The sequence below is a fragment of the Lottia gigantea genome (assembly GCF_000327385.1).
Source record: "Lottia gigantea unplaced genomic scaffold LOTGIsca_2, whole genome shotgun sequence".
NCBI lineage: Eukaryota > Metazoa > Mollusca > Gastropoda > Lottiidae > Lottia > Lottia gigantea.
Window position 1 is genome coordinate 3,839,772 of NW_008708400.1, and position 52,081 is coordinate 3,891,852.

The 52,081-nt window shown below is 32.1% G+C and overlaps 6 protein-coding genes across 6 annotated transcripts; 3 read left to right on the top strand and 3 right to left on the bottom strand.

Moving 5' to 3' along the window:
* Nucleotides 1-6,238: 6,238 nt before the first annotated feature.
* On the bottom strand, nucleotides 6,239-8,866 carry LOTGIDRAFT_104289 (hypothetical protein; the record flags this gene model as incomplete). The annotated part of the gene is made up of 1 exon (XM_009053366.1): nucleotides 6,239-8,866. One exon carries the CDS (start codon nucleotides 8,864-8,866, stop codon nucleotides 6,239-6,241), a length of 2,628 nt encoding a protein of 875 aa, XP_009051614.1.
* Nucleotides 8,867-9,599: 733 nt separating this feature from the next.
* Nucleotides 9,600-13,964, top strand: LOTGIDRAFT_152862 (hypothetical protein; the record flags this gene model as incomplete). Its single annotated transcript, XM_009053367.1, has 4 exons — nucleotides 9,600-9,645; nucleotides 10,018-10,155; nucleotides 10,628-10,770; nucleotides 11,025-13,964. The coding sequence occupies 4 exons, from the start codon at nucleotides 9,600-9,602 to the stop codon at nucleotides 13,962-13,964; spliced, it is 3,267 nt and encodes a 1,088-aa protein (XP_009051615.1).
* A 2,910-nt stretch (nucleotides 13,965-16,874) lies between these two features.
* On the bottom strand, nucleotides 16,875-19,147 carry LOTGIDRAFT_152863 (hypothetical protein; the record flags this gene model as incomplete). The annotated part of the gene is made up of 3 exons (XM_009053368.1): nucleotides 16,875-17,569; nucleotides 18,166-18,265; nucleotides 18,827-19,147. 3 exons carry the CDS (start codon nucleotides 19,145-19,147, stop codon nucleotides 16,875-16,877), a joined length of 1,116 nt encoding a protein of 371 aa, XP_009051616.1.
* Nucleotides 19,148-22,446: 3,299 nt separating this feature from the next.
* LOTGIDRAFT_228335 (hypothetical protein) lies at nucleotides 22,447-24,662 on the bottom strand. Its single transcript, XM_009053369.1, has 4 exons — nucleotides 24,314-24,662; nucleotides 23,928-23,985; nucleotides 23,349-23,454; nucleotides 22,447-22,956 (listed from the first exon to the last, which is right to left on the bottom strand). Exons 1-4 carry the CDS (start codon nucleotides 24,364-24,366, stop codon nucleotides 22,691-22,693), a joined length of 483 nt encoding a protein of 160 aa, XP_009051617.1. The 5' UTR covers nucleotides 24,367-24,662; the 3' UTR covers nucleotides 22,447-22,690.
* A 20-nt stretch (nucleotides 24,663-24,682) lies between these two features.
* LOTGIDRAFT_228336 (hypothetical protein) lies at nucleotides 24,683-26,465 on the top strand. The gene is made up of 3 exons (XM_009053370.1): nucleotides 24,683-25,064; nucleotides 25,551-25,602; nucleotides 25,971-26,465. The coding sequence occupies exons 1-3, from the start codon at nucleotides 24,949-24,951 to the stop codon at nucleotides 26,373-26,375; spliced, it is 573 nt and encodes a 190-aa protein (XP_009051618.1). The 5' UTR covers nucleotides 24,683-24,948; the 3' UTR covers nucleotides 26,376-26,465.
* Nucleotides 26,466-28,002: 1,537 nt separating this feature from the next.
* On the top strand, nucleotides 28,003-37,578 carry LOTGIDRAFT_152866 (hypothetical protein; the record flags this gene model as incomplete). Its single annotated transcript, XM_009053371.1, has 23 exons — nucleotides 28,003-28,037; nucleotides 28,249-28,332; nucleotides 28,529-28,601; nucleotides 29,103-29,244; nucleotides 29,740-29,826; nucleotides 30,080-30,193; nucleotides 30,500-30,885; nucleotides 30,921-31,785; nucleotides 31,820-31,894; nucleotides 31,965-32,074; nucleotides 32,254-32,294; nucleotides 32,504-32,579; nucleotides 32,862-32,922; nucleotides 33,180-33,286; nucleotides 33,760-33,808; nucleotides 34,062-34,105; nucleotides 34,658-34,737; nucleotides 34,962-35,067; nucleotides 35,374-35,461; nucleotides 35,796-35,939; nucleotides 36,880-36,990; nucleotides 37,143-37,211; nucleotides 37,442-37,578. The coding sequence occupies 23 exons, from the start codon at nucleotides 28,003-28,005 to the stop codon at nucleotides 37,576-37,578; spliced, it is 3,084 nt and encodes a 1,027-aa protein (XP_009051619.1).
* Nucleotides 37,579-52,081: the final 14,503 nt, after the last annotated feature.

Here is a 52,081-nt window from a genome sequence, read left to right on the forward strand (position 1 = left end):
TATCTATAGTATATTATATACTTATATAGTAAGTATAATCTTTAATTCATATTCAAAATTATTATAGCCACAAAAATCTTATGAGATCTGAATACGCTTGATTTTCTACTTACTTTTGGTCGGTCATCTTTTTTCTCTACCTCAACATATTCCATTTTATCTAATGTATCAAGACCACCAACTAATCTGAAGAAATAAAAATTTATAATAAGTAAGTAAAATGGTTTAACTCCCAACAGAAAGGCACATGTTTTCAAACATTGCCGCAATTTATTTTAAACTATTATTTAGGGGTAAAAGAAAGCCACCACAACAGAAATAGGTACTTACTTTCCAAAAACTGAATGTTTACCATCTAAATGTTTAGCAGATCTGTAAGTTATAAAACTGAAAAAAAGAAAAATTACATGTAAAACAAATTATTAGCAAAGCAATACCAGCTCAAAGGGAAATAACCCTTAAATCGTGGATTAAATAAATGCTTTCTGATCTGTTGTATTAATCACTTAGCAATCTGATGAATCATACTAAAAAAATTGTCTTTTTACTTGTTGAAATTTGAAAAATCAACTAGAAAACTAGATCACTTACAATTGTGATTTATTGGTATTAGGACCAGAGTTAGCCATACTCAACACACCTCTACCAGTATGAGTTAAATTAGGTTTAAATTCATCAGGAAATGTTCCACCCCAGGCTGACTCACCGCCTAAAATAGATTATAAATACATCAATATTCATCAATTCCTGGGAAAAGTACCGGAGGGACAAACTATTGTGGATTCTACATTTTTCAAAACCATTTTCATACATTTTTGATTATTTGTATGAAATTTAAATCTGCAGATTGGCTGAAAGAAGAAGTCCACAGAAACTTGCAAACAAAAAATGAATTCACTGCAAATGTATTGTATCTCAATTTTCATTACACTCACCTTTACCAGTACCTGTTGGATCACCACCTTGAATCTAAAATATCAATTTACAAAGATGTAAAAATTGTAGTTGAAAATTCAACAAATAGCATTTAGGTTTGCCTGTATAGTATTTGATGTTATTCTAAGCTACAAATATTAACACTTTTCATTTACGCTAAAGGTATCTAAAGATTTTTTTATCATCTCATAAAGCCTCAATATAAAATGTTGTATTAATGTATTTACAGGCCAATAAAAGCCTGGGGTTCTGATTATTAAATAAATAGACAGTTCCTTACCATGAAATTTCTAATAGATCTATGAAATATAGTATCATTATAATATCCTCTTGAGGCTAATAGCATGAAATTTTCACATGTTTTTGGGACCTGGAAGTCAAAATTGTGAAGTCATTAAAAGAATCTGATCAAATAACATTTCTATTTTCTAAAAAAAAATACATTTGGTAGTCATTTGGTTCTTAATGCATTTGATAGACAGATATGGCCCTATCCATTCCTTAGACATGATCTACAGATATGATATCTTCACTTAAGGATTCTTAAAGAAAATTCAGCTGGTAGTGAAAACAGTTGATTTTCCAATGCAAATACAGTTAGCAGCATATCTTACCATATCACAGAATAATTCTAAGTTTAGTGGACCAAAATTACTCATTATTCTCACATAACCTTTTTTCTTTACTCTCTCATATCTTAATATATCTTCATCAATAGCAGCTACAAATAACAACAGTTAGTATATTTCACATGTCTCAATAGTGTTGGTTCAGATCAGCTCAATGTATTTCATATCTTGATAGAGTGATGAAGATTTGTTTTCAGGTGCAAGTCTCCTAAAGACTACAGTCAAGTAAGTGAAAGCTTATGATGTCTTGTAAATATTTCTTAATCATTCTTCTGTTGCTAACTTTCTTTTCACAGTTATACTAGAGCTCATTGAAAAATTCAAATCAACAGTCAATGTAAAGCAACAAAAATCCAGCAGATTATATATAATGAAACCAAATGTAAGAATAGAAGTAAAAAGTTACCTGCTTCATGTTGTGTTTGAGGATCTACAGCTGTTGATGTGAAGGAGGCTGAGACAGCACCAGTTGAATAGGTAGCCTACAAGCAGAACCAATACATCAATATAAACTAGAATAGTAGTTAATATCAGTTGAATTGTTGACCTGATACAAATGTTTCTGAGAAATTAATCTTCATGTTGTCCTCTTATTAGTCCGCAATATTGAACATATTTTCACTTCTAAAGCTCAATTTTCAAAAATGCAAAGTGAGATGTCAAAAACCAAATGATTTTGCAAATCCAGAATAATTTACTGTAACCAAATAGGTGCTGCTAAATTCAGAGATTCAGAGATATCTTGATGTATGTAAAAATTAACATGATGATGTAAAGACAAATCAACACATCAAATTTAGCATTCCATCAATCTAACATGTTAATACTATAATACTATGATTCAAATATTGAACATTTCTAAGAAAAATGAAATAAAATTCTGATAACTTACTGCATTAAACTTGTCTATTTTCACTTTATTTTGTCTTACTTCCTACAAATAAAAAGTGATTTTATTTTATTAAGTAGTGTTCAATGGGGGAAATGATTATCTTTCATTTTGGGTGGCACAGTCAATCGTATCAAGTATGTATTTTAGCAGTGTTTAATATCACACAGACACACTGTGTAATACACAATATCTTCCATTTGTTTTTAGGGCAAATATTTTTACTTCAGAAAAAGTGTAAGTAAATTAAAAACAAGGTATAGTAAAAAGTACATACCAATATATTAGAAGGTTTATAATCTCTATCTAGTTCATCTAATACATCTTTAGCTTCATTATTAATAGATTTTAATTTATTACGTGGATCTTTTCTTTCTTCTTCTTCATCTTATATTCAAATATAAAACAACAATTTTGTCTTTCAGTTCAATATGTCATAGTACATGAAGACAAGCAAAGTCATGCTTAAAATGATGTACACCAATCCACCTCCTTAAACTTTTGTAAAGGTTGGAGCTTTGGGTTTTTATCTCATTTGAGTAACTAAATCATTTTGATATAAAAGTTATTTTTTACTTACCATCATCTGTAACTTTCAGATTCTTTTTTATATGATAAAAGTCAGCTATGTTAAATTTATCTAAATGTGTGGGGTCCTAGAAAATACAATATAGGATTAGGTAAAGACTAATCTCTAATAAAACATAACTGAACACAATTAACATTAATAACATAACATTAATATTAACTTTAATAAATAACTTAATCAAGCAATAAAAATGATGTTGTTTATCTTATTCATAAACAACTTTTTTATTCTTTAAAATACTTTTAATAAAAACTGAACATCATTGGATTATTAATAATGATAATATAGGAATGGAACTGATATCTTACCTGTATTGTGATAATATCTTGACGTGTAAATGGTTCATCTGTTATTAAATCCTTCATATTCTTCACTTTTAAATTTAATCTTTCTATAGCCTGAAATTACCACAATAACAAAATTAACATAACAGAACAGACTAAAGCTATTAACAAACAGAGATTATAGCTCTACTTCCCTGAGGTGAATAGAGATGTTTATTTGTTAGATAGAGGACTAAGATTTCCCTGCTTAAACTGTGATGTATAAAAATGAGTCTCTCTATGACTAAAAGTGACACCAATATTTCTACTTAGTAGTTTTCTATTTCAAAGGACAAGGACTTGCCTGCCAAAAAGAAATTCCCATGCATAATAACAAACATAAATGAATGAAATTATAATACAGACCTCTTGAGCGTAAACATTGCCAGTTGGTTTAATAGCTACTATATGTGTATTAGCATTAAATATTTTAAATGTAACAGGACAGTGGTATTTATCTGAAACACAATTACTATTTACTAACTATACATATTCATACATATCACTTGAGCAATATGTTGTTATAGTTAAATGAGCAAACTAAGATAAAAATAGTGGCAAAGAAATATAATTTGGTGTAATGAGCTACGGACTGGAATGAAGCTTCTAATATTTTAGAGGCTGAGATATAGTCCTTGGCAATTTTTTTTTCTTCAAAATAATTAAGGTAATTCTATCTTTACCCAAATGTTTGTGTAGCTGTGGTAATGATAAAATAAAATCATTAAGCTTCCATACAGCTTTATCTTTATAAACTATAAAATACAGCTTTATCTTTATAAACTATAAAATAAAGCTTTATCTTTATAAACTATAAAATACAGCTTTATCTTTATAAACTATAAAATACAGCTTTATCTTTATAAACTATAAAATACAGCTTTATCTTTATAAACTATAAAATAAAGCTGCATATTTAGAACTTACCATCAGAATTTTTATGAAATGTTAGTCTGATCAATTCTTTAAAACTCATTTTCTGAAATAATAATGATTATTTATAACATAGAATCTATTATACACCCCATACTTCAAACTTATCAAAATACAATTTCTGACAATTGTGTCATATATACAATGTTGGCTCAGACAGTAGCATTGTCCACTGGGGGATTACCAAAGTTAAAAACAACATTGAGAAAACTTCTGATACCATAGTCAGTACTCTTGAGAACCTGCTTCTGTCAACTATCTCTCCTTCCCCCTTTCAGATATCTGTAAAGAATGTGAAAATCTTACCTCTCCTGTGACAGGGCTTACACCATATTTTTTCAAAAATGGAACAATATTCCTAAAACACAAAAACAGATTTTCAAACAATGATAGGTAAGATACTTTCGAATATAATTATAAATTCAAATTTTATCTTGATAATCTTTAGATTATCATAAATTTCTTTAAAGAAAAAAGCAAAGCATTGAAAATTCAAAACTTACATCAAATCAAATATAATTCCTTCTTTAGTACAGAGAGGATTTTCAAAAGGCTGCATGGATAAACTGAAATCAAAATTACAAGATTTATAAAATATTAAAATAAAAAACTAATACTGAAATAAAAATCATAAAATCCGTATAATCATCAACAAAGTAAGAACATTTCACTTCATGACCAGATCATCTGAATTCAAAATGTTGTGTTATCTTAAAAATTTACCAGGAGTGATGAAATAATCCTATATGGTAGGAGGTTTGTACCTTACAAATCGATGAAATGAACTATCATAAATACACCTGCAAGATCCCAACTAAAAAATAATAGTTCCTACCCTAATATCAGTTAACACTTACCTGCAGCAAGAAAATGGCAGACGTCTAAATCTAGAATTTGCCCCTGTATTCTGTTTACCTTTATAACCACCCCACTCATTTTTCCACTCTGAATGTGTCAGATATCTGAAAACCAAAAAATATAACATTTTCATCATAGTAGTATTATTAGAATAGTGGAATATTTCAAATCATTATTAATTTGTGAGATTTACCATTGATAAAATTAACTGATTCTTTGAAAGCATTAAACGCATTAATTTTTTTAAATAAAAAAATAAGATTGTGACACTATCCATGAAAATCTTACCCTTCTGTATCTGATAGGGCTTATATAAGATAGGCAATGCAGGTGCATCAATGCCACAGAGGCTTGAAGTGGTTTAGCCTATATATATATATATATATATATATATATATATATCATAATATGCCCTAATCTTGAGTTATTCAATTTCCACTATATTGGGGGCTCCAATGGGCTATGTCATGCAGTGTGGGAATTTTAGCCAAGGCAGGCTAAATAATTCGAATGTGAACTGTGAGAACAGAGCTGAGGTATATTAACCATCTGAACAACAGGACACATGTTCCTCCTTTGAAATGCATCAGCAATCTTTTAGATGAAAGATGGTGCATTTGAAGATGTATTTCAAATGACTTTTCTTCCTTTTCTTTTTCTAGATTGCTTCTGAATATTTGAGTCTTATTTTAATCAGCTGCAAATGCATCAGAATCATAAATGTATATAGTCATGTAAATTTTTGTTAAATTAGCTGATAAAATAACTTATTCAGCCTCAACAAAGATAAGTTAATTGTGAATTAATTGAAAATAAAGAGTGACAACAACATGATTGGTCATTCATTTTCTATGTTTTGGCAGTATAACCTTATTCTATCAGTATTTTACTTACTACATGACTATACTCCATTAATTCGTCAAATCAAAAAATAATCACGATTCCAATTTAGAATACCGGTACAAAACTTTATTTACAATCAAAATCATTGATCAATTCAATATAAACTATTTAATAAAGACAAATGAAAAAATAGCACTTCATGATGTATGATCAAATTATTGTTATTACACAAGGTCAGTTATTTTCTTTTCTTAAAACCATAACCCTTTTTAAAAGGTTTTTCATTTTTCTTTAATTCAGCTGAAGCCTTTTCAGCTTCATCAACATTTGTGTGCAAAAACTCATAAAGACGATTGGCATGGTTACAGCTTCCCATGATTTCAGTTAATTTTTCTTCAGATAGACTAACCAATTCTGCTAAATCTTTTACTTTGTTCATAATGTATTTGAAATTCTTAGAGTTTACTCCTGGCATTTTGAGCAGAAAGTCTTGGGGACCATGACTATATCTATCAGAGATATCATCAGTGGTTTCTGATGCACTGACTGACATTGCTGCCACACTGTCTGGTTCCCCACGATTTTCTTTCAACTCATCAAAAAGTTCTGCAGTGGCATATGGACTTTGACACCACAAATTACGAAGCTTTGGAAAATGCATGGTTAACAGGGCTAATTGTGAACTAATGTCTTTCATTGAAACATCATTACTCAAGGCATATTTTCCTTGAAGAGAGAAAGATTTGTTAGCATCAAATTCAATCAAGAGGATTGGACGTTTGTAATATCGGCACATTGCAACACATTGATTATATAGACGACCATTTGATAAAGATCCAATCAAATCACTTATACTTTTGCGCTCTACACAAATGTCTGGAGTCAAAATATAATCACCCACTTCAAGTGTAACAGGTTCAATTTCAATTCCACGCCTGTGAATTAAAGATGGCAGCTCTGACCTAAATTCTCTCATATCCACAATAATTTTTCTATTTTTAGGTTCTCCTACTAATCCACCCTTTCGAGAGTTTGTTGTCTCATTAGCTGCCACCTGGTTTCTGGCTAAAGAAGGATCCTCATCAAGTTTTCCATCACATTGTTCTTCAATAACCATCTTTCCTTTCTGTTCAATCAGATGTTCAAAAGCTTCTTTTTCCTTTCTTAAAGTTGTCAGGTAGCATTGTTCTTCAACAGAGTTTTTATACATGAGAAAGTAAACTCTTAGTGGTACACCTGGTCTGGAAGCTCTGAAAACTTCCAGTTGTCTCACTAGCTGCATGTCAGCATCATACAAGATGACATATCTTGGTTGAATTTCCTGAAGCACTCGAGTCAAGCCATGTGGATCAGAGCAGCCATGCAAAGGATGTAGAATTGTCACAGGAGCAGAGATGACTCCATAGTAAGCATCTTGTGAAGAATGAGGTGTACTATCTGCTTCATTGTCTGGTTTCAAATCACCATCATTTTCTCTCTCCATATTAACCATCATTTGAGTCAATGTTAACTCATCTGACTCTGCCTTTTCCTTGGCATATGCAGTTTTCTTCTTAGGAAATTTGAACCTTTCTTGATCTGTTTGCTGTGCTCCTTTCAAAGCCATGAATTTATTATACAGTCTAAACAGAATTGATCTACCACCTTCACACAGATACTCTTTCAATTGGCTACATGTTCTATCATCTTCTGCACAAACAAGAACATTGGTAGGACCAGCAGATCTATCAGCATCTTTGTTTTCTTCTTCAATTTCCTTTAGCAGATCTGTTAATGCCTTCCATTTTGGACAGTCTTCTAAAAGTGGTTCGGGCTCCTTTTCTTTGTATTTATCATCAGATTTGAGCTTTTTCTTTTTGTCTTCAATTTCATACACTCTATCTCTAGCATGTACAAATAAACTGTCTGCAGCATCAAGAAATAACCAGCCAGTGTTTTGTCCAAATGTTTTTTCATTAGACCTTATGGAATGGACTAAACTGTAGAATGAAACACAGTCATACTGAGTGAGGAATTTCAAAAGCAGTCGTAAAGTTTTTAGGTCTGACACAAGCTGGCGAGTTTTTTGTCCTAAAGAGTTCCACACAGGATCTAACTGAAGTCTGATAGTTTTGTCAAAAGATTTTCCAAGGGCATTTTCAACAGTCACTTCTTCTGTGTCTACAGCAGTGGTGCATCTTTTCAGTTCCTTGATACAAGCATTAATCAGATCCAGTAACGCAGTTTGACACGCTGTCATAGACTGAGTCATGTGAAGATGAATTTCAACAACCTCAACTTGGTGTTTCTCTAAGCATGCCACAACACTTGCATGAAATCTTGGCCAAAGAAATAATTTCCTTACAAACAGGTTCTTCATCATTCTTTCAACATGACAGAAACCAGTTGTGAACGAATAAGGGCTATCAGAGAAGGCTTTGATAAATCCAGTTTTGTTCTTCTGACGATACAAACGTAAAATAAAGGCTTCTTGGCAGGATTCAATGATTTTATGTGCCTTATACACAAGTATTCCTGAAATTTGATCAACTGGAACTCTGTCTGTTAGTAAGTCAACCACTAGAATTCTTGACGTGACAAAGACAACACCACCTTGTAAATAAGTAGAATGACGTGTGTTCGCATTAATTTCATTAGTGATGACTTTAGGCAATGGTTTGATGCTAGCAGTTTCTAATTGTTCTAAAAAATATTCTTCATCTGATGAAGATGTATTTAGCACTAACACCAAATTTTCAGGATCTGAGCAGACTTTCAAAAAGTTTATAAAAATCCTCTGTATCCCAAGTCCCTGAGCAAGAATGGTTAGACCATCTTCTTGGAAAGCATCCAAAAATATCATATTTTCATATTCCAACAGCGCCATTATCAGTTATTGAATGTTGTCGAAAATGTTGAAGACATGACCAGATCTTTTTTTATTTCTATTGAATACTTTTGTTACGGTTAGAACTCATTTGGCAGTTGAGTAAGTTAGCATACCATAGGATGTATTGGCCTATATAAGCTTATTTCAACTCAATGACAATGTTACAGGTTTTTTAGGCTAAAATTAACAAAGCTTATTAATCAGTATAATCATGAAATTGTCTGTCTTTATATCTGACATTCTGAGTGTTCTTCGTTCATTTATTTAAAGGAATTACGCATGAAATACCAATGAACGGTCACCGATTCTTGGGAAATTCCACCGCCGTAAATGTAACTAGTGCCTAACAGTAGACTAGACATTAATTCTTACTACACTGGCACTGTTTAGTGTTTACCCAAAATGCTTAGCGTGATTATGTTAGAAAGGCAAAACCATTATTAACCCAACTCCTTGATTTTAAGATATTCAAGCATCTACATCTAAATACTTACAATTTGTCTTTTTGATGTTGCTTTTTACCCATTTTATGCCTTTTCAAGTCAAAAAATGCAAAAATTTGACAAACCGGAAGTGAAATAAATAAACAGGAAATTCAGACATTATAGTCCAGCACCAAATATTTTGCCTTCTTTGATTCGATGATAATCTCCAAAATGGATTGTCTGCCCTTGACCTTAATGAAAAAGATGAGAGCGTCCGGTTCTTGACTGAAGAAATAATTTTTAAAATGGATAATATTATTAATTTACAAAGAAAAGGGCTTTATTATGAAGGTATTCTATAAGACTTTTCATTCATGATGTTCTTTAATCTAATTTCAATTGCGAAAACTTCTGATTTGACATGTTTTGTAAATGTGAATATCGTCCAGCGACCAAGATTTAGTTTGCGAGCCCCAGATCAGCCTGCATATAAAGTAGCTTCCGGCAACTTTGACAGCTGTTTGTTTTTGCTATCGTGCTGTATGTTGTTGTTGCACTTCTTTAGTATATTTTGAAATTCTCATAACTGATATGCATAAATCGCTGTCAAATATAAAAAATTCAAAGACCAAGAAGTGTAGCTCATCTGGAATTGATTGATCATTATGGTAGGTGATGATTAATAGCAATTTATAAGTAACTATATTTAACGTTTGATTTTAGGCTATGTCGATGGTGAGAGAAACCTTAAGAAGTTTGAAGAAGATCTACGAATTGAGACAAATCAGAAGTTTTCAACATGTAGTCGCCATACAAGAGATGGACCATCTCTGGCCAAGAAACCCAGATATAAAGGAGAAGGTAAGGTAGCTTTGGTATTTAATATATTGAATTATATTTCAGTTCTATTTCAATTTTATTCGTAAAATTCATGTATGATGATAAATTATAGCATTTAACAGGATATTTTTGCTTTGTTGTGTACAACAATCCCAGTACAAACAACAGTTCTAGTGTCAGCTACCTTTGAACTCTTGGTTTGCCAGCAATTAATTAAATGCTGATTATGTGCATCTGTGAGATTGGGAATGCAAAATGTGCGATACCCTTTTGCCTTTTTTTCTGGTTGCATCATGTATTTGGGAATAATTTGATGGCTACAATGTGTCATTGACACCATAGGGGAATAACATTTATCATATGCTATGTAATAGCTTCAGCCAGGGAAAATACTTTTTATTCATAATATCTCCATGACTTTCAAGCTACAATGGTGACAGTCTAGTTATTCCTGTTTTGTTTAGAAGTACATTATTGCTGATATTTTCTTCAGGGAAACTACATTGGTCAAGTGAAATAGGAGGTATTCATATCCCATTTAGTGGGACACCATTTCGTCTGCACTCTGTTTACTACAAAGAATGTATGTTTGGTACAGACCATAGAAAACCAAAGGAAAAACCACCAGAGCCAGAGGTTAGAGATTTTGCCTATTTACTTTATTTGAGTTGGTAATGAAATGATCCAGAACAAACATAAAGTTGATGCACACAATGGCATTTGAAAAGGTTTTTTTGATTTGTTGCAATGAGAACACAAAATTGATTTTCTGTAGATAAAAGATGCGATATTTAGAAAAATAAAATTCATTGGTCTGGTTGCTGTCAAGTACAGCATTGACTAATGTTCCTTTTCTATATTGATGTTCATGGAATTATTTGATTTTGTAGGTGACAGATCCAAGTGGAAATAAGAAAACTCCAAAGAAAAGAGTAAGGCTCCAACCTTCATTAAAGAGGGGATGTCAAGCTTATCTGAGAATTCGAGAGATCAAGATGTTTCCAGAATATAAGTTACCAGCAGATATAGAAGGTATGAAAGGATGGCAGGTCAAAAAGTTAAAGAAAGAATGTTTGGAACGCCTGCGTGCTGATATGGAAAAGGGCTTACCCCTTTCAATGAGTAGATACTACATCACTTGTCCAGTTGCAGAAGCTCACAACCATCCATTAGATTCTATGGCTAATGCATTTGCTCAGCCAGTACATCCAAGTATCATAGCTAAGATTCAAGAACTGGTTCCTCAAGGAATTGACACTGTTAGAGATGTAAAGGTTCATCTGAGAGAGTATGTTAGAAATACAGTTTGTAAGCATGGTCCACAGCCTAGTGAATCTAATCAAGGCTACTTCCCTACCAATAAGAATATTAGAAATCACATTAATATTGCTTTGAGCCAACAGAAACAGAAGTTTGAAAGAGATCAAGAGTCACTGCAAGGTCAGATTGATCAGTGGAAGGAGGTTGATCCAGAAGCCAGTTTTTACTACAGACCAAACATAGAGAGGGGTGGTGGTGAAGGACAAAGACAAAGTTTGATATTTGTTGAGCAAATGGCGTGGCAGAAGAGACTAATCCAAAGATATGGTGAAGTGTGTCTATTATTTGCCAATTATAAAACCATGAAACCAGCATATCCCATATTCTTTCTGGTAGTGAAGACCAATGTCTCTTATTCTACAGTTGCAACATTTATTGTTAAAGATGAAACAATGAGTCATGTCCAGGAAGCCCTGAACATTATCAAATCATGGAACCCAAATTTTAATCCTACCTACTTAATGTGTGACATCAGTGATGCTCAGATTAATGCTTTGGAAGCTGTTTTTCCTACTTCGTTAGTGTATCTTTGTGATTCTCTGCGACAGAAGGCATGGGAGGTCTGGTTCAAAAAGCCAGAGAATGGAGTTCCGTCTTCAGACCAAAAAGCTTTGCTAACAATGCTTGAAAACATTGCTAATTCAACTACTGATGAAATATTTCAAAATACCATGTATAAATTGAAATCAAATGAAATCTGGCAACGTCACACAAAGGTTCAACAGTATATTACTTCAACATGGCTGCCACACCAAGTGAGATGGGTAAAATGTTACCGACATGGTCATTTCAACACAATTGTAAGTGTCAATCATGGCCGCCCAATAGTAACCTCTATTAAAAACTTCAAAGAGAACTATTTGTCTGACCATCTGGACAAAACATTTTCTGGTGTAGTAGGAATTGTCCAGAACTTCTTTCTGCCTGATACCTACCAGGAATATATTCGTGAGAATGTCAAATTAACTGCTGAATTTAAACCTTATGATAAAAAGATTCCAGAATTTTTACATGAAAGACCACATGAGTACATTCAACATGTCTTGAAAGGCCTGGAAGCTGCTAAAGGTGACTTTACAGTGTACAAAACAGATGCTGCTGGTGGCTTCCATGTTCGTTCAGTCACACAGAATGAAGGGGAGTTGTGGCATTATGTCAATTTTGCAATGCCATCATGTCAGTGTGTCGATTGGTTTTTAAGAAGATGGGTGTGTAAACATTTTTGTGCTATATTTATGTATTTCCCAAATGAATACAACCACAATCATTTACCAGAGACATATTTATTAAATCCATATATAATCATTGATAAACAAGCCATAGAACCACAGAAAATTGTCTATGATCAGTTTTCTATTCCTCCTTTACCTCCTCAACCAGATGTTCCTGTAGTTGAAGAAAAAGAAGATGCAACAAATTTTCAGGATAATGCTGATGGAGTAGAGGTAGAAGTTTCTGAAGCTTTACCTACCCTAGAGTCAGTTGCGGCTCAAAAACAAAATCCTGAAACTAGTACAACTGTAGAGGAACCAAATCTGAGAAGTAGGCGCACAAGGAAAACCAGACATGTAGTAAAACCTGTAGATAGTGGAGATGATGAAGAAGCAGAAGCTACTGTTCCGGCGACTTTAGAGGAACCTTTGTCTCCAAGAAGTGATCTGAAGAAAGTCAGAAGTGAATGTGTGACAGCTATAAGCGAAGCCAACACAGCTGCTTATTTATGTCATGATCTAGCAGCACTTAAGAAATCCACAGAACTGGCCAAAGAAATCTTTAGACTTCTACAAAGTGGTGAAAAATTTGACAGTGAATTTTTGTTTATTTCTCGGAAAAGGTTGAAGTGGAAGTTCAAGAAAACTCCATACAAATCCTACAAAAAGGCAAAAACTGATGATGGCAAGGCTAAGCTACCTAAAAAACCTAGAAAAAAGAAACCTAAAGCTGATGTTCCTGCTGCTGTAGGTTCAGCTGTTAGCACACAACCTGCACAGATTCATTTTAATGAACTTCAAAATATGACGGTCATGGATGAAAATGGTGAAAACTTAACGTTAATAAATGACACCACATTACATGTACCATCTACATCAATTCCTGATGTTTCCTCGGTACAAGTAGTACAAACATCTTTGCCTCAATCAACATTACCAATGGAGCACAATACAGCACATATACCACTAGCTTCCATGTCACACATGCAGCATGGAGCAGTTGTATCCATTCCAGGAGGCTCCCTCAATCATGTCCCTGTGTCTATGCCACCTGGACATGTCCATCATGGTTCTATCACAATACCAACTGGTCACATACCTACTGTATCCATGCAACAAGTGCCAATCACGATGCATCATGTTCCCGCACAAATGCATCAGGTGCCTGTTCAAATGCACCATGTACCATCATCAATGCATGAAATACATCAAACTGGAGCTATGCATATACCAATGTCTCACTGCACTGATGAGACTTCTTTAGCTGCTAGAGCATTGTCTGAAATTATAAATTCCTAGTCTTTTACATTTTTTATTTTTTCCCTCTTAACTTCATTACTTCATTCATTATTGGGCTATTTAAAGGGGTATTCTGCTTTAATTTCAACATGTAATGTAAACAGGGCTTATTATAATGTATAGTTATACCTTGACCTGGCGTCAAAGAAACCATTTTTAACATCAAATTTTAGAATTGCTGTATCGAAAATTACATAACGTGATTTTTGTGTGGACAGAGTGTTTCGAACTACTTTCAGAGGTACGTTTGTGAAATTGCTGCTGATTGGTTATTAAGAATTTTTGGTCCAATCAGAATTCATTTCTCATAATCAACTATCTGCTAGTACAGTAAAAATGGAGCCCGGGAAATTCAAAATACTTACATAACCGGTTGAGACTTTTATAGTTGTTTTTGACAACAAAGTAAGGGGCATCATCCATCTATATGTTGGCATGCAGTTTGAAGTATTTCACTCTTCAAACCACAGCAACGGATTGAAAAAAGCAGAATGTACCTTTAAATTCAAGACCAAAAGCTCCAACTTCTTTTGCATTTATTTATATATGGGCTTTTTTAAAAATTTTAACTTTGATTCTTGATAATGAATATAACAATGGATTGTGAACAGTCATATTTCATACGCAATTTTTTACCATTTCTTTATTTGAATAAATAATGTTTCTTTGACCTAAGGCATGTCTAATTGATTGTTAACATTATTTGGGTTTTATTTTGTTATGTTAAGGTATAGAGTTGAGACTAGAATGTCATATAATGTTAATGCTTGTTCAAGGTAAAATCCCAGAAAGAAAATTTACTGATTTCAATTAAAATCTCTAATTAGTGCACTATGGTAATGAAAATCACAGAAGAAATGTCCCCTTAAAGGCATTGTAAACAGGTTTTTGAATTTTTGGGGATACTGATAGCATCAATTTGCACCATTCCAATTTTCAATCAGATATCTGTGCTCTAAGTGACGTCACTAATCGCCAACATGCTTTATCACCTAAGACCCTTGGTCTGATTGACAATTGGAATGGTGAAAATAAATATTGTTGCCATAAATATCCCGATATACTCAAACGTTTTAGATAATCTGTTTACAATCCCTTTAACTTTATGTGTAAGAAAGAAATGCAAAAAAATATGTTTTGACAATGAAAATTGAAATTCATTTATTAAGTGGACTAATATGGACTTCAAAATTGAATATATTATTGTGAAGAGGAAATATACTTGAAAAATGAGCTCCCTTTTTAACTTTTACTTACTCTTATATTAAGAAATTATTACTGTTTGGTGCAGAATTGTATAATTTCATATACAAGTTATACATTATTTAGATTATTAAAGATTGTTTATTTTTAAAATATAACGAAAACCAGATCTATCTGGAAAGTGGTCAAAAAGTGAAGCATTGTCATTTTTAGATTAATGAAGTGACAGAACTTTTCATCAATTTATTCGGATGGATATGTTTGTTAAAATGATATTTGAAGTACATATACAGGTTTTGGGGTAATTTTATAAAATGAATGATGATAAATCAGAATTTTGTGTTTGGAAGCAATCGTCTGACGCAGAAATGTGTGACGTCTGAAATAAAAGTTAAAAGATAAACAGATGTCCCGTGTGTTTTATAGGCTGTCACTTTAAAGATCCCTTGACAGATTGAAATCGAGAAAACAAGCTGATGTGGCCAACTCGGCAAAATTTGTCCCTTGCATGGCGTTGCCCGTCTTGATTAGCCGATAAGGAGCCGCAATGGCTCAGTGAGTTATGAGTTAGACACTAATTGCTCGCTAACCTGAAGGTCCAGGGTTCAATCCCCGGCATAGGTCAAAATAACACCGTCGGATTTTTCAACCCGATTTCCCCCTGTCAGTGATGCAGGTAAGAGGGAATGACATGGAAAAAGCGTCTAAATGTTCGGATGGAACAATAAACCGAGGCCCCGTATGCAACAGGCTGTGCTTGTTAAAGATCCTTCGACAGTTGGAAATCGAAAAAGAGCAAGCTAATGCCGCTGTCCAGGAAAAATTTCCCTCAATGCACCCTGCTGTCGTCATTAGACAACATGGTGCAGAAAAGTAGGACGTAAACCTCCATTCATTTCGTTCCTTAGATTTTCCCTGCAATTTTGTCTGATTCAATTTTATGCTTGATTGCAAAGCGCCTCAATACCCCAAAATATGTCAAAATTACTCCCCCACCCCCCTTTAGGAAACCCCACAGCTGCTTATTCAATGTTTGATGCCTTTTTTAACAGGGTATTATTGTCATTGTACATTGTATTACGTCATTGGTTGAGCCAATGAAATTCATGTCTTTTGATTGGCTGATATTTTCAATGACAATAAGTCTGATATAAGATGGCGACCATCTTTTAAATAGTTCTTCGCTTAAATATTTTAACGTAGATAAGAGACAACAATTAGTGGTTTAGTCAGTCGTATAATAGGATGGTATGGAGATGACCTCATTACATACAAGAAAATTGTCAGAGTTTGGAGAAAAAAAACATCAAAGAAGAAGAATATTTCAACGCGACCAAATTGGTTGCGCTATTTCAAAATATTCATAGATGGTCTTCTGACCCTCTGCCGACGGCATTGAGAGACAGGATGTTGCTGTCTTATAAGTATGTTTATCAAACATAAATGAAGGATTATTTTATTATGTGACTGGTATCAGAAGTCTAGAAAAACCTCATGTTACTTTAGCAACCGTACGATGAGTATTCACATGTTTCTTTAACAACCGTACGATGATTATTCACATGTTTCTTTAGCAACGGTACGATGATTATTTATATCTATAACTGATCATTATCAACATTATTATGTTGCTAAGGGAACATGAGAAGGCCCTCTCTGTTGCCTCATCCGCCATTGCTTCTCAAAATGGGATATTTCATTATGTTATCAATCAGATAATACTAAATCAACCATTCGAACAGTGCCATTAAAAACTGATCCAGTGGATATATCCTTTACTTCACTGGTACAACCTTCACATTGATTCCAAAAATAACCTGTAGGGTTAGCAGGGGCACATTCGAATTGGAATTCATTTGGTGTAAAATCCCTTGTAAATGTACCAGCGTTGTTATACCACCATCCTCCACCGTACTTCATCGCACAATTTATTGCCATTTGGTCATTATCACGGTCATAGGTACTAAATCGTGAATTGTTAAGAGTTCTTAACAGTTCACCCAAATAGTTACCAACATATCGTGTTCCAGAATACCCCATTAAAAACTCTGTATTCTCCCCATCTACCTTAAAACCGGTGAAAGTTGTTTTTAAATATTCTTCCTGTTCTTCGCCAGGATTGACAATTCTGGCACTAACATCCAACTTATTTTGAGATTTTTGTGTAGTTAAAATATGCATGAGTTCAAGACCCAACCAAAAATTTTCTTCACCATAGAAGCCATCTCGGTATTCAGCCCAAGAACGTTTAAAAGTGAAGTTAACATCCTTATTTATGTGTTGGTGCATAACAACAGTTCTTCCCCCAAAACAAGTCAAGTTTATTGGTGGCTTGTTTGGTAGAAGATTGACAGAATATAAACCACGATCTCGTATCCCTCTGTTGTTTAAATCCTGACAATCTGAAAAATAGATATATTAGTAGATTCAAATTGATATTGTATAGTCAAATTGATGAAAAAAAACCCAACTTCAACTTGTCGGAGATATCATCGATCAACTTCACAATGTCAAGCTATCACAAACTTGACAACGATATGCATACCAATTTTTCTAGTGCTCACAGGTTTCTGATTTTGTCAAAACATCCGCCTGATCGACCAAAAATATAATCGGGTCCAAAACAATCCTTGGTGAATTGGAGGTATTGTCATATCACAATCTGACAATCGGACACGATAATTTTCTCTAATCTTATACACTGTGGTAGTAAATGTTTGCGCTGTTGCATTTTAGATGCAGAACAAGATAGCCTATACTTTTAAAACGTTATCATCAAAAGATACCCGCTATATTTGTCCAAATTTTGTCCAAATTTATTTCCATTTGCCAATGAAACAAAATATATTCTGGGAAACCATTTTGGTAGTATATGCTATGCATTGATGAATTATTGATTAACTTTAATTTATATAACGCACCTGCAAAATGAAATAAATGATAAAAATCTGAAAGTCAACTGGGCAAAGTGGTTGATTTAATATTTGGTTGATCTTACCTGTTGCCAATTCTGTACAAGATATTCCAAAATATCCAGCTATGCAGTCACAACTTAATTTATCTTCAGTTAGACTTCCTCCGTTCTCACATTTATATGGCTGATTAATATAACAGAATTACAAAAATATTTTTCGGTGCACAAAACATAGATATAATCTATTGCAATTGCATCATAATGCTTTCGTGTTTGTAAAGGTATTATAACACGCTCGTGATAAATTACACATTTACTGAAATATGCTATTTAATTACACTTGATCAACCTACATTTGTTTTAAATGGGATGATTACTGGCGGCCTACCAATAAGCAAACATTTTGATCTAGTTTTGGTGTTTGGCTCGATATTTTGAGTTCCTATACATTTACTTTCAGAATAAGTTGAATGCACAATACTCCATAATTTGGCGTTTAATTTGCTAAAATTAGTACACCTAACACAAAAATAGCGACGTTAAGATAAGATTTTGGTGTATAATTTTCATATATTTGAGCAAAATTATTTGCAACTTACTTAAAAAAAAAAACCCGATTGCGTTATATTGTTACTCGAAATTTATATAATCTGCTTTTGAAAGTACAATCTCATAAATTCATCTCCAATTTTATTTAATTCTTGTTAATTACACCATTTTGAATTTTAAAAAATAAAATAATTACCTTAAATAAATATTTATTTACTCCAAAATCCACTTCCACGGAGCCTTCACAACTTGATGCAATCTCTTCATATAAATAGCAAGTTTTCTGACCAGTTTGAGAATCTTTGTGAAATACCAATGACTTGGCAGTGGATTCTTTTTCAGCTTGAAGAACACAGTTGTAAATAGTATTAACAGTCATGTTTACAAAACTTGTATTATATCCCGGGAAGAAATTTGGACAGTCGACCATCATGAACCATTGGTTACCACACTCTAAACTCAAGATAAATCCAGTTAAATGTGTCAACATCATTACCAATATTGAACATATCGCCATTTTGAATTCCTGAAACTGTAAAAATACGCTTAGAGTATCAGTTTACATATGGAACTACAGCAGATTCTAGCAGACTGCCTTTTTCATCATACAGAACCTTGGATGCTGAACCCTTTCACTGACTAAGTCATGCCCGTTGCTACTCCTAAATCTAACAACTGACCAATTCATTACTGCACTAAACACCATACACTATTGCCCATCTGGATATATTACTCGCTACTTACAGAACCTTGGTTGTTGAGGCTTTCACTGACCTACCGTCTTTATACCGACCGAGCCTTAGTTTCTGACCTACCGTCTTTTCAATCAGAACCTTGATTACCGAACCCTTCCATCAGATAGAACATTGTTTTCTGAATCCTTTCACCTAAACAATTCACCTTTCATCCCGACCAAACCTTTCTTTTCAACAATTATTAACATTATTGAGTGTCTTTTATGCAAATTTATGGAAATTAATTTCAATTATTTTCAATATTCATTTGAAGAGAGTTGTTCACTGAATGTTCACTGAACCAAGTCTGACGATCATTTTCCGTGGAATGTGAGAAGGGATAGGGAGTGGATAAGAGAGGGGGGGGGGGGGGGGAGGGGCATCGCACAACTTTGAGGTCGCTTGTAGTGAAGTACAATACCTTCGAGTTGATTAACGACATAGCGCCATTGTGATAACGTATTTCCTAGTTTTAGCGTCCTCTGTACTCTCCAAATCACGATTTGACCATGATGTGTATATTTCAACACCGAAAATCATCGTCCCCTAACCTGCTAATGTCACGAAACAACACCGCTGTCGCAGAGTATTTATAAGTCAAAACTGGAGACTTACAACGACTACTATTAAGTTTACCATCCGAGTAGAACTACCATGATCGTGAAGAGGGTTTGAAGAACGTATCAAGTAGCTTATGGGAAGCTACAAAAGGTTGAGTTTTACCGCAATGTCATTCCACTTTACCAGATCTGAAAATGTCTTAATTAAGAGAGACCGCGGGTTGTACAAATTTTTTATACTTTCTACCATTTTACAAAAACTAACATCACTTTATGATTTGTGTCATTGGAAGAGCTTAAACGACTCTATCTTTTGCGCAAAATCCTTCTAAAATGCAATCTCTTTTTACGATAATTAAGGAAGAAAGTTCAATTTTGTTTGTTTACTGATTACAACGTTAAACAATTGTACAAATATTTCCCAACAAACAATTAAAACTCACATCCTTTCCTCCCTTCCCCGAGATCTTGACGCAAGTCCACCTTCTTCAAAATATATGTTAATAAGTACCCCATCATCTATGAGGATATAACTCAGTAGAACTGTAGAATTATGAGACTTGTTATAACTTACCCGTGTAACAACTAGCCCCAGTCTCCACTACCAAACCAACAATACCAAACCACTTAATTGATCCATATCCTTGTAACAACGACAACGACTACCTAGTCTGCTTTAGCTGGAAGCGGCTAAATAATCTTATGGTGTTACTTATCAGCAGAATTCTCGATTTGGCTATGGATATCGGTTTTCCAGAAGTTGCCAGAAGAATTTTTTTCGCTTATTATTGTTTTCACATTTGTTACATAATCGCACTTGACTTGTTTATTAAATTAATCATAAAGTTAATCAATAGTGTGAATTATTCATTGATGTAGTGTTCTATTGTGAGTTCAATTACCTATATTGTCCAGGGATGCCTATCCCTGCTATCTTTATTGGGTTTTGTTTAGTAATGAAATATATATATATATATAACGTCAACTTGAAGCAGACAACAATATGTTGTATGATCTAGAACTCTGTATACTGTTCATCTTCATAATGGCAAAGTATTACTTCGTATTATACCTTGACAGCAAAAACATTCTATTATGTAAGAACATCCAAGGGGAATATCAATAAAAATTCAACTGTTCAATTTATGCTAGTTATAAGGTTTGTTAATGTCTTACTAAGCGAAAAACAACATACAATTTCATCAATTATGTAACTACTGTACCTTAAAGAGTTGCCCGTCTTCATTAGCCCACATGATGCAGAAAAGTAGGACGTTAAACGTACAGATTACATATTACGATATAAAGTTTATGTTCACAATAATCCAAGAACCACTAGCTATCTGAATGTGAAAGGGAAAAAAAGACAAATTGGTGGAAAGTCTCCTTAGATTTGCCAAGCATCAGTTACGATGTTGTTCTTTAGTGCAAGAAAAAGGTGCAACTGAATACCATAACTTGTGGAATGTTCTAAAGTTATTTAGTTTCTTTGATCTCAAGTTTTGTTACCAGAATCATTAGCTAATTATCAGCAATTATCTAATTGACCTGGCCACAAACCAATCGTAGCGCTAGGATATCCTAACAAGTGGTTGCCTAGCAAGATACTCCCACTTTCCTGATACATTTTCAGTATAACAAGGATGGACTCCACTCTGTGTCAAATCATACCAAAAATCTAATTTATGCAAGATATTGTTGATTTAAACAAACACACATTATTTAATAAAATTCTGACATAAACTGTCAACTCTATCGCGTTAAATGGCCAACAAATTTTGATGCGTTTTTCCTAAGTAAAGGGAAATAACTCAAATCCCGTTGATCGAAAAATCGTCAAATTCAATCTTGACTAAGATTTCATCATTATAAATGATAACACCAAATTTCATTTAAATCGATGAAAACTGTTGTCTCTATTGTGTTCAGGACAATAAACTCAAAAACAATTCATCGAAAGATCGTCAAATTCGAACCTGTCCAAGATCTAATTAATATAAATGATCACACCAAATTTCTTTCAAATCAGATAAATACTGTTGTCTCTTTTGCGTTCACAAGCCATTTGTGTACGGACGAACGCACAGGGGTGGCGACAATATGCGACCACATTATAATGTGGGCCTATAAAAACAATGTTAGAATTATACCTTAGGACATCCTAGCGATAAGATCATTTCGAGAATACGCGGCCAGGTTACACTAGTAAAGGATTAAAGAAGTTGAAGGGTTTTAGATATCATAAAACCGGCGGGGCGAAGTGTTTAGCTTGACTTGTAAACGGGCGAGGACAATAACAATGAATAAATAAGAAATAATGGGTGCAACTAGTTGCCCAGTACTGAAGATTCCATGGGGAGGAATAATTATTTGATAATCACAAATAGTGAAATCCTCAATCACCCCAACATTTAAATACAATAGATAAAACAAACACATCTCTCGAACACAAATTGAACGTGTCAGATAAATAATCGTAAATCCTTAACTTGCTAAAGAAGACATTTTGCCAAAGGGGTACAACTCGTGTCTACAAATTTTGTCAATATTGCCGGACACCAGTGACCTAGACTTTTCAATTGTATAGATTATGCCAGTATTAGAATCAAAAGCCTAGTAGAGTATTTTATATTATAATGGATGCAGCATCCCTTGTGTATTCTACTGAAGATACCAGTGAAATCACTATCTCAGGAACACTGTTTATTTGCTAGAACTTTTGTAACATAATAGTAAGAACAAACACGTCAAAATTTAAAAACAAACTTAATTATATCTAATAGGAGGGAAATTATCGAGTCTCACAGGATCTTCATAATGATGGGGGTGGTGCATGCCCCACTTCGGTGTTGGTATCTCTTGTGGGAACGGTTTTGGATACGTTCTAGCCCCTTGAAAGCTTTTGTTTTGGGGAATGGGTTTGAGGACATCCTTCATCTGAACATCTGGTTGATATGGTACGAAATCGTCATGCGTTCGACTTGTCGGTTTGGATGGTCTTTCGTAGTGCCAGTTGGTATTTTTATAATCAACTGAAAAGTAAAAACTTTTATAAGATTTGGAAAAGTTATTATAACGCGGCTTCTGAAAAGATTGTTTCGCATATATTTTAGTTCGTTTTCCTCCAAAATGATGGCTAGTAACAGCCTATTCTGAGATGCCAAATGTCAAATTTAACTCCAATGGCTGATAAGAATTGTTAGGAATTTCTTAAATCCAATAATGTGCATGACGTAAGGCTTACAATCGCGAAAACTAGTGTCAATCCAAACTGCATTTGCGATTAAAGCTTTAACCTATTATTGGCCTTTTTTCTAAGAGTTCATATTGTCTGAAGACATGTTGAAAAGGTTTCAGCGCAGTGTCATCGCAATACAGTTATGTTTTTGTGTTTAATGTAAAGTATCCGAAATCTGTTCCTTACCCCGTCGTACAGTGTCTCTACGCCTGTTGTACCAGTCTGGGTGTTGAGATGAATCTCTTCTGGCATACCAATCAGGGTGTTCAGCAGACCACTTCCTCCACCCTGCCTGTAATGTCGAATAGTAATTACTTTTTCAGCAAATAATATCTTTATACAGTGTAACAAATATACTATATTATTTGCCCAGCTAGCCAGCTTTGGGTTGAAAGAATTTTAAACACCTTAGAATTAAGGCATTTTGTATAATATAACATTTCAACAGAGCATCATAATAATACGAAGATAAACTCTCCCCTGAGCCAATGTTCATATGCAGCATTCAGTCGTCAGACGGGATAAAGTCAAAGTTTTTAAATACATTTTCTCTTATATAGAGCTGCATTACTTTTTAAAATAAAAATCCTCTTTTTTCATAAATTACAGAACCAGACGTCAGGTTAAAAGCGATATGGATAGCTGGAATAATTAACCCTATCGGCTCTCAAAATGAAAATATTTAGATTACTATATCGCCTAAAGAGTTGCGATCGGGCCCACTCGAATGGAAAGTTTTTAATAACATTAGCCTAGTCTACTTACATGAGCAACATCTGGTGAACTACAGTGGTATGGATTCCACTCGTGGAGACGTGGCTGCCTGAAAATATGATAAGAGGTGAAAAATAACATGAGCACTGGTGTAAGAGTTCTGTACGATAGGGTAGAAACTAAAAGAACCTATCTTTAATAAGCTATAAAGGCTCCTGATAGGCTCCCCCTCACTCCATTTTAACAAATAAAAATGTTTTCAAACCCAAATTTTGTTAAGAGACAGTGACGTCCGAATATGGCAATTGTAGGCCACAGTTTTGAAAATAATATACGCTTTTTCTTTTAAGATAACTATAAGGCCCAGGCTAAATCTAGAATTCTGTCTTAAGCCTAGGCCTATAGGCTAGGTTAAAAAAAAAATATAGTCAACTTACCACTGCTTTGGTAATTTAGCTGGATTCGAAAGAAATTGGTATGCAGCCGCCATACTGTTTAAGATAATAAACAATAATGAAGCCAAACCTATTTCTTATTGACAAACCTATAGATAGGCCTATTAATTTTAATGCAACCAACAGGCCGCGACCAACACCGACAAATTTTTGGACACACGTCTAACGTCATTAAGAGATAATCCCGGATTAATATATGACCCCAGTTATTCTATCCTTGGTATTTGATTTATATTTGAACTATTGCACTAGTTATTATCGTACAGTCGCTTAAACTGTTCGTAAAAGTTATATATAATAATTAGAAATAAATAACTCCGCCATATTGTTTACAAACGTCGCTATAGGTAACCGGTTGCCAAGGAATGTATATCTTCTCGTAAACGCTGTTTTCTCCTAAAATATGATTTTGGTCATTGAAACTTTGACTCAAATTTGGGATTGTGAAAGTTGTAACAATGTAAATCAAGTGCTTGGAGTTGTATTTTGGGATTAAACAGGATAAGTTGATGTGATAGTTTCATAAGCGACCCTATGACAATAGATCAATAGTTATTCAATATATTTTATTAAGTTATAGGTCTAGTATAGAGGTTATATTCGATCTCCCGAGAACTATGGAAGTAAAAATGGGGGATACATTATTTCATAAATCAAACCAGAGCCATTACCCATATTGGGTCAATGTGCCACCTACTGTACCAAAATATCCAGTACCAAATGAAATGTTCCGGTAAGTGGAAATTAATTTAGCCTAGGCCTAATTGAAATGTTGGTTAGCCTGCATAGCCTACCCTGTTGTAAATGAAATGCGATATTTAATAATTGGTTGGGTATTTTTGAAAACCTCTATACCACCTCTAAGATTGGCATTAATTCTAGGATTGTAGGACGAAAATTCGGATCGGATAAATAAGGAGAATTTGAGGACTGTTGGCCTATTCCTTTAAAGATCTAGGCTAGGGATTTTCAACCTCATTTCTTCGATTACCCCTTTACGGATTCTTGATGATTTTTTTCCCTTAGGTTTTGGAGAATCTAGCCTGACTGAATAGAGCGACTTACCTTAGCAAAAATATTATGTTTAGCAACATTAAGCGCCTCATAACCCCACAAAAATTTCAAATTGACCTCCTTTAGTTTAAAATATTCAGTTTATCAACCAATGTATCGTTCTGTTGGGAGCACCTTTAAAGCGTTTTTACCTTCTTTTTTGTAGAAGAGAATCCCCAGAGAAATTTACATATAAAACCGGACCCGATTCTTGGCAGGTTTGTGCTCAATATATCTTTCCATAGTATTTTAATCACTCTCTCAAACTCTCATACGATCTTTTCAATGTTTGTTACATCAATCAATTTCTGAGATTCCAATGCCATAATGAATGAGACAAATTAGCCCAGTGCCTTACTATTGTAACGAAGTTTATAAATGTTTTTTTTTCTCTCACTTATTTCAAATCCAACCAAACCCCTCTTTGCCTACTTTCAACTTGGATTGCCTTGGTTCCAACTTTAAATAAGAATAGCCGCCTGCCATCCTCGTCTCCGAAATCTAATAATATTTGACAATTAGGTCTAAAGACAGAAACAAACGATATTTTAAAAAAGATGCTCAATATTTGTTTTTTTTCTTTCAGAATTGGACTGATAAATGGAGTGATTATAGTAAAATAGGATATCATAAACGTCGATTGGAAGAGTTACCAAAACGTCTTGATGCCAGGGAGCCGTGCTCTAGGCGAATGATGTATAATATTGGTACTTCTGCTACACCAACGTGGTCACGGGAGGGCAAAGACTGGCCAGTAGATGATAATAAATATATGCGTAACGGTCGTCCAGCCACAGAAGTGAAAAGAGCAAATGCTATTTATCGTCTGAGTGATCGGGATGAAAAACTATACCCCTTTTCAAACTATATGACATCCACCTACAGGCGGCCCGTTTATTCCGTATTTGGACCTTTACAGAAAAGGGAAGTGTATGGCATAACACATCAACATAACCGACATGGTTTCATGCCATTTGAAGATTATTACTGAAGTTATCGGGATAGCTTTTGTTGATAGTTGTTTTGTTTTCAAAAGTATGTAAAAAAAAAGTCGATATAACATTAATAAAACCCTTAAGTGAAAGTTGTATTTTTTTTTTATATCAAGGTTATTAATTGCGGAAGCAAATAACTGCTATCCCTGAGTTGAGGCGTTATCTTGCCTTGTACTGGTCCTCTTTCCAATCAGGTTTAGTCCAGTTGATTCAAACTTTTTCTTTCTTTTACCTCTTTTAGGATCCTTTATCGATTGCATTACCCCTTGCCCACAATAAGTCGGAAAATATAGCCTGACTGAATAGAATTTATGATTTACAAGGTTAATTTCACATTTCCTGTCGTTGGAAATTGAATGAATGTTTGTAAAAAAGCATTGGTTTTTCACTGTGCTGCAGCATTTCAAGACTTTAACCTTATATTAAGTTACTTATGCTACACACGAAGGTAAAGAAAGTGGTCTTATTGGACAAGTTGTACTGTACCTAGCTCAATTTTTTTTATCAAGGGACATAACTCTAATTACAGGCGACTGTAAACAAAAACATTCATGTCTGTCGACTAAGCTAGTATTGTATGTCTCTAGTATTTGAAATATTTATCTAATTAATTTGTGACACTATAAACTTTATGTACGATTTTTCAACAAGATCTTATTGCCATTTCCTTAAATTTCACCAAATAAGCCTTTCATATCTTTGGCCGAGGATATTCGCCACCCGGGTGGCAAACAGTTATTCGCCACCCTGGCCCCATATCTTTATTAGTCTAGAAATTTCATTTACTCAGTTACTCCTACTTAGTCCTACTCTAACTCAGACTGTAGCCTATTCACTAATTCAGTCACTATTTTCGTACTCTTGACTAGCCCGACAAATCAGGTCCAACCCAGTTTCTCTGTGATATTGGCAATATAGAAGATCGAAATAGTTCTAATATTGACAAGTGCAACTATCAACAAAACAAAACTGATAGTCTTAGAATTACTTTGCAACCATCATAAGGTCATTATAGATCTATTGTGTGCAAACTATAAAGTGAATTTGAATAGGCCTATAAGCTTCTAAACATTACTGGGCATGGCTAATATTGTTTTTTTTTTTCATCTAATTATTCTTACTGTATGTTTGATTTTTCAGTTAAATAGTAGCCTACATTATAAATCAAGAATGTGATCTAAGGTAATGGATCCAGAATCAAGTCAAATATGTGGTAGGCCAAACTACAGAATAATATTTGTAGGAAACATTGGATACAGGGTAGGATAGTGTGTTTATTGTCAAATTTACAATAACTAAGTCAATTGGATATCCCTTTCAGAGAGTGCCCATAGCTAATAGAATATTCAAATTACAATAACATTTTCAGGCGATCCAGTTTAAGTTGCTTTCTTTTATGCAAGGGTTTTCAGTATTTTTAGCATTTTACTGGGGTGATAATTTCTTCAGTGATTTTGATAACTTTGATCTTATGTCTGATGTTGACAGTTGTCCTAATAAAGATTTTGAATTTAAAATTATTTTATTGTAAAAATATGAGTTGATGCCATTTTATCTTAAAAGACAACTACCAAGGAGCTGCAGACATTCCTGGAAAAATTTGGTAAAATAAAGAAATGCTTTATGCCAAGAGATCATTACACGAAACTACCGAGAGGGTAAGAATCAATTACTGGTATTGAAATTAATATTGATGTATTGAGTAGGAAAAGCTCAAATATAATATTATGTTGCTATATTTGTCAGATTTTTTTCATTTAAGATTTAACTGGAAAGCATTCCAATTTTTAAATATCTAATCGAGAATAAGTGTTAACAAAAAGTTTATATAATTATGTTTAAATTTGAAACATCAATCCGTTATTTCAGAATAGCCTTTGTAACGTTTTCAACCAGGGAAGAGGCAGAAGAAGTTTTACAGGCTTCAGATGAAAGGTTGATATTAGGAGGGAGGTATGTATGGGATGAATGGTTTTCGGATCATTTAGGGGATCTGTATCATGTAACATGCCATTATAATTAGGCATATGATGTTGAGAAATGATAATAATATTAACTAATTTTAATGGTGCTTTATTCAAGCATATTTGACCATAAATAAAGTATTAACATCTTCACTTAATGTTTGTGTGATATATTATTACTCAAGGTTATTACGTGTAAATAAAGCTGAACAATCTAAACGAGTTGGTACTAGAAGATATGAAGCTAATAATGGAAATGTAAGTTATGTTTCATCTTATTTTCAACAGTTTGTTTTGTAAATAAGAACACACATTCAAAAATCGTGAATATTGAATATATTCAAAATACAATCCAAATAGTACTGGTAAAAGAAACCTGATACAGAGATCACTCTATAGTTAACCATGCCAAAAACTAAAAAGATTCCTTTTAAAACTACTCAGTTACAAGATCTGATTGATGATTGATATTCAGGTACCAAAGCTAACTAGAATTGAACTATTGTAAAAGATGGTTTTTTACAACTACTCAGTTACATAATTAATTACATTTATAGAAAAAATAAGTTTTAATACCTACAGTAGAACATTGGTATTGATATATATTTAAAACAAGTCAGTCAAATGATTTGATTTTTGTGCAGCTGTAACAAACTATGAGTTTGCATGAACAAGGTTTGGTGTAACATATAGACTAGCTCAACAAATACTCTTTTTGACAGCTGGAAAGATGTTTTTCAATCAGTTTATAAATTTTAGAATGAAAATAACAATTCACCAGATAAAAAGAATGAAGTAAAAGATAGAGATGATGAAGCTGATACTGTAGATTTACCCGATGAAGTATGGGAAAAAACATTCAGCTTCTTACTATTACGAGATCGAGTTAGGATAGAGAGAGGTAAGAGGCTGTTTTCACTGTTTGGAGAAAATTGAAATTCAGAAGCCAAAGTAGAATAGAGGAGACCAAATTAACTTCATTTAGGTTAAAAAATGTTTTTTTCTATCTGTTGATAAATTTGATTATAGTACAAAGTTAGAAATGCCTGATGAAGCTTCATACATCTTCTCTAATGGGTACAAGTTTGATTAAAGTTTGAGAACTTGCTTACTGTTAATGTTGTTTAATTAGCTTATTACTTTAATGATTCGTTTTAGCCCCATACTGCTAATGAACCTCATATTGTTGTATGTAGTTTTATAAGTATATGATACCAAAATTCATAGCACAATGTGAACAGAATGAGGTCCATGTTAGAATTACAACAAATTTTCATTCTAGCATACTAACCTAAAAATTAGTGAACACTGTTTTAGTCTGTGCTAGTGCCTTCTTTAGAATAGAAACTTTTTTAACCACCCTTAACTCTATCTAATAGAATTCTATGTATTTCAGTCTGTAGTAGATGGAGAAATGCTGCTTTAAGGTTGTGGAAACGACAAAGATCATTAGATTTTTACCATACCTTCAGAAGATTTGAGAGTAAGTGTGATCAACTTGTAGATTAAGCTTGCATCTTATAGTAAGGGCAAATTGTACCAAAAGGTAAAAAATATCTTTGAATTGACCAACCTTTTAACAATGACTTTTTCTATGTCCACAGAGTTTTTAAATTTTCGAATTATATATTATATACAAATTGAAAAATTAACTTCCAATAATTTCAAGATTGCCTTTTAATATGAGAAGTAAGGTTCTGGAATATGCTTAATTTCATGCAAGGTTTTTTTTGTAGGTTTAACAGATAGAACATTAAATTTCTTATTAAAACGTTGTGGACCTTCGTTAAGATCTTTGGATATTTCAGCTTCACCTAGATTACTTACTGATTATTCTATGCAAATTATAAGTAAGTAAGTATTGGATTAATAAAAAAAAAAACTGAAGTAACCAATGAAAATGGTATTAAAGGCCATTGTAAATGGATAGGTGAATGAAGTGTGGGGAGAAGTCAAGTTTCATTTAATGTCTATTTAGCTTTTGAATCTCATATCGGAATTGTTCCTACATGGTTTTATACAAATGTATATGACATGTCTGTCACCAATATAAAATAATTCAGACTTGCTTCTCTACATACCATTATTCCAAAAATAAAACATTATAACAATTCAGGGTCTATCAGTCATAATTTTGTATCTTTTCAACATTTTAGACAAATATTGTTGTGGATTAAGAAAGTTAGATTTATCTGGAGTTGATGTGACAAATATATCATTACGTGATTTAACAGTAGATATTCATACACTAGAGGTATGTGATTTAACAGTAGATATTTATACACTAGAGGTATGTGATTTAACAGTAATTATTCATACACTAGAGGTATGTGATTTAACAGTAATTATTCATACACTAGAGGTATGTGATTTAACAGTAGATATTTATACACTAGAGGTATGTGATTTAACAGTAATTATTCATACACTAGAGGTATGTGATTTAACAGTAGATATTCATACACTAGAGGTATGTGATTTAACGGTAATTATTCATACACTAGAGGTATGGGATTTAACAGTAGATATTTATACACTAGAGGTATGTGATTTAACAGTAGATATTTTTAACTAGAGGTATGTGATTTAACAGTAGATATTTATACACTAGAGGTATGTGATTTAATAGTAATTATTCATACACTAGAGGTATGTGATTTAACAGTAGATATTCATACACTAGAGGTATGGGATTTAACAGTAGATATTTATACACTAGAGGTATGTGATTTAATAGTAATTATTCATACACTAGAGGTATGTGATTTAACAGTAGATATTCATACACTAGAGGTATGGGATTTAACAGTAGATATTTATACGCTAGAGGTATGTGATTCAACAGTAATTATTCATACACTAGAGGTATGTGATTTAACAGTAGATATTCATACACTAGAGGTATGTGATTTAACAGTAGATATTTATAAACTAGAGATATGTGATTTAACAGTAATTATTCATTCACTAGAGGTATGTGATTTAACAGTAGATATTTATACACTAGAGGTATGTGATTTAACAGTAGATATTTATACACTAGAGGTATGTGATTTAACAGTAGATATTCATACACTAGAGGTATGTGATTTAACAGTAGATATTTATACACTAGAGGTATGTGCTGTAACAGTAATTATTCATTCACTAGAGGTATGTGATTTAACAGTAGATATTTATACACTAGAGGTATGTGATTTAACAGTAGATATTCATACACTAGAGGTATGTGATTTAACAGTAGATATTTATACACTAGAGGTATGTGATTTAACAGTAATTATTCATACACTAGAGGTATGTGATTTAACAGTAATTATTCATACACTAGAGGTATGTGATTTAACAGTAGATATTCATACACTAGAGGTATGTGATTTAACAGTAATTATTCATACACTAGAGGTATGTGATTTAACAGTAGATTATTCATACACTAGAGGTATGTGATTTAACAGTAATTATTCATACACTAGAGGTATGTGATTTAACAGTAGATATTCATACACTAGAGGTATGTGATTTAACAGTAGATTATTCATACACTAGAGGTATGTGATTTAACAGTAGATATTCATACACTAGAGGCATGTGATTTAACAGTAATTATTCATTCACTAGAGGTATGTGATTTAACAGTAGATATTTATACACTAGAGGTATGTGATTTAACAGTAGATATTCATACACTAGAGGTATGTGATTTAACAGTAGATATTTATACACTAGAGGTATGTGATTTATCAGTAGATAATCATTAAATAGAGGTAGGTGACTATAGGTTAACATTAGATATTTATACACTACATGTAATTTTAACAATAAATTTTGAAATTTCACTCAAGCAATGTGTGTAATGTAACAGTTATATATTTTAAAGATTGCATTTATTGCATTTGTTTTATTTCAGTGGGTGAGATTACAAAGATGTACATATTTGGGTGAAAAAGGGTAAGTTTAATAGATTTTAAGGAGCTTGAATGTTGGTTATTCACTATTACTTCCAGTTATACACTTTCTATCTATTCAGAATGGTAAGAGGCATATCATTTAGTTTTTTTTTTTATTAAAGTTGTAGATCAATATTCAATTGATTGCATTTCTTAAAGAAATATTTTCAAGTTTTTTTTATTTTTAAGTTTTTATCTTTTTTGATATAGGTTTTGGTGGTTATTTCACAGTAATAGAGAATTACAACATATTGATATTAAAGGCAATATCAAATTAACAGGACAGGTATATTAATTAAATCACATCACTGATATTAAGATATTTACCAGTATTAATTTATATTAAGAATTGTGATGTTTGAAGTTCTTTTTAAGTATAACAAGCAACCACAACAGTACATTGCAGACAAGTTTTTTTTATCATTCTGAAAGAGGTATGGAGTAGTTACACCTGAATTGTATCATCACGATAAGCAAATGCTAAGGGAGCTGTATCCTGTTAATACATTAATGATGATAATTGAAAACATGAATTGCATGAGGAACATCATTTTTTCTATTATTTCAGTGCTTCCATATGTTAGATTCTAAAGTAAAGACCTTGGTTTTATCAGAGTGCAAAAAAGTAGGTAAATTCTCAATGTATTAAGTGGTTATTGTAATAAAGATTAAGGAGAAAATCAACTACAACAGTATGTCATATTAATGAACGATTTTTTTTTACAAAGGCTCTATAACAAGAATTGTAATGTTTGTCGCTTACAAGACAAAGTGTATGCTTTGGAATACCCAATGTCATTCTGCGGATTTGTGAACACAACATTCCTTTTAGAGAGTCTCATACTTTAAATGTTTAATTAATAAGTGACTTTATTTTATAAGTTAGGAGATGTTGGTATAGAGAAGATTAAAGAAAGATGCCCACTTATTGAAGAATTACACATAACTGACTGTGCCTCTTTAACTGGTCATGCCATTAATACTATAACTCAGGTAGGAATAAGATAATGTCAAAACCTTTCTGAGAAAGAGTAGTTCTAAGCTCATTTTCTATCTGTTTATGAGGTGTTTCGTGACGTCAAATAGGCTTTTTATTAATCTCTTCAATAGATGACATAATCTGCGTTTTGAACCTCGCTTTCAGTGTCTCAAAAACAAGACACGGTTGACAATATTTATATTTCATGTTAATTGAATACAATATAATATCAAAGGTAGTTAATAAGCAATATGTTGTGATAATGGTAGTAATTATGCTATTATGAACTCACTTCATATGATGCTACTTATAAACTACGATCTGAGAAATTCTTTAAAATGAGTTCAGTCATATTTGGACTAAAAAATCACAGTACTCTCAATATTTTCTTAGATCATGGACTGTAACTCCTGAAAGTATCTGAAAATTTAGTATATCTACATCTGTAAAGTTTGCATTTTATAATTCTGTATATATTTTAATTTAGGGTTTTAGAAATTTAAGAATATTACATTGTGGTGGCTCATTACATAATGGTAAGTGTTAGATACTGAGTCTGTTGGTTGTCAGGTATAGATTAGTTGGAGCAAAGGAATGTTTGTCATGTTATTCAAATACCTTATCAAAGAAGAGAACTGAAACACAGTAAATGACAGATGAAATAAAATATAATACAACTCTGAATACTATGCAGAAGTAAAACAGAAATTGAAGAAGTAAAGCAGAAATTGTTTATTCTGCTGCCTACTGGTTAAAATAGTTTTGGAAACTTTTAGTTTTATGTTTCAGTGGCAGAAACAACATGGTGTCAACTGCAAGATCTAAAGTCATTGGTAAGTCTACAAAATTTATTATTTAGATGATGTAAAATATGAAAGCAAATAATAAATTTTTGTGTGAATGAGTTATTACCCATGGAAAATTCCTCGAAACGCGATTTACTTTTAGCTTGTAAACACTCTAGAAGGCACAGTTTTTGAAGGATTGACCAAACTTGGTGAAATTGTTTATAATACCTATGCTTTAATCAATAAAATTCTATTTCATACTGTAGCTTTTTATACGCCCTCATCTCTCTATGTGGACGTATATTGTCGGCACCCCTGTCGGTCCGTCAACATTTGCTTGTAAACGCTCTAAAAACTAGATTTTTTGATGGAATCAAATGAAATTCGGTATGTGTATACATATTCATAAAACGATGATCAAGATCGAATTTTCGACCGTTAGAAGCAGAGTTATTGCCCTTGCCCCAAAATCTTGAATATGCTATCTTAGTTTTCAACCGATTTTGATGAAACTTAAAATGGATGTTTCGTTTTTACCATCCGCATGCCGTGGTGGGCGTATATGGCTGTGGTCCACTATCTTTTATCTTTTTATAGGAAGAGTTAAATCTAAGTCAAAACTGTTGTATAACAAATGAGGCATTAATTGCCATTTCATCTGGATGCTGCAAACTCAAGTATGTTACTGGTTTTTTTTTCTTATCATGTTTTTATTATATTGAGAACGTGTGATTTAAGGTGTTCGGTGAAAATTTCCCTCATTGTGTATTGCTTATTGATTCGAGTTACATGCAGAAAATCAATGAAATAAACAGCCATTTTTATTCAATTAGCATTGATAATTTTGTAATTTTGTGATAATTCTTATGATATTTTATTTTATTCATTGCCTTATGTGTAGAAATTTAGATGTAAGTGGTTGTCATAGATGTCTAACAGATGAAGGTGTACAATGTCTATCTCTATTAGAAAATCTAGAAATTTTAAACATCAGTTATTTACATCAGGTAAGTTATTTTGAACAACAATAGATGCTGCTTCACTTTTACCTGGTCATATTATATGTATAACCAGTATCCTTTTCTCCATGGGCTGAATTTTCATTTTTAGTTTTGAAGATGCTATACAATGTACCATGAGGGAAATTTTGCCCCTTGGCTAGCATTACTGACAAACGGAAGCATGTTTGGACATTCCAAAGGATTAAATATCAGTCACCCTGACAAACAGTTCTTAAGGCCACGGAAAATCGTTTCATAAATTAAAAAAACAATTTTATCAGCTTGCGATTGATCAAGATATGTTTTCAATAGATTACAGATGTATGTTTAAGTCAGATATCTACAACTGGTAAATTAAAACAACTGAAAATAAAGGCTTGTTCTGGTATCACAGATTCAGGTACAGTTATAGTGTTGTCATTAACTCTGGGTCCTAACAGGAATACATAGAGTTAACAAACGTAGTTGCAGTAGAGGTAATAATCTCTCAGAAAGTGCTAGACCTTGCTAGAGCTAATTCTAAACCATTTTGTCAATGGCTATACAAAGCCTTCAGAGCTTCATCATATCTCATATACAGTGTAAATCATTCTATTAATTCATCTGTTACTGTTTATTACTCACCACTTTTCTGAAAATCCAGAACAATACTAACATTCAATCTCTGATCTGTGTCAGAAATTATAGAACCTTAAAGTACTTTCGAAATTCCTTTTATTAATTGAACTTTGTAGGAATAGAAGAAATAGTTTTCAATTGTCCTAGTCTGGAATTAGTGGATATGTCTGGTTGTTTGAATATTAGTAATAAGCTAATCTATAGAGTTATTGCCCTTAGACAAGATCAGAGTCATCTTCTGCTACAATTAAATATTGGTGGTAAGACATTTATATTCACATTTTACTTCATACATTACTAGTGAGTAAATTAAAGCCATCTTAAAAGGATCCAAACACTAAGTAGTTTCGTCACAGAAATAAAGTATTTTGTCACTTTGGGATATTTAATGCACATAGTTCCATGATTGTCACATATGAGTTGGTAAAAACGGTTTTCAATGACTAGACTTTTCTCAAAATAATATGGAAATGTGTACAGTCAAGTAACCTAATTTTGTGCTATTTCTGATATCATGCATCTCCAGTAATGATAAATAATTTAAATGTCTGACCTCGGGTGACCCTCCCCATTTATCTATTTTTAACATATACAAAATGGCAGATTTCAGTTATTACCAAATGTCAAAATTTTTTATAGGCAAAATTTCCTTATAATCCCAATCTTTAATCAGAATTCCAAGTGTTGTTTGCTAGAATATATTCCAGTGAACAAAGTAGCAGATTCCATGTCAGCAGAAAAATTCTATGGAACACAATATGGGCCATATCCTTATGTTATTTCAGTGAATTTTAGCAATAAATTACTCTTACATTTTACTTATCTTATTTTGTCAGCCCCATTTCCTCTTTTTAAATCATTGTTCTTTGAAGGAATTGTTATTAGTTATTATGAAATATTATTAAAGATAAATAAGAAGAGAAGTTAATTATACCACTGGGTATCCATACAACATGTTTTCTGGACTTATTTTTAGATCAAACACGAATCATTGTATGAATGAATATTGGTTACACCACTGTAATTGCGTCATTGAATAAGCAGTGAATTGACAAATTGGCATATATGAAACTGATTTGGACCATAGTTTGATAAAAGTGTTCTTTATTGATGATGTTTGATTTAAGTACCATATAATATGGTACCCAAAGTACTTAAAACAGGTATCTGTAAATTGAATGGGTTTGTTTATATTTTCAGGAACAAGTGTAGTATCAGATGATTTAGTAGATATACCATCAACTATACTAGTTGATAGTCATGACTATTCCAGTTACTATCTTCGACCTGATAAAGATTTGTTATTACCAGGTATGTTATTCTTAATTCTAAGACATAAATGGGGGAATTTTGAATAAGGGTTCACTAAGAGGCCCCATCCCTTTGCCAGAGATATGTAGGATAAGTTGTACATGACAACTATGTATGTTTTAGGTGAATTTTGCAATTGGATATTTTTTCAGATCCTTATGAGGAAGAAGATGTTGATTTAAAAGAAGATACTCCATGGTTTGGTAAACCTTCATCTACGGGTAAGCTTGTTTTTGTATATACTTACTAAAAGTAGATATAACTATAATTTTGGACTGATACATTTGTCTTAAAGGGTTGGTGCAAAAAAGCTCAAAATTTGGCATGGAACTATAATTTGTTTGCATGTGTATAATGCTTATTAGCTATATCTGCTGGCCCCATCACTGCTAGTTCTTTATTCAGAGCTCACCACTCATTTAATACGATTGTTTTTCTGATCTGATGATAGTTATGATGGCAGCAGGATTTGAAGAGAATGCCTGGCAGGAAGATGATAATGATTATGATGGGCATTTTGATGATATTACTGATGAATTCCTGGAGAATGATGATTGTTTGGCTGCTGAGATATGGGATATGTCTTAGAGTTGTGAACCTTGAGCATGTATTATGGTGTCTTGAGATGGCATAATGACATAACTGAACACAATTTAAGTATGACTTATATAGTTTTAATTTCCATTTATTCTACCCAATTGAAAATGGGCTGTTTACTGAGATCTTTGAAATAATTGTTGAAATGAAATGATTAGAAATTTAGGCTTATAATAATTAGAAATTTCCACATTTGTTTGTTAATGGTCAGATTAATTTAGAGAAAATAGATGATTTATATTACACCAATAATTACAGAGTTACTGTTTGTAATAAACTTATTTTTTAATTCTATTTAATTTGGAATTTTCTTCATTAAAAACCATTGTTAAAATTTAACTGGAGTGCAAAGTATGCACTATAAATTCATTTTGTTTTTACATTTACAAATAAACAGAATCAAGAAGATGCTCATATTGAATCACTGGCATTTTTTCAATATGTTGATAATTTTGTATCCAAATGAAAGTTTGGAAGTTGTTTTTTTATTTGTTTGTTTTGTGTGTGATAATTCAGTAGAAAATGAAATAAACCAAACAGGAATTTTCTATTGCTAAATTGCCTCATATGGTTCTTTTTCGTTAATTGAAACAATCTGAATGTCATGGCCCAATCCCTATGTAAGTCACAAAAATACTTGTGCTCTTTTACATACTGATATTCTTCTGTCTGTCAAAATCCCACCAAATCATTTGCTCAGGGACATTTCTAGAAATATAGAGGGGGCAAAAAATAAGGTGTCATTCAGGGATGTCTGATGCCGAAGACAAATTTACAGCCTTGAGGAGCATGGATCATACATACACTACTGCATTTGTTTTATCTTAAGTAACCTTTTACAATTGAGGAAATTTATTCAAGTCATAGTTGTAATGCATATATGTTTACAAGTTAAATAGCTTTGATGTTTTGGGGATTTGTCAAAAAAAAAGAGACAGTAGATGATAATATTATTTATTTAGAAATATTAACAAACAATAGGATAGACTCTAGTAGGATAGATTAAGAAGTAGAGAAACTACAAAACAAAAGACAAAAACAACAACTACCCTAAAGAGAGATAAACAATAACAAAGATCACTCATACCAGTTTTTAGTCAAAGATAATCAGCATTAAATTCAATGTTGCTGGGAAATTCAATCTTGCTATGATGACACTGAAGAAATTTTTGGCATTTGAGATTCAAACTTTTCTATTGCATTGATGCAATTTGTTGCCATTGAAAAAAAGAAATACTTAAAATTTAAACAGATCTACATGCAATATTTCAAAATTTCGATTTCTAATTGGTCATTGTAAATTGATTTTGAGCAAAATATAAAAGTTTAAATATATATAAGAAACATTCAATAAATAAGTTAAAAGATGTTATTTATTTGTGCAATGCCTTAAAATATAAAGAATTTAGCTAAACTAAAACATGGGGAAGTATTTGATACAAATAAAACCCTTGAAAGCTTCAAAATCAACATAGCAATATAGCCATATTGGAAAATTTTGCTTTCTTTTCTACAAGAAAAGATTTGAAGGAAACTAAATTGAGAGTAGAATATATGTATTATAAAATGTTTGAGTAATAATACCCTGAATGTATAAGCATATGTACATTGTAATTTCACATTATTATGATATTATTTAACAATCCCCAATATTTCCAGAATCCACAATTTTATGTCAATCTACAAGTTCCTTGAATTTAACAAAGGCACTCTTCAAAAGAAATTTGCATAATAAATTTTAAGAAGCCACACCGGCTTGCTTTTCACATTATATGTTTTTTAAGCACAAAATATTGTCTGTGTAATAAATATGTTGGCTACTAGATGGCGTTGATGATTGTATAATCGTATTCGGTAACATTGTAGGTATGAGACATGATTTACATCCAACTGAAAAATACAAAACCTCAAATTAGAAGAAAAATGGAATAAAATAGGAATATATTATCGGGAATATGGGAGATGAAAATGATTAACAATTAAAAGTACTTTTCAAAGGTGTAAAAATGTTACATCATAATTCTAGACAGAAGAAATGATAACATAACGTAGGCCTAATGATAATGACAAGAATAATTTCCATGTTGCAAGTAAATATCGCTCCATCTGTCCAAAAAGTAGGCACAAAGCTAAATAATAAGCCAAAGACTTTTTCTTTCAAAAACTGAAACCATATCATTTAGCATAATTTGCCAACAAGTAAACTTTATAAAAGTTGGGTTATTGTAATCTCATCAAAAAAAACAATACGCTTATCCAGAGGATATATCTCTTTAACTTTACAGCAAACAATTTAAAACATACCTAAATTAATCTTGGACGTCCATTGAACCCCGTCTTGTGACTTCTTCAACACGCTCAGCAACTTCCTGTCTGCGAGCTTCAGATATTTGTACATTATCAAAACTGGATGCTGAAAGGTTAATATGGGTCAAAGGTCAACAAGCATCACACCATGCAACAACAACACAACTACATTAGTAGGATATAACAAGATCATGCCAAGACCAAAATAAAGCTGTGATTAAGGTTTTTATTAACTTCTTCCAACAGAAGTTGATTTTAAGATTTAAAAAGTTATAATGTTTTGGTTACTAATCAGTCACTGTTTTCTGTGACTTACTTTCTTTAGTCATGGTTTCATGCACAAAATTGAAATAACGAATCATGCTATGGTTTAAAGTAAGACCTAGTTTTTATTAGGCTCTTCCCATGCATAGTATTGGTATGGTTTTTAGGTTGCCTATACATAGATGTATTTTTTTTTATGATGGATTTGGTCTTTCAAACAATTCTCAAAACAAAACATTTTCACTCTTTACATAGACAAAGAATTCTTTAAAAATATTCTTTCGTCTTTTACTTTTCGATAAAACTATGTAACACTGCACTCAAATGATTTTTGGAAAGAGAGGTTGGAAGGGAGGCCAAATTAATATCTGTATTTTCGTTTTCCTGAAATATCCCAATAAATTTCAAGTAACCATTTCACGATATACATCTATGACAATCAATTGATATCTTTAATATTGATGAAATAAAATATAAACGCATGAAATATGGCAATTTGCACATTAATTTTGCATATTATTGCAGTAAATTTGTATCTAAGTAATATCAATTTATATCTAAAAATGAAACGCCATCACAATAATTTGCCTGTTTGGCAATGAATTCTTGTGTATGGCAATAATCTGTATTTATGGCAATGAATTCTTGTGTATGGCAATAATTTGTATATATGACAATTAATTTATATCTACTAATAATACGAACAAAATGCAAAAAAGATAGAAAATAAATAAAGTAGAGTAAAATGTTTTTTTAGTAAAAAATGAAACTTAAAGAAAGATATCACAATTCAAAATAAAAATCATGAAAAAAAACAAGAATGAATTTCAGCATCCATTAATGTTAGAGATTTAGATAAATATTGAAATGCAGTTATTTTCTTGCGTATTTTTTTGTCATTATTGTGATGAAGACTCAGATGGGGATTTCTCTGAAAAAGGTTATAAACAATTGATGTACTTTTGACCGAAAATTTTCAACTAATTCATGGGATTCATGGGAATCAAAATACTATCCTCGGATAATCACAAGGAATGTTTCAAATCATTCAAAACAATAGTCTCAATAGATTATAATTTGTAACCTATGTACAGGTAAAGAATACAGGAATTAGAACTACAAGGACTCGATTGAGAATGAAAGTCGCTCTTGTTGACTATGAGCCAGTTCCATAATTTGATGACAATGTCACAATATCCACTTGTTTAAAACTTGCATTGTTACAAAGATTCATAACAATTTTCTGTACTTTTAATACTTAAAATATATACCCAATGGATGTAGGTAAACATATGGCCTATACACCCCAAACCTAAACACACCAGTTTATTGTGAGATATGGAAATGAAAATGTTATAGCTACCTGATTTTGAATGTTCTCTTAAGTACATAATAAGTCTGGCAATCAGTGTCATATATTCCTCCTGAAATTTATAAATATTGTTATTATTACAACAGTCATCTATAATCACTATTTTCCATGTTCTTGTAATATCACTATGACAATAATACTACTCAATAGGAACTGCTTCCCTTCAAAAACAAGGCCTGTTATTTAAACTCATATATTATGTCAATCGTATCTGAACTTTAAACATCCCAATCTGTAATATTTGAGTTTCATTCTCTAGGACAGTGCGATATAGAATACAATTTAAATACATTCAATTCAAATTAGTGAACTCAAAATCTTTAAGTAACAAAAACTTAGTCACGTATACGATGATTTGAAATTGAAGATCTTCATCAATAGAGTCATATTTAGTACACCTGTTGTCAAAATATTATTCTAACCTTATCACAATATTTGACAGGAGAAGGGATCATAAATCGGCCACCTTTACCTCTTAGCTATAGTTAAAATTAAGCTTATATCTGATTCCAAATTGTACCCATAAAAGCTAATACCTATAGTTAGGCATCTAGGCAATTAGCTTGGATGTATTTGCCAGTCAAGATCTCTATTCGTAAATTTGCTCTTCTACTGACGTCCACAAAGAAAACAGTTTTAAGTCTCAATGGAATTTCTGAAGTGAAATATGCAGCTAGGACAAATTTTATGACAATTTGTTTTAATAATTCCTGAGAAATTATAAGTTTTTTTGAATCATTTACTGGATATATTTAAAGATGTCACCTGGATGAAAATATGTCATAAATCTTAAAAACAGGTTAATATCTGGTCTATTCTGACCTGTACCTATTTATTCATCATTAAAATGTCTATTAGTAGATAAACCTGCTGAACGATATTCTTTGTCTGATATTTAATGTCCAAATAAAGAGCGTAAACAATAGTTCATCTCAATACAACATGCCGAGACTAAAACTACTACTGACCAAAATTCTTGATATTTATGAGAATTTTATATATATATATATATATGGGGTCAATTTTAAAGCTAGTCATCACTGTCTCTATATCGTATCAAGATTAGATTCAAATTTTCTCTCCATAAAAATCTAACAAGCTTATTACCACTATCCAGTTATAATGACGTTATTTTTAACCAATCAAAGCAGTGTTGTAGGACCAATTAACGATAACAAGGACGCTTTTATGACAGACTAAAATAAATTAACATTTGTTGGCAGTCGCACTGTTAATTGAATTCAACTACAATCTAACTTGATCAGGAATTGGCATAGAACTTAAAACCAATAGACACACCAGTATAGAGTATGTTTATGTTTTTATGCGTAAACAACATGTTAACAAATTCAGAGACCTTGACATTTATTAAATTCGCATACATGGGGGTTTCCCTTCCAGACTCCTCCTCCTACCTACAAAATTGTAATAAAAACAACAAATTTCTAAATAAATTTGGTCTCACAGTAAAAATTACTTTTGATTTTATGTTCTGAAAAAATGAAATAACACAAATTGGTCTCACAAAATTCAAATTGTGCATTTGGAATTAGCATAGTATAGTCTTAACTAGTTTTCACATATTGTAATGTTACATAGCTTTACACGAGTCTGCCAAATATCTGTACAAAATAACAATTAGGTTTATCTGTATGACACATTAGTAACCATGTCAGGTGAATTTAACATAATATCAGGTACAAATTAATTAATCATCTATTACGCAGTTTGTACAGTATTAAAGGGATTGTAAAGGGTTTTCTAAACTTTTCATGTATATGTGAATATACCAATATACACTTTCCAATTTTCAGTTGAACAACCTTTTTTGCATTTTCATTAGAACTAAGTTTTAAAATGAAACGCAACTATGCGGTAATAGACTTTACATAGTGAAATAAAAAGTTATTTTAGCAGAAATGCATCACCCCCAAAAACTTCATATTGTAAATTACATTAGTTATATATGGGAAGCCTTGAGTTGAGGGTATATTCATGCTAATAGTTTAGTACATAGCAATAAAAATCTTTCAGATTCAGCATATTTGCTCAACTAAAAGTAAAACTCATATGATTATAAAACTTAATTGTTAACATCTAATCAGGGATATTTGTGTTGCTTTAACTCATTCAAGACAAAAAGATAGGAAACAAAACTGCACTCACTCTGGATTGTGCTGTTTTGAAGATATAATCTTCCATTTCTGCTGAGGGTTTTGTGTTTTCATCGAGATCTGCATTTTGTCTAGCATCTTCCCTGAAAATACAAGAGGACAAATCTATATAATAAATATAATCAATTATGTGATATCTCTGAGAAGTGCCTTAATAACTGCAAAGGACCTTGGATCTTGAAAGTTTTTGGAATTGTTCTTTCAAAATGGAAATATTTACAGATTTCCCATAAAAGTTACTGGAAAATTAGATACACCTTTCTATCAATTATTTCACATCAATCAACCCCCACCTCCCTTTTTCTACAGTATGAGGTCTCTTGATTTATAGGTCACATAACTTACAAGACCAAACATGTAAAAGTGTGTTTCACTGGCTTTGATTAATATATTCTATGATCTATTAATAGAATTTACTATTTTGTATTGAATATAACAATTTTTGTACATTGTACAAATGATTTGTATGATATATAGGTCTTTGTGTTTCTATAATATGAAATTTTTAAGGCATTCAAGATACACTTTAAGCTTATAGTAATCAGGAAAAGTTTTTCTAGAATGACTACTAGCTTGTAAGGGAGGGTATTTCCCAATACCTGGACATTGGATGTACAAATATCACCAGAAAAGGTGAAAAATGAGAATATTCTGCAGTATATATAGTTTCTCAACAATGTATAGATTTGTCATGTGACATTGCTGATTGACATTGTATCACCAGTGTAAGATAAGTACACCAAAGTTATATAAAAGTTAAATATAATTTATCATACCTTAAACTGAAAGGAAGAATGAACAAAATACAATATTCAAAGATGAGTCATATTCAAATAATGACACGCCTTTTAAAAAGTCCCATGTAGGGAAATTTATTACATCAAAGAAGGGTTTTTTATGAAAACTAAATTTATTTTCCTGAATAAATCACGGTGAATTCTGGGAAAGGTAAATGTGGCTCTAAGGGACATGATCCTGTCACTTGAGTTATGGCCTTTTAGCTTCTATTAGTATGACTTTGTTAAGAATTTTGAAATGAGCTCAAAACTGACAGAAGGGTACATAAACTCACAACATAATTTGTTTAAAGTATGAGGATGGATGATTTGGGGCATGGGGTTAGATAACAGACACTTGGGTTATGAGAATTACAATGTTCTTGAGAATAATTTAGACATAAAATTGTGAAAAACCATGATTGAAGAGCCATAAAGTAATAGAGTGCTACTTTAAATTCACCCAATGATAGTGTATTGTAACCTTACTATCTGCCAACAATGAACATTACAAATGTGCTATTTATGTATTCGCAATTTATTTGACATAAATGCATTGGTTGTCACGAGGCCTTACGAACTTATTCAAATACACACACCTTGTAAATTTGAATTCAAAATTTCACGCTCCACCATTGGATAAATGGTGACATTACAATTTTCCTTCTCTTTCTGTATTTACCTATTTATGATTCTAACTTTTAGCTCAAGCAGATGCACCCTTATTTTTAAATTCATTTTGAATATTATCATGTTTCTTGTAACAACTTTACATCATTTGAACAAATATTGATCACATCTGAAAGGTGTTTTACATCCTACTTTTCTGGGCCAACATGGGATAAATCAGGGTTAAAAAAATCTAGGTCACTTTTGAATTTCAAATCCTTAATTGTCTAGCAATGAAATTGGAATAAAGGGCCTAACGGAACAAAGGTATTTAATACTGAGTGAAGGAACTTGGTCAGCCATCAATAAATAATAAACTTATCAAATATATGAAGCATATCATATTGTTAATACTAGCATGAAGCATGAAGGAATGTTTGATCATTGTTTATTTATCAGTATTAATAGTAGGTAATGATCCATTCAGGATTGATCACATGTGGTAACCATATACAAATAATTCTCTTAGTACCTCAAGGGATTATAATAATAATGCCTGTTATTAGATGGAAGGGGTTAACAGACTGGTCATCTTGCCTACTCATGAAAGCAATGGCTATGGCATAAATCTTTTCAACCTGATTAAACTAATCAAAATTTCTACCAAATAGCCTGTTCCATTGGCCTATAGAGATCCAAGCACTTCTGCCATCTTTACATGGATAACATTTTGCTTCAAAAGTCCTTCGACATACTATCAAATGAACAGTTGAATCACTGAAATCTACAACTTTACTTTTTGTTTTAGCATTTTGAATCATTTTAGACCTGCTTAAAAAGTATCTCAATTTATATTGGTCTATCTTTGATCAGCAGAGCAGTAAATTATACAGGAGTGAATGGGAGTAGATATGATAATAACTAAAGATGAAATTTTCAATGAATCACCTTAAATCAAGTGTTTATAATGATCTTGATGTATTTTAAAGGGAATATAATAAAATCTAGCTCACTATATAGTACAGTTCACTGATTTTCTTTTATATTGACATATTCTTTATTTATCTACCTACTTTTTATGATTCATGTTGTTTAATTGACCTTTTTTACCTCAAAAATTATAAATCTAGAACAAACTTTAATATAGATTCAGGGATTCGACTGAAGTTTTCAGTGTGTCTGGCTTAAAGTTTTGAATTTCAACTAATTAGATCAATTGCCTGTCTATATGATTTAATTTGCCAGTAATTAATTTGTTTGTGTCTCTTTCAAAATCAGACATCTGGATAAATTTTAAATATACATTCACAGGCAGTGGATGTTGATTTGGTTGAATTTTCCAGTGATGTTTGGCTGAAAGTTAAGAATCTTATAAACATACTTTTTGATTTTTTGTTCAAATTAAAAAATATTTGATCAATTTTGAAATAGTTGATAATTTACAATGGCCATTGATTGTGTGATTTGATTTGAGTTGATTTGCCAGTCTGGATTAAAGGTTTGATTTTTATTGAGGTTAATCTTCATGTATAAATTTCACACCATTAATTGACCTCTCTTTTTAAAATTACAAAAATTTAGATCAATGCTAAAAATAGTTTATGGCCGTTGAATTTGCCAGAGGTGTCTGGCTTAGAGTTCGAGATTTTATGTTTATGTGAACCTACTACCTTCACAAATGATATCAAATCATTTTTAGTTGCAAAATGATCTTGCCATATTATCAACTCATCCATGTGGCCCAATGGCTTAACCTTCCACTATTTGGCAAAATTTCCACATTATGTGATGGTGATGGTGCTAGTACAGATGTTATAGAAATTTCCATTCAACTGAAGGTCAGTCTGATAGTTAGCCCACATGGTTTCATTCTGTCAAGATAACAATGATCTCTTTCTTTATCTTAAACAAATTACTATCAATATCAGCCAATCATATATCATTATTATATATCACTTAGACAGGGCAAGCAGACGTATTATCTTAGCCAATCATATTGTATTACCAGGTAAACCTCAGACATCAAGATGATATGCTAAGTCATCAGAAGTGAATTAGGTACCTCAGTCATATTCAGTTTCTTAATGAAAGAAGGAAAACCTGATATCATTGCTTGCACCAATACTCATCAGTTATTGATGGAATGGTAATTCTACAACAAAAATCTGTAGAAAAAGGGTGCATCTACATTCCCGAGTTTCATTCTGTTACGAAGCCTAAAAATGTATGACATCAGACCTCCTTTGGGCACTGGTTGACTTTCAACATCAATAGTAACATATGCATATAATATTTCAATTTTTTTTTTTATATATTATATTCACAATTTACCAATGCTACCATCAAGTCATCTACTGAGAACATAACATATTTTTGATCGGAGAGTGTCTTGTACTGTAAAACATTCCATGAAAAATTAATTCTAACTGAGGGTCAGAGATTCTTGTAACACCAATGAATTTGTTAAAATGTAATTCTTTGTTTTAACCCATCATAACCCTGTCTGACTCATTATCCAGTTATAGTATACTATAGTTGTTATTAGAATTAGAATTCACAAATAAATGTTCGAAATTTTTAAAAATTTCAATCTTTTGCTTTTACTGCTATTTAATTATGAGTTGGTAAACAAACTAATGTAATATTAGAGGTTCTAAAAGTACCAAGTTTCAGGTACCACAGATATGATAGACTCCATGTGTTCTTAATTAAACTGTCTTGTAAATATAGTAAACTGATGCCAAATATTATAGACTTCAAAAGTTTCTAAACGTTTATAATTAGTAAATGTAATAGAAAAATCCACTTTTGAAAGGAAACATTTGGTCCATAATAAGTTAAGAATTAGAAAGATGAAAAGATGAAGAAACTCAAGAAAGGTTTAGCATAGAAAAGCTCAATTACAGTTCTCTGTATTCTTAAGAATGAAAATCTGAGAACTGGTGGGTCAGTGATTGAAGCTATATTTGTGGTCATATCACCCAGACATTTGCCCTACTAAATTACAGATGAATGGATGTCAGACCACTGAAATGGAATTCTACTAACTAGGAGACTAAATCTTTGGACAAGTAAGCAAGATCTGTCTTAGATTAGAAAATGAACATTTATATTTAGATTAACTCTTATTTTGGCTGCAATATGCTCATTCTATGTGTGATAAGTAAAAAAGTTGACAGACATGTATTTGACATCAATCAGTCATAATAATACCAATTGACACTTATTTATTTTTATTTAAGGTGGAGCTCTTATAATTGGTTTACTTGGTACACATGTTCAATTGTACTCATTTAATATATTCATACCTATTATACATTGGAGTATGATTTACACAGAATAGAACATTGCTTAGTTTTGGGTGAAAAGGTCTATGGAATATCATCGGATGAGATCGCCAATGGATTTCATTTCCAAACCAGGACTTACTTGTAGTTGATGAGTTCTAATAACTAAATAGAGTATTTTGCCGATGTCTTGCTTTTAAACATTTGATAACTTCGCTCATGGAATTGCCATTTTCAAATCATTGCCCTTATAGTGTATTCATGCTCCTAGCATATTTTGACAAAAAAAAGATACTTACACTTTGACTAAAACTTGTTCAACGAACATAGGTGTGTGCCAGCTTTTATCGTCAAATTCTGCCATTTTGTTTTAATTTGTGGAATAGTTAAGTAATATAGTATAGTTAGCTAATGAATTAACACACTACAGAGACAGGATTGGTACAAATTCTGAAAAATACAAAACAATACAACATATTAATTTCAAATGATAGCTTCTGTTCAGACTGAAGCTTTCTAACTGGTTTGAATAATAAATATTTTGGTAGAATATGGAAGATAAAATAAAGTATCTGATCAAGAAAAATCATCACAAATATCACACATCAGTTAGATTTTCATAATTTGTTTACAAAGTTTGAAAAACCTCTCAAGGAAGGTGAGAAATGAGGATAATGCAATTGGATAAAGCCACTATTTCATATTTAACTTTAGGGGGAAATAAGCCATTACATACTATCAGTAATAAAATACATTTAAAAGATAACTAAATTGGTACTGAGACCATAAAACACATCAACAGGTTGATTTAAATCAAGATATACCAGTATTCTTTTTAATTTTATACCTATAATGTATCAAGGTTAAGCCTATATCCTAACAGTTGCAAAGGCTACTTTACTTTTTTGGCAACTTGAAGCATAACTCCTTTGAGGACCAATCATATTAAGTACAGTTCTAATTTCATAAAGTTTGAAAATAATGGTGGTCTGCAACAAATATGACCAATCACTGATCTTAAATCATGAGATTATCAAGTTGGGATTATTCTGGCAACAAGTTTATGTTTCTATTTTAGTCATGTCATAAACATTCAAATCTCATCCACACCTTAACACAAAAACTTTCAGATAAATATTTAGAGTTGATGGAATAATCTGCTTCACTTCTGGTTTGAACGAGAATCACTGTTCTAACAATAATGTCTAAAACAATCTCAGTAATTTACTACCTTTATTTTGGCTGATAACCAGGAAATATGAGTTATGAGAGCAGAAACTGACACAGAGTCGTTAACAGTAAATATCACAAAATATATTTGTGGCTTTGGCCAGTGCTTTGATAAACGTCTTTACTTAATACAGTAAAATCCAAAAAACAAACACTTGTCCAAAAGACAAAAGACCTCACCCAACCAAAAATTCTATTTTCTTTTCTCATAAAACCCTTGAACATTAAAATCATCCCAGCCATTTTGTATGTGGTTTCCCCACTTCTTAATTAATCGTTTATAAGTTCAGAATTAGTCTTTGTGGTTATGGTTACGATTGGCATTTATTGGTTCTCTCTTCTCAAATTTAACCTTTCTATTCCAAACCTTTTCAACATATATGTCAGACAAAGAAATATGAATAAAGTTTATTGCACCAAACAGACAAACAGACAGACAGAGGCAACAAGTTTAATATCAAGACATCATGCCGGTAATAAATGTGAAAAATTCTAGAAAATATTGGCATCTGCTCTTGAAGGCTGCTCCAAGTTCACCATACAATCATATCAAATGTTTACATGATAAACTTCTCACTTGCTAAAGGCATAATGTATTACAAATTGCATGTGTTGGAACTGGTTCAAAAATGGTTTAACAAAGAACATTTTGTGGGTATATCAGTGCCAGTTCATAAAATACATATTCTTTTCTCATACTTGCTAGATCAAACATATTTGTAAATGCGAATCTTCGAGTTATGGCTATATAACCTTTGCTAAGCATAAATATTATAAATTTAACCCCCGTCTGTGGGAAGCAATAAACAGAAAATACTGATCAAACAGGCTTTGTTAATAACTCTTCATAAAATTCATCAATTTGCAAGCTGTATCAAATCCTATACCAATTAAACAGAAACACAAGAGGTCCTGGTGCTAACAGGTGTGAAAATTTCATTTACCAAATTTGATGTTTGCCACCTGATCTTTTATTTATTCATAAAAGATTTTGAGTATCCTGGAAATGTTGAATTTCCATAGAAACACAAAATAAATGTTTCCTACCTCAAAGATCAAAAATCCAAAACAATATCTTTGACAAACTTGATTAAATATTTACGACAAAAGTCAATGTAGCGTGAAGACAGACTGGAGAAGTTTGGACTATAACCACAATGTTTAGAATACATTCCAGGTAGACAAAGAAAACCATGTGATAAATACTGCGTCTGCCTGAATTAGTGCCAATAACTACTCTATGAAAAGGATGGTTTTATGATTAAATCATTATGACCAATCTATTAGTATATAACCTGAACTACTTGTATATCTATTCGCCATGTTGTTTCTTTAGTACCTACTTACTTCAATACCATCCCTAACTTATTCACAAATACTGAGATTTTTTTTTTGACTTTCCTTTTTGAATTGCACCTTCCCATACCTCATGCAGTTCAACTGATAACATCATGGTGTATCTGTGCAAATTTAAATATTGTAATGGAGAGATGACAGTTTAAATTGACTGTTTTTGTTTAATTGCTAAAGAACCAGAAGGCATATTTCAGAACTAATAATCAAGACAGCTATATGTGTTCTCCTAAAAGACTTGAAAAGAGGTTCAGACCATTGGTTGAATTATTATATATTTGATATCCTGTTCATATTTTTTTCATGTACAACCTCATTTTTTATGCAAATCTGAGATGATAACTCTTAGCCATGGTTAGATTTCCATTATAAATGAAGTAGAAAATAATTGAAGCAAAAATGGACTATAGATCATTTGTTTCATACTGATGACACATGTAAACAATCTTCCTCTGGACAGATTTATTAGAAATGAGGGATTAACTTTCCAAATATCATTTCAGTATCATCCTGTTCAACTGTATATATATATTTCTCTGCTATATCTAAGCAGTAATAGGACAAAGTAGAAATTTTAATTAATGTCAAAGTTCTCTTTTTGAAACTCAGTAAGATTACTTGTAAATAGAAGTATGTGATAGTTGTTTGCTTGTCTGTTTAAAGTGGGTTTAATTCATTCATCATCTCGCAGGTTTATCCTTAAAAACAAACATACATATTTTATACAACAATTGCACTTGAATAACATTCTAGAAGCCTATGAGTAGTGGATATATTTCAAGCATTTTTCTTTCAATCTCAGATTCAGTCACGATTTCACAAGGACAACTTAAAGACTTTCCTTTTAAATTTTGAGCATAGAATTTTTTTGCATCTCAGATCATATACAAAGCAAACAGAACTAATTAAATAAATTGACAATGTCAAATTCAGTCAGATGACATTGGAAGCTATGATGTTCAGTTCACATGAGAGTCAGCTGATAATGGGAAGACTAAAAAACAATCGGCAAATGACCAGTTACCAAGACTGTGAGTAGTTCCTAGATGGTGCGCTTATAAAATCAGTCAGTTGATTTTAAGCCCATTTTCTAATCTGACATCAGGTTTAGACCTACTTGTA

Bases quoted from the DNA above. Each gene is read 5' to 3' on its own strand.
- LOTGIDRAFT_228335 (XM_009053369.1), bottom strand. From the start codon at position 24,366: ATGGCGGCTGCATACCAATTTCTTTCGAATCCAGCTAAATTACCAAAG. The intron at 23,455-23,927 runs GTAAGTAGACTA...TCGACATTACAG, and splicing joins GTTCACCAGATGTTGCTCAT to GCAGGGTGGAGGAAGTGGTC. The intron at 22,957-23,348 runs GTAAGGAACAGA...TTTACTTTTCAG, and splicing joins TAGAGACACTGTACGACGGG to TTGATTATAAAAATACCAAC.
- LOTGIDRAFT_228336 (XM_009053370.1), top strand. From the start codon at position 24,949: ATGGAAGTAAAAATGGGGGATACATTATTTCATAAATCAAACCAGAGC. The intron at 25,065-25,550 runs GTAAGTGGAAAT...TCTTTTTTGTAG, and splicing joins GTACCAAATGAAATGTTCCG to AAGAGAATCCCCAGAGAAAT. The intron at 25,603-25,970 runs GTTTGTGCTCAA...TTTTTCTTTCAG, and splicing joins CCGGACCCGATTCTTGGCAG to AATTGGACTGATAAATGGAG.